General features: G+C 38.9%; 5 protein-coding genes across 5 annotated transcripts; all 5 read right to left on the bottom strand.

Moving 5' to 3' along the window:
* Positions 1 to 31,189: 31,189 nt before the first annotated feature.
* On the bottom strand, positions 31,190 to 33,018 carry LOC146332363 (E3 ubiquitin-protein ligase TRIM35-like). Its single transcript, XM_084743663.1, has 4 exons — positions 32,950 to 33,018; positions 32,594 to 32,727; positions 31,390 to 32,491; positions 31,190 to 31,214 (listed from the first exon to the last, which is right to left on the bottom strand). The coding sequence occupies exons 3-4, from the start codon at positions 32,472 to 32,474 to the stop codon at positions 31,190 to 31,192; spliced, it is 1,110 nt and encodes a 369-aa protein (XP_084599789.1). The 5' UTR covers positions 32,475 to 32,491; positions 32,594 to 32,727; positions 32,950 to 33,018.
* Positions 33,019 to 37,069: 4,051 nt separating this feature from the next.
* On the bottom strand, positions 37,070 to 38,511 carry LOC146332362 (E3 ubiquitin-protein ligase TRIM35-like). Its single transcript, XM_084742132.1, has one exon. It carries the CDS (start codon positions 38,509 to 38,511, stop codon positions 37,108 to 37,110), a length of 1,404 nt encoding a protein of 467 aa, XP_084598258.1. The 3' UTR covers positions 37,070 to 37,107.
* A 3,197-nt stretch (positions 38,512 to 41,708) lies between these two features.
* On the bottom strand, positions 41,709 to 43,637 carry LOC146332361 (E3 ubiquitin-protein ligase TRIM35-like). The gene is made up of 2 exons (XM_084742145.1): positions 43,493 to 43,637; positions 41,709 to 43,390 (listed from the first exon to the last, which is right to left on the bottom strand). The coding sequence occupies exon 2, from the start codon at positions 43,371 to 43,373 to the stop codon at positions 41,976 to 41,978; it is 1,398 nt and encodes a 465-aa protein (XP_084598271.1). The 5' UTR covers positions 43,374 to 43,390; positions 43,493 to 43,637; the 3' UTR covers positions 41,709 to 41,975.
* Positions 43,638 to 47,083: 3,446 nt separating this feature from the next.
* Positions 47,084 to 49,327, bottom strand: LOC146332360 (E3 ubiquitin-protein ligase TRIM35-like). The gene is made up of 3 exons (XM_084746148.1): positions 49,222 to 49,327; positions 48,866 to 48,999; positions 47,084 to 48,763 (listed from the first exon to the last, which is right to left on the bottom strand). Exon 3 carries the CDS (start codon positions 48,744 to 48,746, stop codon positions 47,349 to 47,351), a length of 1,398 nt encoding a protein of 465 aa, XP_084602274.1. The 5' UTR covers positions 48,747 to 48,763; positions 48,866 to 48,999; positions 49,222 to 49,327; the 3' UTR covers positions 47,084 to 47,348.
* A 3,180-nt stretch (positions 49,328 to 52,507) lies between these two features.
* Positions 52,508 to 54,279, bottom strand: LOC146332359 (E3 ubiquitin-protein ligase TRIM35-like). The gene has a single exon (XM_084746135.1). It carries the CDS (start codon positions 54,173 to 54,175, stop codon positions 52,784 to 52,786), a length of 1,392 nt encoding a protein of 463 aa, XP_084602261.1. The 5' UTR covers positions 54,176 to 54,279; the 3' UTR covers positions 52,508 to 52,783.
* Between the last annotated feature and the right edge of the window lie 17,810 nt (positions 54,280 to 72,089).

Genomic DNA, 72,089 nt, shown 5'->3' with positions numbered 1-72,089 from the left:
GAGAAAAGACCAAAAACTGATCTGAACTTTGTTGTTTCTTCTTTCTCATTAACAGTCGCACATCCAACTATCTCTGTTCTGTTGGAAAGAATCACTTCAGTCTTGAGATTAGAGGATCTTGCACTCTGCTCTTGCTCAGCGTCAGAATGTATTGATCGTACTAACGTTACCGTCCCTCTGGACCTTCAAGAGCGATTCAAACAATTCTTACTCAGCTTCTTATCTTATTAGGCTCCCTTCACTGAGCCTGACACCATAACAACAGAGCTGTCATACACACCAACAGCCTCACAGAACTTTTTTCTAAATATTATCCACCTTTGTTCTCATTCTGTAGTCAAGTAAGCAAGATTAAATATGCAACATCCAGGTTACACTTTCAAAATAAAGCAGTTTGGTCAGGATAAGGCACCAAAGCTACGACTGGTAGTTTGGGTCATAATAACTACTTCCTTAAAAAACTCAACACTGATTGATTGTCTCATGGGAACTACATTCCAGTCTCCTGTGTTTGACCCTCCCATACACTCCTCCTCCTCCTCCTCCTCCTCCTCCTCATCATCATCATCATCATCATCATCATCATAATTAATTGACTTATTGTTGCTCATGTGAATATAACACTGAAATCAGACATATTTTCAGTGTTGTCTGGGTTTTCCTGTGTATTCCTTGTTCCAGTGTGCTGTTCCAAGTCATATTGATCTGTTTTGTTTTTTTTCTCTCTCTAACGTTGGAAGCTTCTTCGATGTCACATTCAAACCAACTAACCTAAAACAGAGTTTTCTTTGAGAGATTAAAGAAAATCTTTTTTTTCTGAACGGTCACCTCCAGCTAAGATCTCAGGAGGAAACTCGACAACAAACTCAAACCACTCGTGTTTTCTTGCACTATTGTTGAACCGTTGCATCACAAACATAAAGCAACATTTGACAAAGAGCCATTTGAGATAAATAATGATTCTCTGTAGAGCTGAAAGACAAAGATGTGAATCATCAGTCCATCAGTGTGAGTTAAAATATCAGGAGAAAACAGATAGAACCTCAGGGAGAACGTGTCAGTGAGGAACTACAGTATAAAAAAAAGGAAATCATAAATATATTGCTTATAATCATGTCGACAACATTCTGGTGGTTAACTATGAGAGAAGGAAGCTGAAACGAGCAGTTGGTCGAAGTCAACCCTTTATTGATGGTGTTAAGGAGCGTGGAGCGCTGAAGACAAGTGGTGCACTGTTTTTATAACTGACACACACTTTTACTTGTTCTGACTGTGTGGAAATGATGTTTTCACATCACAGAAGATGATAAAAGACTTTCAGTGTGACTCTTACTTGTTAAACAGACTCATGTAAGCTGATAGAGGAATTTAGTGGGACACAAGGACGGGACTTCTGACATGATAACAGGTGGTCTGCAGAGGAAGACCATGGGACGTGGTCTTCAAGAACAGGAAAGTAAGTGAACATTGAGACACATATATGGATGTCCAAGGTCAGGAATCAACTTTACACTGGTTTTTACATATGTGATTAATTAATTTTAATTTCATTTGATGATTCAAATCAGCCCACAGTGATTAATTAACATTACAAAATACGTCTTTATGAGCCTCCAAACATCACACAGAGGGGAATTAATTGTGAATAAAATCCAGGTATGGAAACAGCACTTTGAAGAAAAGGTACTATCAGAAATGCCAAGGTCAGGTCTGTAATTTTATGGTGTGAGTCACATCATCTGTTGTCCCTCGGCAGTCAAAAGCAGAGCCAATTCCTTCTCATTCTCAATCACAATCTGTGTCTGACTCATTCTCACTGGAGAAACTGCTTATCAAAAAATAAAAAACCTTGGCAAATAAAAATGAAGAAAAACACACTTTCTGCTCCATATTTTCATAAAGTTGCTGGAACTGTGTATATTAAATATTTCAAATGGTTGGAAATCTGGCTTTCACTTGGTTTTAGACAGAAAATGTTCAGTACTTGTACGTGTTAATTTAACTAATTTAATTTTTGTGTCTTTCTGGCTTTAAATCACACATATTTTCAGAAAATTTGCCCTTGCAGTGCAAATTAAAGGCCCCTGTTGATAATTAGCTGTAATAAACAAACCTCTGGACAAATACTGAGGTCCAAAAATTGAAGAACATATAGTTCAAATGGAAAATCTGTAGAAACCTGTGTATAGACGTTAGTCATGTCTCAAAATGACTCTTTGTAATGAGCTTTCAGGACTGTAATGATCACACTAAATGTACACAGACTTGAAAAGCTTTGGTAGAAGAAGTGTAATTAACTCCATGATTTGTGGTTTCATTTCTGGGAATGACACTTCAATCTAAGCTTCTACTCTGCAGCACACAAAAAGGTAAAGTGCCTATATTATCTACTGTGCATGACACAGAGAACAGGGCTCATACTGTGTATGTATACTTACACAGTGTTAACATTTAGCGTTTCTGTGGTCTATAAGGTGAGGACCAACAGGCTGTAATAAACTGTCTTTGAATTTTAAAGTAGTCTGTTCTGATTCCTGGGTTGTAATGAAAGTTTTGTCACACCTGTCATCTCGTATAGACACAGAGGTTAACCCTTAGCATCTGAACCATAGATGCATTATAATGACCAGATAGTTTGGTCCATTTAGAGATGCTCACCTGGTGCATCAGCCAAAAGAGTTTTCTAGTTTCCTGGTTATACAACCCACTGACTCTGTGCTGTAGTATTTGCCCTCACCTGTGTGTTCCCATTGATTTTACATTGTGATGACATCACAGATGTTTAAATAGCTTTTTTGGTTATAGTTAAGTGACCTTGTTGGTATTTTGAGGTGTCCTCTCAACACTTGTACAGTGGCAGACTATGGGGAAATGTTTTTTGGGCCAGTGCAATGCCAAGAGCAGCCAAGTTGGCAGCAAGGCTGAGTGGCAATGGCCTGTCTAGTTCATATTGTACACCCATTGTCTGTACATGGTGGATGAGTGAGTCACCCAGCTGCTGTTTTGTGATTTATGTAACATAACAAACTTATTTTCTTTATCAAATCTGTTTATTTTCTTTTTTGCCATGCATCTCTGCAAAGCATAATGAAAAAAGTCAAAGTGCAATGTGACACTTAACTCTAAAACACAGACAACCATCAGGTTTCGGCACAGATCTTAAGCTTTGCTTTAAAGGGATAGTTCACCTAAACATTAAAATTCAGTCATTATTTCCTCGCCCTCATGCTGATTGAAGGTCAGGTTCAGTTTTTTAGTTCACAAAACTCTGCTGGAGTTTCACAGGAAAAGTGTTGCAGAATCTCTCAAACGATGGAAGTGAATGGGGACCAGTTTATGATATACTGTTTTTTTGGTGTAATCTAATTCTCCTAAAGCCCCGACATGTTGTTTGCACACCATCACACCATCACACCACACACACACACACACACACACACACACACACACACACACACACACACACGTGGCTCCAAGCTAAAGATCTACACTGAAGATTCAGAATAAAAACATGGTGTAAATGATGTCTTTCAAGTTAACTCGGCAAGTTGGTTCTTTCAGAACGCCAGACGAGCAGTATGAAGGCGTTCTGTTTTTTTTTTTCCATTTGAAATCTGGTGTGTTTTCCTGTGAAACTCCAGAAATGTTTTATGGACTTAAAAACCAAACCCGGCCTTCAATCTGCATAATAGTGCATTGATAATGACTGAATTTTTATTTTTGGGTGAACTGTCCCTTTAAGAACTGCTGTGACAGTGGGCTGCTTGAAACTTGAGGTGCAGCGGTATGTGGTGATCGTTTCTTTTGGATTTCATTGGTTATCCTCTGTCCCGTGAGGTTCCCTCTGTACACTCTTCCAGACAAACAGAACATTGTAGTTCTGGAGCAGAACCATTTTTCTTTCATGCCAGTTAACATCAGCTGTGCGAATTAATTCGTTTTTAATTTGTGCATCCATTTGTTGACAGTGGTGAGCATTAAATATTTTATGGTCAGCATCCATATTTTCTTAGGTTTAGTTTGCTGTAAAAATAAAGCAGTGTGGTTGAGAATGTGTTAATGTGTGCAGCTCTGCTGTCATACTTTCTCTTATTGATTTTCTTCTCCATTTCTCCGCGTGGATCCATTGAATGTAGTGGAAATAAAATGGCATGAAATCCAATAGAAAAGAGGAACAATAAACTGATATCCTGTTTAAAGGATGCAGTGTGGCAGCCAAGCAGTGCACTCTGGGTAATAAATCAATGTTAGTGACAACTGTCCACACTGTGTCTCTGTAAATGACACAAACCGAGTGAAACCAGCAGGATCAGCTGGTGCCTTGACCCGAAGCCAAATAAATCTGACGCAGGACTGAAACTCTGATACAGTCTGCTTACACTGCCATGTTCAGTGAAAACACACACACACACACACACACACACACACACACACACACACACACACACACACACACACACACAGAGCAGAGAAATTCATTGACACCAGCAGAAACGCATCAACACCTAAAGGCCATTTGGTCAGATGACGGTCGTGCACACACACACACACACACACACACATGCACATGCACAAATCCAGGAATGGCCTGCGAAAGGCCAGCCATGCTGATTAGGACCCTCCCCAGGGGGCTATGCATCTTATCTCCCCTTCCTCGTGTACCGCCTGTTAGCCAGCTAACAGATACAGGACAGCTCACAGACATCTGGAGGCGCACCAGAGACCTGATAAGAAGTAAATTAGAGCCGGTCAGAGGAACGGTCCATGTAACGTGGCCCATGGGTCGGTCTGCATCAGCGGTTATCTCGTGACATGAGGGTCGCTGGAGGAATGTAACCACCTTTAAATGGAGATCCCTCTTTAAGCATGACCCCAGTGATTTAGGATTTATTACATGCCAGAAACAGCATAGAAGTTGTGCAACCTTTGCATTTGTAATGAAGTACTGGCCTCATCTGCCTGAGCTCCACTTTCACTTTTGTACTGGTGTTAGACGTGGTCAGACCAGTTTATACCATTAATTCTCAAAAAATGTCAGTATTCTACAGAAGCTGAGAAGGCCGAGCTTGCAGTTATTTTTTATTGCCATTATCTTGAGATCATGACTTAACTATTTCATTATTGTGAGAAAAAAACAAGCTTATTGTCTTCAGATATCAAGATAATCAACCTGTTATCACCAGAGAAGAGGTTGTTTTCTGGAGAAATCAACCTTAGATCAGAGATAACAGCATTTCAAAAATCCTTGAAAGCACAGTTGTTCTTGACTCAAATATAATATACTACTCAAATCATCGCCAGCACCAACACGTAAAGGCACAAATCACAAATTAAATTTTAATGGCACCTGCTGTACAATCAGCAATTTTCCCTTATATAGATCTATCAGAAATGAGGGTTTAGTCAGGAATCACAATAAACCAAAAGAGAGAAGCAAACTTTCTGAAAGTTTGAGAGTGTCTCTCAATCAGTTCCTCACAGCTTTAATTGATAATTCCTATCAATATTGTTCATAAAGCTGATGCAAAGCTCACCACAGGCTGCAGTACCCTTACCATGCCGGACATCTGGATTTGCGTTATCATCAGAGAATCCATCCTGCCAGGCTTCAAGCGCAAAAGTGGTGCAGCCAATCAGCATCTGAGCAGAGACTACTGGCAGATATGGGTGTGGTTTTAGGTGTGACGACAACGAGAAGCATCCATGGAAACGACTCATCTCGAACAAACAACAATCCAACATCCAACAGATTTGGTCCGTATTTGAAGTGGTGCAGAGTGGAGAGCTGCTGCTAGGATGCAGTGCAGCGCTGCTGCTGCAGTGACAAATACTGTGTAGAAAGGCAGCGTTCACTTTGGTGGACTTCATACAGCTGTAATGCGATGCAGCCATAATGAAATGTAGCTGTGCCCGGTGAAATCAAGCTGTTCGACTTGCTTTGGATGTTTTGTCATCCCCACTTTTTGATCAAACAACTTTGATATTAAAGCAAAGTCTTTTCCATCAGAACAAAAAAAAAGAAAAAGAAAAGAAATCTTTATCAAAGTAAATATTTGACTTATTTATATGAGCCAAGAACGGACATGAACTCCGGTCTCCTGTTTTTGATTGTCCATCCAACCCCACCTCTCTGTCAACCAATCATCAGGGGATTTCTAAATGCAATGTAGTTGCTTGACAGTGGAACAGAGAATGGCTGAGAACAAACATAGACTCCTGACATTTTTGGGACACACCTCACCAAAATTTGTAGATTATCCCCAGTCTCTACTGAGTGACACGTTAAGAAAATGACCTGGAAGTCTTCTCATGATACTGGTCCCTCACAATTACAACAGTCATTAGGTGCACTGCCAACAATAAATGTAAATATGGGTGATAATTAGCTGCTTGCAGAGACGACCAGAAACAGGTCTTCAGAACAGAACAAACCTAAGATGACATTTTAAATAAAGTGTGCACTGTCTTGCATGTCGATGTCTACTCTGCAGTCCATTCAGTTAAGTTTGGTTCTTTGTGATGTAAAACGTCACAGAATCATGACAGATGATCAGGTAAATCAGACAGTGTCATATTAAAGCTGTGATGCATTACTGGAGCCCTCGGTCATCATTTCAAAAGTAAGACCAAATATTTCTCTGTATCCCCCCGTGGTCGAGAGGTGCCACAGTGTTTGAGGTGACCTTTACATCCTTAATGGTGCTCTGTCAGGTACCCACACACCTTCAAGGTGGTACAGCATGTGGTGTTGGGTTAGATGTGAACATTTAATGCATGACATTTAGCTGACACTCTTCAGCAGGGTGACTCTAAGTGAGAAGGTAGGTGTTTAGTCTCTGAGTCAAGGACAGAGCAATTTATCATACAGCTGTGATGGTGGGTTGAAACTTTAACCTTTCAGCAAACTGTCCAATCTCTCAAACCAGCAGGCAACTGCAGCTCCAACTGAAGAACCAAACAGAAGAAACAAGGCCATGTTTGAAGCAGGATGTAATAAAAACTCTTATGAATTATAATCCTAAAGTTTTTCATGGAAGTAACCAGATTTTTTTATATTATTAACGGTTGATATTTTTCATTGCAATTATCATTTATTATTATTCTGCAAGTATTTACATTCTGCAGTTACCTCTCTTGTAAATTCCCTCATTAGGGGCGGAGTCCGCCATTCCCACACTGGATTCAAACTGCCTTCAGACACATGAGGAATTGACATGAAACAATGCAACAATGGCAGCAAGTAATCCAGTGTATTTTGCAATGTAATCTGTAGTGCTTGATGGGGGAAAAATCGGCATGTCATCACTACATTAACTAAATCAGCCACAGTTCACTGAGTGACTCTACCTGCAGTCTAAATGAGTACTAAACAGTGTTACGCAGCATTGCCAGGCAAATTAACTTCTGCAGTTTTCTCTTTCACACTTTTTTTTCATGGTCGACTTCTGCATATCAAAGATAATGCAACTGACGTTGCAGCATAAACTTCTACAAAAAACAACATGAAAAAACATTTATCAGCATTTGACCTACTGCTCTCATTATTTCAAACAAGTCTTTACATTCACATAGTTTCTCTTGACGGTCCCTCAGTATTACAACATTAGTCCAACACTGGCCCAGCCTGTGGGAATGGCCACATTAGCAACAGCATGCTAATGCTAAATTCAACAGGATGACTCAGAAAATAAACACTGAAACAATATAAAACATGGCAAAACTTGCAGCTCCAGAGATCACAGCCAGGTCACAGACAGCCAGTATCAATCTATCCTCAAGCTTGATGGAATCAAATCCAGACACATTAACATCAAAAATAAAGTCCTTCTGTCTTGTGAGGCTGAGGTCGATGTGGTGAGTTGTGCCGGTACACTGATATAAGGACTGTCCTCTCATCCAACTGAGATTCTTTCAGTCGAGAAGTCTTTTTTATTTGACTCGTCAGTGTGCAGGATAAAACAGATAGAGGCTTACAAAAATACACAGGGAGAGCAAAACCTGATGAGAGGAGGTGAAGCATCCTGCCTGAGAATGTCACCCTGATCTCTCCCTCCACCATCATCTCTACCATCAACTATCTAATAAACACTCAAATTCAGCAAAGATCAGCTTTTAGAGGATGTGCCTGCCTTGTCTGTTGATGTGATCTGAATACAAACAAAATCCAAATCCACCCCTCTGTTCCATATGTCCAGCAGGGCAGCAGATAAACAAGAGGACGAACCCTGACACAGACTCCTGGAGGCAGAGGAAGAGACAGGATTTGTTAGACAGGCAGGTCAAAAACCAGAATAAACACTCCACAGAGTCCAACAGGCCAAAACCCAAAGTCCATAAAACAGGCAGAGTCCGACGACAAAGATCCAAAAGAAAACTGGGAAACACTTCAGCACTTTATCTTCCTGTCAGACTGTTCTGATGGGAAATCACTGTTAATCAGACAAATATGACTCTGTGCAAACAAACCAAACTCTATCAATTAAAACAGTCATTTTACATCACAGAACAGAGGAGCTGCAGGTCTGCTGCTGCTTAGATCTGTTAGTTTGTGTTACTGTGCGATTCTCAGTGGATGTTCTTTTCTAATTCATGGAAGATGACGTCCTCAAATGTCTTGTTTTGTCCGCAACCCAAAGTTTACTGTCAGAGAGAAGTAAAGAAACCAGAAAATATTCATATCTGAGAAGCTGAAATAAAAAAAGAGAAAAGAAAACAAAGAAAAATACAATCTCAAAGAAAAGTGAGAATTTACGGTAGTTTTTTCTTTGCCTTTTTTTTTTTTTTTTTTCTTAAAAATGACTCTGTTGAAAGTAAAGGTTTCCAATCCCTGGTCTCTGCTATTCATACCAACCCTGAACTACCAGATTTTATTTAGACTTTAGAGTTAAGATTTGAAAACAAATGTTTTATTATTTGATGAATTTAGTTATTCTTCTTTTATATATATCTGGGAGCTAAACCTGTATAGGAAGGTTTTTAATGGCAGCAGAAAAATAAAGTCACACAATTTGACCTACAACAGCTTCCAGTATCGACTCATTGCTGGTATAAATCTGAACACTTTATGACATTAATGGATACAAATAACATCTTCAACTCTTTCTTTTTTTTCCAGTCTATTTTAGACCCTGGGGTCACTGAACGTATCTATAAAGGACTGTACCGACTGTACGAAGATAAATCCAGATTTAAAAATCAAGTGAAGAATAACTTGAAGAGCAGACGCCTCTCCTGAATGATAACACGGTTATTTCTCTGCAGGCAGTGTGTAGGAATGAAAATTTCATGACTTTATTAGAAGAAGAGTTTGCGCGTGTGGGATGGCAACATGTTGAGATAACAGCACAGGCTGCTGCATGAGACTCCTCCAGAAAGATGAGGTTAAAACTAAGAAATGGGAGACGATAAAGGAAGTAAGGAAAAGGGGGGAGAAGCACAAAGACAAGGAAAGAGAGAGACGATGCCCTTCGCTTTTCCCATGATGCTCCTCTCGCTCCTCATAAGACATCTGAGTTCCTGCAGCTTGTTACTTTGCTCTCGGCTGCGTGACAGTCCCTTCCTACCCTCAGCGGGGTGTTAGCCGTGATGAGAGGAGGCCGGAGGCGGCAGCTGAGATAGTGAGCAAGGGGGAGAAGGAGTAGGCCTGGAAAAAAACTGGAAGCACAAATAGCACGACGGAGGAAGGTGCAGGGGCAGAAAGAACGGAGAAGAAGCAGAGGCAGATTGTGGAGGGATGAATGGACTGATGAAAGGTGTGACCTGTAAGGAAAGGATGACGCTAAATCAAATTTGGAAAAAGATGAATGGGAGGAAAGAAAGTAGGAGGAAAAAGCCGGGGGGAAAGTGACAGTGGGAACGGACGATTTTGTGCTAACTAGCAAAGTCTGAGCTGTCAAGGTGCGAATGAAAGAGAGAAGATATCAGACGGGAGGAGGGGGGAGAGTAGCAGCTTGCACAGAGTGACGCATGAGAGAATCCTGAGGAGCCTCCAGGCAGACTTCCACCAATGGTGGGTGAATTCCTCCATCCTACAGCTCGGTGCCATGGCAACACCACGCACAGGCTGGCTGGGAGTCAAGTGTAAAGGCTGGATGTTGGCCCTGAGAGCCAGGATGAGGTGGAAGAGGGGATAATTCATATGACCCACCCAGCAGCCCCCAACTTTTCATACATGCATGCCATTATTTCCTGAACCGATGGGGAGGGCATGCCCCAGATTTTTATTAAAGCCAGAATGATTTATATTTTTATAATAATGTCAGTGAAAACAGTGTTTGGTGGGTGTCTGTGCTCGTGAATTATCAGCTGAATCTGCAGCTCCTCTCAGCTTTATGGGGCTTTATAGTGAGTTTCAGCTCATCGTTTATCTGTCTGGTCACAACTTTACTGTTCTGGCAAGGAGTCATAAATCAGGCAGATGAACAGGACCGCTCCGGAGGACGACCCAGAGGCCGAGCAGGAAACCTCCGGCGACCGGCTTCAGGTCAAGACAGATGGGCAGAGGCTGGTGGCGAAGGTGGGACCCATCTGGAGGCCAAACGCCTCTGGACATGACTTCCCTGTTCAGGGTCACTCTCATTGCTCTCATAGCTCTCGTCTCTTATTTAAGTTTTATAAACCCCAAATATATTGTCTACAGTTTTATTTACAGTTCACCTGAAAAGACACTGCAATTGAATATCAATTATTGATGAGACAGTAAAGGACATATAGAGGCACAAATATGAAGGCAGGGACAGACGCTTTTTTTTAAAGCATGAAGCCCCTGAATTTCAAAGTATATTTTTTGTGACCTGAATGTACATAAAAAAAACAATAAAGCATTCTGTTGTCTTATTTATTCTCTCATGTTTCTCTCATGACTGCGGATTGACAGAAGCTGGATTGGATGTGAGTCATTCTTCTGGGATTGGGAGGGGCCGTGTTTTTGGATGGAGGAGGAGTGAAAATCCAGTCCTCCCCTTTAGCCCAGTGTTTCCCAACCCTGGTCCTCGGGGCCAACTGTCCTGCATGTTTTAGACGTTTCTCTGCTCAAACCCACCTGATTCAAATGATCAGCTCCTCATCAAGCCTCTGCAGAAGCCTGATAACAGTTTGATCATGTGAATCAGTTGTATGCTCAGGATTAGGAAACCCTGCTCTATCCTGTATCCAGTCCTGGGTGAGCCACCATAGTGCAGCTGTGGGTCTGACAGCAGAGCAGAGCTCTCCCTCCGACCCCAGCGGCGTCCTGCGGCTGCCTCTGCCACCACTTCAAATCAACCCTCGCCTTTAGCTGAACAGTCCTTCAGAGCTGCAACAGCAAACTTCTGCATTGGCCACACAAGAATCTAGCTGCTGCAATTATTTTTATCCCAATGTGGTAAAAACGCAAATTCGTTATATTAATGTATAATACAGTGGTGGAGAAAACGTGGATGAAACTTGCAAATTATCACTGGATCAACACAGTGTCATTATTATTATTATTATTATTATTATTATTATTATTATTATTATTATTATTATTATTATACTCCACTTGATGTTTGGTTAGAGAGGACGTCTGGCACTGAAGCATCGTTTTGGCCAATCAGAGCTTAGCATGAAAAAAGTACATTAAATTGGTATCAGTATTTTAATGACATATTTTTTTTTCAAAGAGGAGAGAAATATGATTTTATTAATACTACTGAGATTTGGCAGTCCCTCCAGGATTTCTCAGGCCTTGTTTTGGATTGTTGTGGCCTAAAATGCCTGATTTCACAGCAGCTTTTCTAAAAAAAATTGAAATGCATGTTGCAATGCTTCTAGACGGACGAAGAGAAAATTGCAAAATAAAGTTGCAGGATTTTGGTATAAAAATCTATCAAATTTAGAAAAATAAAAATGCAAAAAGAAAGAATAATAATAATAAGAAGAATAAAGCAAAACACTGAATCAGTTCATTGAGACATACATGTGTGACATTTGCACAGGGGACTGCTGAGATTGGTGGAACTTGCAGAAAGCTACAATGATTGGGCAAATTTACTGAAAAGTTTCGTAGTTTGGGTAAAATTGTACGGGTGCATAGAATTCACAGGGACCGGTTGACTTTGTGTGAATTGTGGTGATCACAGCACTGAATCTTCTTGGAGGTTCTGTTGAGGTAATGGTTTATTTCAATCAGTCACTTTTTATATTTTGGTCTCCTTCTTGTCTCTCAAAAATAGGGGTGGAGCAACCTCCTGAGTTCAGTGACCTTTAGTAATTACCCGCATCGTTCTACCTACAGTAACTGTAACCTGAACAGAGGTGTGATCAGCCAAAATACATTCAAACACCTGTGATGATTTGTAAGAACTTAGAGCAGATTTATGGTTCAGAAAAATAAGAGCAACCTGAAATGTTTTCATGCACTGAGCTGGTGTTGGATTAGAGGAGTCCTGTGTTTCTTGGAAGGAAAAGCCTGTTGGACTGTGAGTCTGCTTTTAAACTGCAGGCACTCAGTTCATGACCCAGTGTCAGCAAGCATCTGCGCTTCCCAAATGACCTTGGACACGACACTACAGCTCTGCCAGCTAGTGGGTGCTGTGACTGACCTGAGCTCTGATCTGCTCGGTGCTGGTCAAGGAATTTGCCCTGTGGGGATGAATAATTATCACATTAATATTCCTGATTCTCAGCCCTACACAGAGCGAGTCTGAAGCCATGAAAAATACTGATTTTAACTGTGCATGTTTCCGTTTTCAGTACAGGGCTGATGCAGCATGAAGGGGACAACTATGACTGTATGGAAAGAGAGCAGCCTCATAGCTGTATGCGTTGGCTAAAATTGTGTGTCCTACAGGATTAATGACTGTTACCTAACGCATCTTCATACCTTGGGTTGTGCCTGTCCACCCAAATCATAAGTCAGATTATGGTGCCTCTTTTCTACACATCTGATTTTTGGATTGAAATAGTTGCCCTGTGGTTTGGATGTTACAGAAGCATCACCAAACAGCTGGTTAATGTTACATCAGCACTCACCCCACATGTTTCTGGCAGCAGGTCATGTGACGTTAGCTTCCGTAAACGTGACTGAAACACCAAACTAAACGGTCATGAGTGTTGCTGCATTTCCTGATTCCAAGAGAAAGTAGGACATCCAAAAAGCAATTGCATGTAAAAGGCGACACACAGGAAACATGTAAGATCAGAGAGAGGTACTCTGTTTGACTGGTCAGCTGGCCTTTTGGGTTGTCTGTGAAACCACACTTCTTTTCAAATAAATGCTGATTGAGACTCATCATTCACTGGAATGTAGACTGTTTTTTGCTCTACTCTCACAATTTCCTCTATTTGTACATTTGTGACTCTGTATTTCATACGTTTAAAAGGGAGGTGCTAATCGGCGCAGCAGTGCACTCAGATGGCTGCTGTTACTGTGGCGAGGAGGAGACACTCTGATTTAAAGTCATTTCTCATGAGCTGTTTGTGGGATGCATTTATTTTTATTTTCAGTCAATAATCCTTAACACAGAAACACACCATGATTAGACATAAATTTATTGCAGCCAAACAAAACTGAACGTTCACAGCCGCTGTAGCCTAAAGAAAATGAACACTGACCTTTATTATGTCTTTCTGTTTTCTTCTTGTTGCCAACATTAGATTTTGAACTGGGGATCTTTGGCAGGTTGTGCTCCTCTCCTCCCTCCTCGTCCCTGTCTGCTCTGCTGTGAGACCGTTTGGACTGAGACACCTCACCACTTCCTGTCCCCCGTCTTTGATCCTTCTTTCCAGGGCATTTGTCATCTATGTATAATAAACTTGTTTTTCTACATTGATCCAAAATCTAGTTGAAAAATCCCATACCAGTGCTAACTTTTTCATACCACAGTCCTGCGGCACTCCATACGTCGTGTTTTTGGGGCAGGACAGGTTTGTTTTACCACATTTAGAGACAAAACAGTGTCTGTAGTAATTACAAGTATTGAAAAAGATTTTGAGATTTGTAAATATATGAGATTTGTCTTTGTATTGATGCAGATACATATTTTTTCACACTAAAACATCAATCTGGGGCAGGGATTGTCAAAATCTGGCACTTCAGCTCCCTGTAAGACAAAATATCGACAACTGACCCACCAAACACCCCTCCGTCAGCCTGTAATTCTTACAGTTTGCCAGTTGGAACAATGCCAAGTCTGCTGAATGAGCTGCTAAACTGTTAGCACTTGAGCAGTTTTTCCACAGATACAGATGCAGACAACTATACCAAAGATGAAACCAAGTTCTGCAGTTGTAAGGAGCATCTTTTTTCTATGATTGCACAGATTTACAGACATTTATTTGCAATCGGCATCAAAGATGAGGATATCCTCAGAAAGTGTAAATCACACTGAATGTAAATGTTTCCTGTCTGTTTGGATTCGACTCAGAGACGAAGTAGAGTTTTATGCTGCAGCTAAAATCTTATATTTTACATGCAAATGCATAAAAGATGAGTGTAAGTTTTATAGTTTATAGATCCATTTCACTGAAGTGTAAAACATGGAGGCTGAAAGCAAACACTCGTTCTAAATGGCAGACATTACAGTTAAAAAAAATTTGACTTTTTATATTCATAAATTATGTATCATGATGTCAGTAAACTGCACACAGCACTCTTAGTTCACCATCCCAGCAGGATTGTGATGCCAAAGAACACCAAATGAGCTGTTCAGGTGTTTTGATTGATCACTTCATGTGATTTCCTGCCAGTGATTTAACCCTTCAGCTGGATATCTGAAGAAAGAGAGGGACAGAAAATAAACCACATCCTGTGATAAAGGCTGATGAAAGAATCGCAAACCAGCCTAGATTAGATACATACAACCATATCAAAAATAATCTGACAAAGGAAAACAAACACATGTTGGTGTGTGTGAAAACAACACATCTGACAACCCTGAAGTGCTGTTCAAAACCATCATACACCCCCACTCACATCGTCCAGTGAGGTCTGATCCAAACACACAACTGCACTCAGACTTTAAAGGAAAGAAGAAAAAGACTTTACCTGAAATGATGCAATTAATCACCTTGTTGTACTTAGACATTTGTCTAATTGACTAATTTAGTCTGGGACTGTGTGAAACAGAGATAGTTGTTATTTATGGTGCATTGATTGGAAAAAGGAACTTGGTTAAAGTTATATATTTTTGATACTGAATTAGCAAATCAAAAGTAAATTCATTATATTGACTTATTTCCAACATTGTTCAGTTAATATCTTGAGTAGTTTTATTTTCTTTTTAGCTTCTTTGTTTATTATAATCATCATCTGGGTGAAACAGGTTAATTTGGTGAAATTGTGTTAATGTTGTTTTACTGTTGTTGTTGTTGTATCATAATGTTGTGGTTTTATTGTTGCAGTGTCTTAATGCTGTGAAATCGTGATGTTGTTATTGTTGTGGTGTCTTGATGTTGCGCGGTCTTGTTCTTGTTATTGCTACATGAATATGTTCTGTCTTGTAATTGTGTTTTTATTGGACACTTTGTTTTTTAGCACAGAGGTTATTCTCTGTTTCCTACAGATGGACATTAGCTTATAGCTAACTCTGACACAGCTACGAAACTGTACTGTCCCTGTTCAATAAACAAATACAATATTTTCACATGAAAATAACACAACTGACTCTCTTTTGAAATAAATTTAAATGACTTTAAAAAATAATTGCAAGCACGGCCACTCTTTGCTTCTTAACGACTTCACAGACAAAGCGATGATGACGATGACGATGATGATGACGACGACGACGATGATGACGATGATGATGATTGGTTCTTGTCCATGTTAGATATTTGCACAAACATGTGATTGTGGTGACTGAAATCTAATTGTCTGAATCACCACTTCTTGGTTGTATAGACCAAGCAGCGTTAATAACACCACCTGCCGTCTTGTTTGTTTGTGTTTTTTGGGTTTTCTTCTTCTGTGGTGCATTCAGCCTTTGGCTCTAATTGCAGGGCTTTACAAGGACTGTGGTAGTTACACAGTGTTTTTCTTTGAATATATCTTTTCCTTTTCTTCTAATTGCTCACCCTCTCCCCCCCCCCCCCCCCCCCTCTCTCTCTCTCCCTCTCTCTCTCTCTCTCTCTCTCTCTCTCTCTCTCTCTCTCTCTGTGGAAACCTCATTGCTTTCATTGGCAGGCAGATGGTTCATGTTCCCCCGGTTAATACCACACCAATAATGAGCTCCACGGCTCCAGTAAGACAATCGCTCCCTTATTCTCTGAGGTAAACAATTCTTTCAGGATTATGGACCAGACTACATGTCACATCCCAGTGGTTCACTTGTAAAGGCTTATTTGAATGATAAAAAAAAAACAAATAAGAATAAAAATCCCGGACACAGTTGGCAAACACACGGAGGTAATTAGACGCCACTAAGCAGTTTACTGAAGACGTCGACACAAAGACAGAAAATTACAACTTTACTTGTGTCAGAGGGAGGGAGGAAGAGGAGGATGGAGGGAGGAAGAGGAGGATGGAGGGAGGAAGAGGGGGGACTGTTGATATCAGAGGGTCCCTGATAGTATTTATTCATCCTATACAGCACATGCTACATGCTAAGTCTCATACTGTTATTAGCCATGTTAGTGACATGATTCCTTCTGAAATATCTCAACATCTGCTGGACAGTTTGTCATGAAATGTGGTTCTTGAGGGGAACATGAAGGGTTACACTACATTCAGTGTCAGGTACAATATTACTTTTCAATATCAATTTTGTGCAATATTTTCAATATCATGTGCTATTTTCTGTTCATTATTATCATGTGCAATCTTATTTTTTATAATATTCAATATCATGTGCTGTCTTTAGTAATCTTTTGTACAATATAACTTTTTATTACCTTTCAGTATCACTGCCAATATTACTTTTAATAAATTGCCATAACTACTTTGTCTGTTTAGCTGACTTTTATACTTATCTTACTTCTGTTGTTTTTCTGTTAAGCACTTTTTTTTGCATTTACACATTTAATACTGTATATTTTGTATTTATATTTCACTTATCTGATGCTCTGTTGCTGTTTTTCTTTTGTAATTTTGACGCTATCTAGCACTTCCTTTTTATCTGGCGCCACCATCAGGCCAACATCTGAATCAACATGAATTGAGATGTTTATACTCTGTTTATATTTATGCAACCTGCTCTAATGATTACAGCTGCAATGATTAATCTGTTCTGAATCAATTATTAAATTAATCGTCAACTATTTTGATTGAGGTAACTGATTTGAGTATTTTTGTTTAAGACAAAAAGTCAGAATTCTCTGATTTCAGTTTCTTAAATGTGAATATTTTCTGCTTTCTTTCCTCTCTGACAGTAAACTGAATATCTTTGAGTTGTGGACAAAATGAGACATTTGAGGACGTCATCATGAACACTGAGAAACACTATCCAACATTTTTCATCATTTTATGACACTTTATGAACCAAACAACTGATCAATTAATCTAGAAAATAACTGACAGATTAATCATCAGTGAAAACACTCCTTAGTTTCAACCCCACTCATGATAATTGTCTTTTAAATTGATTTTCCCTGAAACAATTGGCTTTCACAATCTTTGTGTTATATTGATTCAAACTAAATATCAAACAGGCTAAGGATACATAATAATATATATTTTTTGCTTTTTGTCAAAATGTCCAATAAACACTTCCATTTCAACAAAGTCGAATTTTATGGTGATTTTTTTTAATGTGTTGGGCTTCTAGCAGCTTTAAGGCAGTTCTTCTTCCCAGGTAATGAGTTAACTCTGTCTGTCATACTGGATTATACTGGTGTATCTACACTGGTGTGTGTGTGTGTGTGTGTGTGTGTGTGTGTGTGTGATGAAGATGCCCTTCAGACACGACACATTTGTTCAGTTTCCGTGGCTTTAATCCTGACAATATAGGAGGGATTTGAAAACCTGACCCCACATCAACGTTCACATGACACCTGAGCTTTTACCATAATACCCATAATCCCCTGAACCTGACGTCTAATCTGGCCGTCATGACGACCTGATCATGGCTGCACGGTGACACTGAGAAGAAACCCAGGGGGTCACGGGTTAATTAGTTTTTAACACACAATTTAAAGTGAAACAGCAACGCCTTTAAAAATCATTAAGTGTCTGTGTTCAGCTCTTTAACATGTCATTTATGGAAAACCGCTCCTCCCATGATTACTGTGAAATCTCATGATTAATGATCAGCGCTCCGTCACCACAGCCACCACATCACTGTTCAGTAACCGTCACTGCAATCCACCCATTTGATTTGGACGTGTCTTCTGTACAAATGTAAATTTATGACTGATAATGCTACAGGAAGAGAGATCAGGGGTTCAGTGAAAATATTAGGATTCATCTGAATATCTGCAGCAAATTTGTGTCTAAATGTGACAGAAATGTTGGAACAGAAGAGGAAAGATGGTTTGTCATCAACCAAAGATTAGAGAAAAGTCCCAAAACTGTGAGACAGACTTGTGCATCATAACTTTGTTTTTGTGTGCACCTGAAGTGAGAGCTGTGCATGCAGCACCTCTGACACGGCTGCACCTTATCACCAATCCTGTTTGTGACTTTCATGGACAGGATCTCGAGTTTTCCTGTGTTTGCTGTATGTCACACTGGTTGATGCCAGGCGTTCAGGCTGTATAACTTTTCTGCTCTCTGTGAATGTGTTGTTGCCTTTAACTGAATGCATGTGCACTATAAAGGTAGGCTGTTGGGGGTAGTGTTTATAATGTGCCATATTATAAATTAGATTTATATTTTATTCTGATGGTGTGAATTAAAAAGCTCTCCTCTGGTTTAATGCTTCATAACAGATGTCAGTGTGTTGTCTGTCAGGATTGTCAGTCTGATAAGGGTGTTCCACAAGGTTCCACTTTAGGTCCTCGACTTTTTTCTATATTTATTCATGATCTTCCTCATGTATGTTCAAACCATCACACCCATTTGTATGACGCTGTTATTTACATTCCAACTCTGATATATATTAGAAATCCATAACTCTTTACAGTTTGATTTTAACTTGGTTCAAAATTGGTTTCATAACAACAAGCCTGTATTGAATAAGGTGAAGTCCTGCAGTGTGGTTTTTGGTAAACAGCACAACCATCCCTCCAATTTACAAATTTATTTTAATGAATGATTTTCGCCGCTCGAGAAAGTTGACTCATTCAAATATCTTGGACTCTGGATTGACCCTGTAACTGCTGCTTCAGCACTTCTTTATATCCTCTTCTTAAAAACATCCTGCTCATGTTTTTATTTCCCAGTAATGAGAACTTCTTTCTGTGCTGATGTTACTGTTTTATCATCCAGGTCATTGCATCCACTTCTAGTCTTCCTTGTGCAACAGCTGAGGGCAGGGGGTGTGGCTGGGAGATGGTGAGCGACGTGTGTGCGTTTGTTATGTGATGCTGTTTTGTCTGAATACTTTTGTGTCTATGGGACCCCCTTATAAATGAGATGCTACATCTCAAGGGGATTTATGAAATGCATCCAGTTATTTCTAAAATGGTTAAATTTGACACAAAGTTCATGGCTTTAAAGAATTGTTGGTGTTGAGTGAAGATTTTTAGTTTTCAAAGTAATGTAAGAGCAGGAGAGCAACAGCAGCCTGCAGTCAGACACTGAACACTGTTACACATAACATGATTCCCAGCTGCAGGTTGAGGGTCGGGGCAAAACTCAGCCGTGATGTCAGGAGCTCTGCAAGTCAGCACAAAGCTGCCGCGACTAAATGTTTGGTTATGCTCTTTTGTAAAAAAGGATGGAGGTCGTCTGACTGTCTAAATGCATACAGTGATTATTTTCACAGATGACATCATGTTATCCATCAGAGCTGGGAGAGAGGAAGAGGAAGAGGAAGAGGAAGACTTATCATGTGAGCGTGTTTCCTTTAAAAGATGTGTTTAACCCCTCAGATACCATCTCACACCCATGACAGGCAGTGAATTAACAGCGTCATGAATTCAGTGTGTATCTGATCCACCAACCAGCACTTATTTTATTAAGAAACCTTCATTTTTGAAACAGTTCTCCTCCCAGTCCCTCAGCTAACTAACAGAGGCTGGAAGAGTTGAAACAACATCCAAACTATAACGTTTTCACTGAAATACAGTTTATCTTGATGCCAAGTTAACAAGAAGACTGTGGACATGTGAAGCCTTTCATCCTGTGTTTCTAGTTATGTGTTTTTACAGACATGTAAGGAACTGGTTAAATGTTTATTCTTAAAGGGAGTTTGGTGTAGTATTTTCCTTGGTGAGTCCAGGGAGTTTTAGCTTAATTCAAACTAAAAATATCTACATTTTTTAAAAATATTTTCTCTCCACTGCAGAAACACTGGGTGACTGCTAAAATATCTTAAGGTCTGACGTTGACTGCTGTTAGTTAGTGGTTTGATAATGTGGGTATTGTTTACTGACAGTGGCTGATCAGGCTGATTATCAGCTGAAGTACTCAGTTTCTGCAGACTGCTGTTAGAAACTGAGTGTGACCTGTTGTGTGAGTTTATCAGTCACTCACTGCTGAAAGTACAGACAGTCCCTCCTGCATGTGAAAACATAAATTCATGTTAAATTATTAAAGACAGGGGCAGGTGAGGAGCAGTGAGCCTATTTAAACAAGAAATCACTGAGAATGATCCCAGCTGATGGCGTAGAAGATTTCTTGTAACCATTCTTCTTGACCACTGGGACGTTCAGTCTGTGGCCTCATGGCAGCAACAAAGCTGGGTGGATCAGATGGGTGGGGTCACTGAAGCTCTGGATTGCCTTTTTGGTTGTGAAATGGGTGGATACGTCCTGCAGTTGGAGTTGTTTATGTCCAGTGGTGGACAGTAACAAAACACTAAGCATAGCTAAGTTAAGCATAGCTTTGAAATCAGCTGCTGCTGTTTTTAATTTTCTAAAATACAGACGTGTCATCCAGACACGCTCTGTAAGAAGTCCAAGCAAGTTCTCCCTCTTTCATTTCAAGCAAAACTTAGTCAATCTAATTTTATGTGGTGATTTTAATACAGTTACATCAGAATATGGTGAAAACTGTCCTTTTTGTTTTTGATTGTATTTCTATACTGAAGTTTTTATCTGTGTTTCTATAGGTTTTGTGTAGCAGAGTGGTTCTACAAGCAGGTCATTATGTGTAAGCATAAGGACAATAAAGACACTTGAACTTGAACTTGAAGTCAGTGCATCATCAGATGGTTTCAGAGTTACAAGGTTCTCTAAATGCATCATGAAAACAATACAGCATGTATAGATATTAGAAGTAATTGTAATTTGTACTTTTGAACACTTATGCAAAATTTTGACTGAGCAACTTTCACTTGTAGTTGAGTAATATTTGACCAGGAGTATCTATACTTTGGACTCAAGTACTTCATCCACCACTGTTTGTGTCCAGTGATCTTACTGGCCTGCTTTGTGTTTCCGTACCATGAGACGATGTTCTGTGTGAGAAACCTCTCAGCTACTGACTGTGGACCATGAACAGGGTTTGCTGGCTGGTATTAAATTCCTTCAGTTTCCTGAGAAGAGTGAGCTACAGTCTTCCTTTTTTTGTAGATGTGTTGAATGTTTGTGACCTGCTCCACATCCTGGTCCTTCATAATGATGGGTTTGTACATTGCAAAGGCAAGGCAAGGCAATTTTATTTATATAGCACCATTCATACACAAGGCAATTCAAGGTGCTTTACAGAACTTGAAAATGCATTAAATTAGAAACAATAAAAGAGCATTAAAATTGCATTTGAGATAATTAAAAACAAAAGCTAAAAGCAGGACAATAAATAGTTTAAAACATTACAGAAATGCATATAAAGAAAGAAGCAAACATAAAACAAAAGTGACAGCAGACAAATATAAAAACAGGTACAAAATAGCTACAGATTATCCTAAAAATATGTAACGTATCCACTTCACTGGTAGGCTGCAGTAAACAGTAATGTTTTAAGACCTGATTTAAATAAGCCGACAGTTTCAGCTGACCTCAGGTGTTCTGGAAGTTTGTTCCACAGGTGGGGAGCATAGAAACTAAAGGCTGCTTCACCTTGTTTGGTTCTGATCCTGGGAACACTGAGTAAACCTGTTCCAGATGATCTGAGGGGTCTTGGTGCTTCATAACGTATAAGCAAATCAGAGATATATTTAGGCCCGAGACCATTTAGTGCTTTGTAAACTAGTAACAAGATTTTAAAGTCTATCCTTTGACACACGGGAAGCCAGTGCAATGATTTAAGCACTGGTGTAATGTGCTCCACTCTCTTGGTGTTGGTGAGGATTCTGGCAGCAGCGTTCTGGACGAGCTGCAGTTGTCTGCAAAGAGGCAGCTTGGTCCATGGAGAACAACTAACGTCACCACAAAGGCTCAGAATTACAAAAAATAAAAAAAGATCTGCACCTGGGGGGTGTTCCACAAAGAAGCAGAATCTTTTTGGAGCTCAAACTCAGTCAAAACGGCACAAAATGATCAAATAAAAGTGTGAATAACAATGACAAATGTTCAAAAAACAAAAAAATATAATTGCAATAAAACAAAACATCATTTCGGTTCAGTTCATTGAAAAGTACATGTATGACGTTTGCTTGGGGGAATGCTGTGATTGGTGGAACTCACAGGAAGCTACAATCATTGGTTAAATTTGCAAGGTTGCACAGAATTCATGGGGATTGGTTGAATTTGCGTGATTTGCTGCGACTGTAACTTCCTGGAGGGACTGTTCAGGACAAAATGAAAAAAATCTTCACTATCATCCGATCTGAACATGATAGTGAAAGAGCAGCTTTACTGATCATGATCTCAGGCTCTATACTGCATGACACTGACCTACAGCTGCTATTTAAATGAACATTTCCCTGCCATGATAATCTTGCATCACCACTTTTACCTTATACCACATACACACACACACACACACACACACACACACACACACACACACACACACACACACACACACACACACACACACACACAGAGAGGCTACCAATGAGCTATGTATATTCCAGTGCAGATAAGAAACATCATACATGCAAACAGATACATACATCCTGTTTATCTGCGCACGCACACACACACACACACACACACACACACACACACACACACACACACACACACACACACACATACACACACACACACAGACAAACAATAGCATGTTTGCATTTTGATGCAATCAGGTTAATGACATTAATCCAGTGTTTGAGTCAGTTACTCAGATGGCCATATGACCTCGAGCTTTAACTGAGGCCGTATAGATCTGCTGTGAGCACATAAAGCTTTATTATTATTATTATTATTATTATTATCATTATTATTATCATGTGCAGGGAGATTTCTTTGTCAGATTAAATCATGATTAAAATGCACACATCTACATCTGATATCTGGATCGTAGCTGCTGCAGAAAAAATGGGGACAAGCTGTTCTCAAAACACAAAGTCTTGTGGGGATGAAAAGCAAATTCACGTCCAACTGAGACAGAACTCTGTCAACAATAAAATTATTTTTGTTAAAGTTATAATCCTCCAGTGTCTTATGAAATCAAACTGTCTCTGATACTTGAAACTATTTACCATTTTTGGATGGATTGTCTTCACATTTTGCACACACTCAGGTTCCATAACGGATGAATTAGTAAAAGTTTGACCTGATCTTTCATTGAGAGGCAGCAGGTTAAAATGTGAGCATATTAGCATGTTGACATGAGCACTGAAAATCTCACCACTTCAGTTTTAGTTGTAACACAATTTTACAGTGTGTTAAAATCCTTCAGTCTCTCAAACTAACAATTCCTCCTGACAACAGAGGTGTAAAATGTGTTATTATAATCATCTTTGTTCCTGGTTTCCTGGTTTTAAAAAAAGCGGGAATCCTGCTCAAACTCTGGTAAACTTTCTACTTTTAGACAAATTCATTCAATAATATTTCTGTCAGATGTGTTGACTCTGTAGTCCTTATAAATCAAAGATAAATAAGAATTATTGTTTAAAAATGTGTCTTTTGATGAGCATTAAGAGACTCTGAGACACTTTAATAAAACGGCTGCTCACCATGACTCTAAATGTAACATTCTGTCAACTTCATAACACAAACTTCAGATCACTTGCTGGTTGACCTGTTACAAGGTTTAACAAGATATTTTCCAGCATAATTGATGATTAAAAATCAAAACCCCTCAAAATACAGTTTTGTCACAATTCTCAAGAATGACTGGTATTCTTTTGCAAGTACCGATGCAAATCAATATCATATACAACATATTGATCGGCAGATCATATCTTCTGATTGACAAGAGTTTACCATCACGTTCTCAGTCCCAACACATCAAATACAGCAGCTCAGTCAGCGGCCTCACGCTTCAAACTATCAGACTGTAGCTGCACCTGTAGCATCAGATTCTCATGTTTTCTGCAGACCAGTTAGATCCAGCTCTACTTAAACTACCTGGGAAGGTTTCAGAAAACATCATGGTTTGACTCAAATAACTCGTTCATGTATTTAACATGACTTATGTACGTTACATAGCTTATGTCAGGAATGTGTTATGAGAGTTAAAAAGAAGTCAGTCAGACTGTTTCATATCTGGTGATATCAAACGTATCACAGTACAGGGTTATGATTCAATATATTATGATATATTACAAAACTGTAAGTAAGGTGATATATTGCTTTTCTTCATCTTATTTTAGGACAACTGACACACCACCATATGTATAAAATCTGAGGTCAAAGTTTAAAACAAAACATTTCAAGTTTACTACAGGGACATATTCCACACAGAGAAAACTTTAACTTATAAAGTTGTATAACAATGAAATATGTTGTGATTGTAATAAAGAGAAAGGCCCTAAGATTGTTAGTTATGTATTCTAAATTATATGGATGATAAAAGAGAGCCACACTCAGAAAAAAAGGCCGTGTCTGTTGGATTTATGAGAACTAAAAGAGTTATAGCCACTTACTGGAAGACTATTAATAATATAAATGAGAAATCTTGGTTACAAACTTTTAAAGTATTATTAATTTTAGAACAAATGTCTAACTCCATATATACTGCCCACTGTGAAACTCAGAGAAATGCACAAATTTATAACAACAAACCTGCCCAGATAAATAACAAACATCACAACAGATCTGTTTTCTCTTTTCTCGACAGACTCTCCATCTTCAGTGCATGAGCACAAACATTAGATCTGAATATTAACATATGTGACCAAACTTTCTTAACCACCATATTTTTTGTTCACATATTTTCTTTTTGTCTTCATTGACATTATATGTAAAGCTTTGAGCTTTGAAAATAACTTTTCTCTGAGTAGGAACTAAAAAACATAAAGAATGTAAAAAAAAGTTCACTCACTATGCGACCAGAACCATGGAGATGGACAACAACACCGTCATCTCATGAAAAACTGGTGAAACTGAGACCATAAACTCATCAGGAAAGTGTTAAGGTCATAAATTCAGAAGTTGAGTAATTTTTTTAAACTCAGTACAGTCAGACTTGTGTTTTCCGCCAGTGGAGTCGCCTCCTGCTGGCCATTGGAAAGAATGCAGAATCTTCTCCTTCTTCCGTTTAGAAAAGGGCAGGCACTTTCAAGAAAAACCCTGACAGATGATTGGATGAGCCGTCTGTCATGTCTAACACAGGCTAACTTCAACCAATCAAATCAACTCACCAAACCAACACCGAAGCCGACTAGAAGAAGAGTGAAAGCATCTTTTCCAAATGAGAAAAGCCTTCAGTGTCGTTCTTTGCTTTTCTTTCAGTAAAAGAAAAAATACTCTCCAGTTCTGATATAACGTTTTATGCTAACATCTTCACCGTTGTTTGTTCAAGTTGAGTCGTTTCCATGGACGCGTCTCGCTGTTAAACCACACCTGTAGCTGCCAGTAGTCCCTCTGATGACTGGGAAGATGGATTCTCATGTGATCTCATCAATCCAGCCGACTCACGAGGTAAGTCAGACTGTAACTTGGGGACAACAGACCAGTGGAAACAACGAACAAATAACCTCTAGAAATCTCCAGAAGCCAGAAATGGCGGATGGAGGGGCGCAGGACTTAACTCTTGAAGTAGGTGGAACGAAGAGGAAGAAAGAAAGTTGTATTTAAATCACAGTGTCAACTTCTCTTTTGCTTTTATTTCATTGTTTCATTTCTTTCTAATCTCCCTCTTCTGTCTTTCTGTCCTTCCACTGATCATCTACATCATCTTTAAATCTTCGGAGTTCCTGTCCTCTCTGTTGCAGCCTGCTGCGTCCCTCTGACTCAATCATTTCTTTGCTCTCACAAGTTTGAACAGCGACAAAGGACACGAGGGAAAAACAAGATGACAAGAGAGAAAACAGAGCAGATCTGATTTCAGCAATTTGTTTTCTCAATTTGACAAGGTGAAGAAATTCAACATTTACCTCTGCAACCAAGATTAGAGTTTAAAGTTTATTCTTTTCAATGCACCAGTGCACACACACACACACACACACACACACACACGCACACACACACGCACACACACACACACACACACACACACACACACACACACACACACACACACAAAACTGATGACTAAGATTTAGAAACACAACAAAAAATTTACAATCTGTCTCATTACAACTGAAAGTGGAGAAAATTATAAATTGGATAAACTTAAAATAATCTAAAATCGACTGAAACTAATCGAGGCAGAAACACACAGTCCTAACTTAAATGATTTTGCGGAAGAAAACAGATGTCCTGATTTAACTGTACAAAAGTTTTAATGATGGAATTACAGTGGAATTCCAGTGCTGCAAATTGAAACACAACTACAAAGTAAAACAGCCCCAAATCCCCAGAAAATGCATTTATTTTGGGCTGTTCTGCTGTAGGAAATAAATAAATAAAAATCCCTTCCACTGCCAACTTCTCTTGTCCTTGAGAGAAGACGTGTGCTCTTTATTTAGCAAACTAAATGTTACATTTCACTTATCACTCTGTCTTCCTCATTATTCACCAGGTTCCCCTGTTCTCATGAAATACATATTCATGTTTTTAGACTGGCTTACAAGGCCTTACACAGCTTATGTAATAAACCTTTTTTTACTTAATTACACAATCGATCTGTGCTCAAAGGGACGCACCACCAGTGAGGCTGTGAGAGCCAATCATTTCCACGCTCTAAGATTCACAGCTGCTGGAAGACAGTCAGAGACGGCAAAGAAAAAAATATAGGAAGCAAGACTGACTCTTGATTTCAGATTTTATAATTGGGATAAAATGCCATCATCACTTCTCGGCTTTCCTCAAACATATCTGTTTAGAATACTGTCGATCAAAAATCATTATGAAAGGTGGTCATGTCAGGGTCCACCCACTGCTTTAATGTCTGATACTGTCGTAGTGGAACCAGTGGAACCATATAGTTGACTGGGTGCACACTTCTTCTCCTGAATGTGTGTCAGAGCTTATTACAGTGTAAAGGTCTTTTTAGAGCAGATCATACAAATGCCTGAAAAAAAACATACTCACATGTTTCTGTCTGAAATAAAATGAGGCGTCCAGCTGACAGAGGTGGTAAGTAAGATGCTGTGAGAGGTTCAGGGTTAAGGTTCAGGCTAAAAACTGCCCCAAGTGTGATAAATAAAACAGACATGTCTGATAAATGTTGGAAAAGGATGGATTGAGTTTATCAAGTTGTAGAGAAAAGATTTCAGCTGACACCCTTGTTTCTTTCTTTTTTACTTTTCTTCTTTTCATTTTATTTGTATGTTTCTGTTTGCTCTTAAAAACAAATGTTTGTAATGGAGGATGTTTTGTGCCTGCTGACTTTCCACTTGAATAAAAAGAAAATTTCAAAAAAAAAGGGGACGCACTGACAGAGTCAGAGCTACTGTGGTGAATCTGATCGTTTGAAGTGATGGGATTCATCGTCCACGGCTCGGTTTGACACCTTCATTGTGTTAAAATAAGGGACACTTTGCACAGATTAAGTGTGTGTGTGTAGATCGTGTTCTCCACGTAGACTCCAGAAAGAAAACAGTACTAACAGACGTCCAGGACCATTACAGCCGCCTTAAACAATGACTGTAGATGCACCTTAAGTTCCTCCACTCGACTCGAGCCGGAGACAAACAGGATCAGTGTTTTAAAGCCCCGGGCCTCCAGGACTCTGCCGTTTGAGACTCGTGATGTTGCGTCAGCGCTGCTCTCTGTGGAGGTAATTGTGTTTCCTCTACAAAGTTTTGCTCTGGCATGTTTTCTGTTATTCTGAGATGATATTGTTTCAGCATACAGTACAGTGCAGTATTATCATTATGATTATGAATATGCACGCTCATCCATGCGTGCACGTCAGTGAATTCCTCGCCTCGAGTTTCTCTCAGCTCCGCTCTTTTCCTCTATGCTCCGCTGGATTCTCTTGTAAAGACATATGAAATTAATTTCAGGCCTCAATGAATTGCAATGACTTCTCCAACTGGGAATGTGTGTTTCTGTATTGTAGATTTTCGAAGCAGAGTTCAGGATATGTATCTAACGAGGTGTCTGCCAGATCAGTGCCTTTACTCCTCTGGCAGGGCAGAAACTGAGGGACAGGAAGCAAGAAGCTCCAAGAGTCTTGAAACCAGAGGAGGAAAATGTGGATGTGGAGCAACGATTTCACACTTACTGCTGTCAAAACTTTGGTCATCATCTCTGTCACAGCTAACTGGCTGCAGAGAAGAAGCCGCAACAGAAGAAAGGGACAAAAAGAAGGAAAGAAAACTGAGAGAGAAGATGAAATAAGAAAGAAATGATCGAAGCACAACTGTGAAAATGAAGGGAAATAAAACTGCTGTAAAGAAAGTAGCAGAAATCTGTACTGCAAGTTTCATTGAATTTGCAGCCGCAATCTGCATCTATGAGCCTGTTTACACCTGGTATTAACATCGACCGAGTCCATCAGTTTACACCTGCGTCTCTACATGCATCTTTCCTTCTTTCCTTTTTATTATCATGGCCTGTTTCTGGCACTGGACAGCATACAACTACAACTTCAAAAGTCTATTCAGTCTGAGACTAGAGATGTAGTTCACTGAACCGCAGGGCTGCACAGTTTATTGAAATTTCATTGAAACTGCAATGTGGCTTTCTGCAATTTTCAAATTACAGGAGGTGTAATATTTATCAAAGGCGTGAATATGAATCTCGTGAATCTCGTCCTACACACACAGATCACACCTACAAATCTTCATTTGGTACAAATTCCTAAAAAAAAACTGTCATTTTAACATGTTTTCATTCAAAAATAATGAAAAGAATAATGATATAATAATGATCATTACCTCTAATATCATAAATTTAAAAAAAGTTGAGCTATTAGCTGAGAGGTTTCACACAAAACTAAACTATAACAAACCTACTGCAACTTGTGACTTTCTTGTCTTGTGAACTGATGTTGTAATCTGACAAACAACATGTTTGTAATCTGTGATGCAGTTGCATGTCTCTCACCATACACTTCATATTTTTTTTTAAATGTTGTTTCCATGGGGAAAACAGTAATGAGAGTGAACTCTATGACTGAGTTGCTTCAACAAAGATCAAGATTAAAGATTTTAGTTATATCAGATGATATCTGTCATCTGAAAAAGGACAATCTGTCTGATATCAATATAAATATGGATGAACTGAACATACAGAGCCGTCAAAACATCAGGTGAGTGTTCATAACTTCATCTTTAGGTACTGAAAGAAAAATGATGAAAAATAAAGACCACGATCTTTTGGACTGTGATGATTCGTTGAGAGAAACACATTGAAACGTAATGAGTGAGAGATGGAAAATAAAGACATGACAAATCATGTGATCTCTGCCAGAACATTTTCAGTTCATTTTTATTAAGTTGATTTAAAACAGGAAAACAAGTTCATTCACAGTTAATATCAATATTCAGTAATAACATCTGGAGACTGAATGAAGAATCATCTTCACTTTATTACATCACACAAAAAGTTCTACATAATATTTTGGATCATCTAAAACATATATTTTATATACACAAGTTAAAATAATGTTTATTGGATCTGAACAACGATCATCCACTCTAACATGCAGTTATTGATAAAATGATCCTTTTTATTTTTATTTGGATCCATAGGCTTCAAAACAACAATCAAAATAATAATAAAAACAACTCATTTAAAATGACAGTATCAACAAAAAGAAAAGGTCAGAAAGATCAGAAACACACTTTTAACAAGTAAAATAATTATACACATGACAGTGTTGACAGTACTGACCCCCAGGAAGTTGTAATGTTACAATCAGAACAAATCAAGGCTGTAAACTGCTCACCCCTGCAGTTTTGTCCAGTCCGATGCTCACTGCACTTATAGGATCATTAGACAATTTTCTGCCGTTTTTCTCTGTTGAGTTTGAGCTCCAACAACACGAAGCTTCATGGTTAAATATGGCAGCAGCATCTCATCATTTAAAAATAATTTAGAATTTTTGTAAATTCTGAGCCTTTTTGGTAATTTACTGAGAACAGTCAGAACAGACTGTGGTTTTATTCTCCCTGAAACGAGTTGCTTTTTTTATGAATATACAAAAATTAAAACCTCAGCTGTTTATGCAATTTTCATTGCATCATTGCAAAAAAGAACAAAAACATTCATTGAACAACAACCTTTTTTTTCTTTTTTTAAGGTGCAGATCAGTTATTTTGGCTGCAACGAAACAAAACATAAATTCAACTAAATAACTAAAAGAAAAGAAAAACAACAACTGAAAGAAAAATCTCCATGCCTCTTTCATGCACAAAGCTATTAATAACCTTCATATCAATCAGCACTGTGTTCCTTCATCTACCCTGGAAGTTTTGTACTATTACATATTTGTTCTTGGAATTAATTTCCGTTTTCCTGCCCTTGTCATGTGATTTATTGTTGGTGTTGTCCTTTTGGAGACTTTTGTTATTTTGTGACAAGTAAATTTTCCTTTTAACAGATAAACATCATCATGATTATAATCATCCTGTTTGTCTCTAACTGTTCTATACTCTCACATAGACCTTCACTGGTAATATCTTCACTTTACCTGCAGTTTTAATGTATGGAAACGATTTCTCTCTGAAATCGACTGTGAATCTGTGTATGTGTGTGTCAGTATCAGGATCAGAGAATGACAGCCCCCGACCACGGCAATCCAGATTCACTCTGACTCTCTGGAGCTTCTTCTGTACGGAGAGATCAGTGGAAAAATCTGAGGGTGAGACTGCTGAATATTTACCTTCACTGAACTTTATTCTCCATAATCCAGGACAACATGACTCAACATGTCTTCCTATTAAAATGTTATGTAAAGATTGCATTTGAAATTGAAGTTGTGAGGTTATGCCCTTTGGGACAGACTTTATGAACACACCCAGTTCCCAGTCTGTAGTGTCTCCAACCTCGATATCCCAGCTGTGAGTCCCTGAGTCAAAGCCCTTAGAGCCCAGAACAGAGAGACGATATTTAATCCTCTCTGGATTATGAGGAAGCTGCTGTCTCTGTACTCCTGGTCTCACACTGGTCAGATCTTCAGACAGGATCAGTCCTGGATCAGCAGTGTTTGGGTCCAGAATGACAGGAGTGTAGGAGACCATGTCCTTCATCTTGTTCCAGATGTTGAAGGTCAGGTTGCCCAGATGTTTGGCCTGGTCTATCAGAGCTCCTGAGTGCAGCTGTGGAGCCTCCAGCAGGAGGCGCTGCTGGACTCTTTCCACTGCAGCCTTGTATTTGTGCAGGAATGAGACGTCTTCAGCTCTCAGCTCGTCCTCTGTGTCTCTGACTGTGTGTGAAAGAGCTGCTATGTCTCTGCTCAGAGCCTCCATCTTCTCCTTCATCATCTGACTCTTCTGCTCCTCTTCCTCCCTCAGTGCAGCCAGCCTGGCCTCCTCTTCCTCTTCTAGAAACTGGTGAAGCTTCTTAAACTGATCCTTAATCTGCGTCTCTGAGCGTCGGGCCTGGACCTTCACATGTTCTGCTGTTTGATCAAACTGATCTTTGACTTGTTTAAAAACCTTTAACTTCTCCTTTAAAGGCTGCAGAGATTTCTGGAGCTCCTCTTTGTGCTCCTGTGCAGCTTCATCGATGGGTCTGAATCTGTGGTCGGTGTGTTTCTTTGAATCTCTGCAGACGACACACACTGGCTGCTGATGGTCCAGACAGAAGAGTTTGAGTTTCTCAGAGTGCAGACTGCAGAGAGACTCTGAAGATCTCTGATCTCTCTGCTGTAAGAAGGACTCACACAGGTTCTTTAACACCAGGTTACAAGGTGGTTTTGACTTTGAAGATCTTGTCTTACAAACTGGACATTCTCGTGTTTGTTTCTCTGTCCAACACCTGTTCAGACAGTCTTTACAGAAGCTGTGGCTACATGACAGAAGAACAGGATCTCTAAAGACGTCATGACAGACCGGACAGCAGAGATCCTCCTCTGATCTGGAAGCCATTTTGTCTCTGAGTGAATCTGAAGACACAGCAGACACAAAGTACAGTCAGTCACAGCTGTCCTCCCTCCTCGACTGACTTCACTGAATTTACTTTGAGTTCAGTTTTTATTCAAACTCACCTTCAGTGTGTGGAGTGTCTGCAGGTTGAAGCAGCAGTGTTGTAGTTTCTCTGCTGTAGCTGAACTCACTCACAGGAAGCTGTTAGTTTGTTCTGAAGGTGAATCTGATCGGCTGGTTTTCAGTCGGTGTGTCTCTTTAGTGAAGGAGAAGAAACAGGAAGTCAGCTTCATTCCCCCTCCCTGCTGAAGAGCTGCATCAGTTACTTTGATTTTTGATCACTGGGTTTTTTTCAGTCAGCAGCTGATTGAAGTATTTCACTACTTCAGTACTTTAAAACATAAGTACTTGAGTATTCTGCTCTTTAACTGTCCTCCCTCAGTTGAATTTACTTCTTTATATTGAAGGTAAATCTTACCGTGTGTCTGTTGGTGCGTCTCCTCTCACTGAGAAGTGGAACAAAGTGTTTCCTGTTTGTCGAAGATGACATCATGTAAAAGGTGGAGCTTTATCAGGCCACTGATGTCTCTTAATTTTGAAGGTGAAGAGACATCAATATGTCAAGACAACATTAATGGAAAGAACACAAAGACAACATGACCAGAGTAAATTAACTTCAATGAGGTTTACTGTTTTAAATCCTGCTAAAGAAAAATGAACCAGCACCACTGCTACCAGCTGTTCTACCATTAACAAAATATAAATAATAACTTCATTTAGTTCAATAAAACTAAATCTTCCACTAAGATGAAACATGCCTGATGAAAGTGGGCAAAGTGCAAGAAATTGAAATGAATCAGCAAAACAGCAAGTCACTAAACTCAACAAAAGTCAAGTCAAAATCATATTTCAGGAATTTTTTTGTATTATTCTGATAAAAAGTGGTTTTCAGATGCTGTCAAAAATCTTTTCCTTTTTTATACTGATATCAATCAATGAATGTATTGTTGCAAGTGTTACTAGCAGTTAGCATGCAGTTTTTATTCAAACTCACCTTCAGTGTGTGGAGTGTCAGCAGGTTGAAGCAGCAGTGTTGTAGTTTCTCTGCTGTAGCTGGGAATTGGGGGATATTAAGTGGAAGGGTTGGGATGAATCTTATATGTACCATGGAAGATAATGAAAAAGGGGTATCATGACATGATGTAGGTAGTAGTTAACACAGAATATTATTTTAAACAGTTGATTTGACTTCAGCTACAACACAAACACCTCCAAGTTCTCTGATGATACAGCCATTGTTGGAGGTTTATCAGAGGGGAATGATGGGAACTCAACCACCTTCACTTCACTGCCAGCAAGACAAAGGAGATGGTGACAGACTTCTGCAAGAAAGCACCCCAGACTACACCACTGAGCATCCAGGGTTTAGACATCCAGATTGTTTGAGAGTACAAATACCTGGGATCCTAACTGACCAGAGAGTAAACCATTTACCCCACAGTCACACCTGACACCTCAGTGCTCCCACTACTGTCCTCCCTCCTTTAAAGCAGTCTGCTCCATCTGTCAGTCAAAGAATGAGTCCATCTTTATAGAACATGATGAGGTACAAAAAGAACATTATTTATTAAACAGAATATTTTATGGAGGATCTTAAGATAAATGAATATTGACATGAACATAAGTAGGAAATACTAAAAGATTAGACTGAGCTTTGACTCTGCTGCCTGCTATCAGTCAGTTAATTGATTTTAAATTCAGTTTTTAATCAATTATCTGTCATTGTCAATCCATAAATTTCCATCTTGACTTAGTCCAGAGTAGAAATCAGTGGTAGACAGTAACTAAGTACATTTACCTCAAGTACTGTACTGTATCTTGTATTTTACTGGAGTTCCATTTTATCCAACTTTAAGCTCCTACACTACATCCCAGAGGAAAATATTGTTCTTTTTAATCCACAAAGCTGAAAAAGGCTGATTTCTGACTTTTTGGAGATACGTGGTTCCAGGTTCCATGTAATAAAATAGGACAGAGAGACCACATGCAGTGGTGTCAGTCAGGGACAACTCATAATGTGGACATGAGAGATGATGGTCATGGTCTGAGGAAGCCAACAGAATTGTGCGTTTGCTCAGCAGGAGTGAGCAACCAATATCGGAGACATGGACCAGCCCTGGCAGAGTCCAACACCCACTGAGACTGTGTTTGACTTAGAATACTGGCACAGCTCTCACTCTGGTTATACACGGACAGGATGGCTGGTAGCAATGACTCTGGTACCCCGACCTGGAACGTGGTTTACCCGTCTGCAGACACATGCACATTCATATACATTTTGCAGATGCAGGATGATAATAATCTGCACAGAAAACACATTACTCTCTTGTTCCTACTTTTTTCAAACATTTGTTCTTAGGAATAGGACATATGGAAGAATGAAAGAAGACATGGGAAAAGATAGCAGCACTCCAGTATTTATTTAAATTATCTTCAGCATTTGAATGGAAACAATGGAATATTTCAAACTGGATTGTTGCAGGAAAGTTGGGCTGTGGACTGTTATAAGAAAGGAGTATCAGAATATTGTAGGTGAAGAAGCACAATGGAATATTGCTGCAAAATAATTATTTAAATATCAGGGATGCCTTTGAATTTTGTGGTATAAGTGGAATCACTGGCTTACACAAAGAAAATATTATTCACTGTACCAGCAGGGTTAACTTGTTAATTTAGTGGAGAGTGAGGCCTGAATGTAATAATGAAAAGCTAAAGACAGCTGCTAACACACTGACCTGACCTCATGATTAAGGCTCCTGGGTTGTAGGGACCATTCCATCAAAGAAGCCCTTTCACAATAAAAGCCTTCAAAATACAAAAGACACCTCTGTATTTTACAGTCAGGTTATAATTATTAAATATGTGGTAAATATTCCTAAAATGTAGTATCTGTCTTTACCACCAGATACAGTGGATTGTTCAGGACTTTGGGCCAAGAAAAGACAATATTTTATTATTTTTATAATGCTCTACATAAATACTGAGTCCAAACTGAGACCATGAACTCCTCCTCTGACTAGTTTATCACCAAAGACCTGAGGTGTATTTTTCCAGATGACAGTGTGAATGAACATAATATTTATGTAATTAAATTAGCATTAATTTAACAAAATAATGTTGTTGCAGCATACTTCATTTGTTATTTTCCTTCTTTAAAAGTCAGCAGAAAAAGAACAATTTGTCTGATATCAATGTCAATATGGATGATCTGAACATGCAGAGTGGTCAAAACATCAGTTGATCATAACATCAGTGTTCATAACTTCTTCTTTAGGTGCTGAAGGAAAAAGTGGTGAAGCAATAAAATACCTGATGTTTTAGGTTGTAATGAATGAGAGAGTTCAGTGACCTCTGGAAGAACATTTTCACTTCATCTTTATTATGTTGATTTCAGACAGGAATAACAGCATTCATTCAGCATTAATATCAGTGTTAATTGATCTTCATTAATTTTCTTAAATGACCAACATTACATCATCTCTGAACACAGACTGAGACGTGCATCTTAAACAGACTCTTCCTCTGACTAAATGACCAACATCTGCAGACCGACTGAAAACATTCTGACAGACAGAATCATCTTCACTTTATTACATCACATGAGAGCTTCGACATATATTCTGGATCTAATACATATATTTTATATACACAATTTAAATAAAGTTTATTGGATCCGAATAATGATCGTCCATTCTAACATGCAGTTATTGATAAAGTCTTTTTTTTCTGGATACATCAACCTGCAAAAAAAAAGAATAAAGAACAATAATTTGAAATGACAGTATCAATAAATTTTTTTTAAAAAAAAAGACAAGAACAAATCATGTTAATTCAACCAGTCACTATGTACTTTTAGAATTATTATAATGTATAATTTATAATGTTGTGCTGTTTTGACTGAGTTTGAGTTCGAAAAAACATTTGGCTTCTTTGTGGAATATCCGCAAGGTGCATTTCTCTATTTAAAAACAATTTTGAATTTTTATAATTCTGAGCTGTTTTGGCTTTGATTTTGAATGAGCATGACCAAAACAAAACATTTTCAGGGTGATGTCATTGCAAAAAGGAAAAAAACATTCAACAAACAACCTTTTTTTCTGTTAAATAAAAAAAAAGGGGGGGGGGTTTTGGGGGATAACAAAAATTGTTGTAATTCTGCAACAGTGGGTCTTACAGGGTTAAAGCTGTAAATCAGGCATTTTAGGCTTTTAGGTCAAACAAACTGCCTCTTTCATGCACACATTGATTAATAAGTTTAATATCAATCAGCTCTCTAGCTGCATTCCTTCTTTTTTTTTTGCAATATTACATATTTGGACTTGGAATAATTTTCCATTTTCATGCACTAGTTATTGTTGAAGTCCTTTTGTATCTTGTCATTTTGTGAATTAGTGCTGAATAACAGATTTCCTCCAGTGAAACAATAAAGGTAACACTGAACCTTGAACCTCATATCTTTGTAATAATGAGGCAGCAGGAGGAGCAGCTGCAAATGAACAGGTTCAATTCAGTGAGTTTTCCCTTTAAGAAACAAACATCATCATGATTATAATCATCCTGTTTGTCTCTAACTGATCTATACTTTCACACTGACCTTCACTGGTAATATCTTCACTTTACCTGCAGTTTTAACGTATGGAAACGATTTCTCTCTGAAACGGTCTGTGAATCTGTGTATGTGTGTGTCAGTATCAGGATCAGAGAATGACAGCCCCCGACCACGGCAATCCAGATTCACTCTGACTCTCTGGAGCTTCTTCTGTACGGAGAGATCAGTGGAAAAATCTGAGGGTGAGACTGCTGAATATTTACCTTCACTGAACTGTATTCTCCATAACCCGCCTCTCCTAAAAAAAGACAAAAATTGTGTAAATTTGTTTGCCCTCTTGTTGTCAGACTTTATGAACACACCCAGTTCCCAGTCTGTACTGTCTCCAACCTCGACATCCCAGCTGTGACTCCCTGAGTCAAAGCCCTCAGAGCCCAGAACAGAGAGAGGATATTTAATCCTCTCTGGATTATGGGGAAGCTGCTGTCTCTGTACTCCTCGTCTCACACTGGTCAGATCTTCAGACAGGATCAGTTCTGGATCAGCAGTGTTTGGGTCCAGAATGACAGGAGTGTAGGAGACCATGTCCTTCATCTTGTTCCAGATGTTGAAGGTCAGGTTGCCCAGATGTTTGACCTGGTCTATCAGAGCTCCTGAGTGCAGCTGTGGAGCCTCCAGCAGGAGGCGCTGCTGGACTCTTTCCACTGCAGCCTTGTATTTGTGCAGGAATGAGACGTCTTCAGCTCTCAGCTCGTCCTCTGTGTCTCTGACTGTGTGTGAAAGAGCTGCTATGTCTCTGCTCAGAGCCTCCATCTTCTCCTTCATCATCTGACTCTTCTGCTCCTCTTCCTCCCTCAGTGCAGCCAGCCTGGCCTCCTCTTCCTCTTCTAGAAACTGGTGAAGCTTCTTAAACTGATCCTTAATCTGCGTCTCTGAGCGTCGGGCCTGGACCTTCACATGTTCTGCTGTTTGATCAAACTGATCTTTGACTTGTTTAAAAACCTTTAACTTCTCCTTTAAAGGCTGCAGAGATTTCTGGAGCTCCTCTTTGTGCTCCTGTGCAGCTTCATCGATGGGTCTGAATCTGTGGTCGGTGTGTTTCTTTGAATCTCTGCAGACGACACACATTGGCTGCTGATGGTCCAGACAGAAGAGTTTGAGTTTCTCAGAGTGCAGACTGCAGAGAGACTCTGAAGATCCCTGATCTCTCTGCTGTAAGAAGGACTCACACAGGTTCTTTAACACCAGGTTACGAGGTGGTTCATATTCTGAAAGTCTCTTACAAACTGGACATTCTCGTGTTTGTTTCTCTGTCCACCACCTGTTCAGACAGTCTTTACAGAAGCTGTGGCTACATGACAGAATCACAGGATCTCTAAAGACGTCATGACAGACCGGACAGCAGAGATCCTCCTCTGATCTGGAAGCCATTTTGCCACTGGAGACTTTCAGTTTAAAGGGGAAGAGACGTCAATATGTCAAGACCCCAGAGCAAATTAACTTCATTGTAGTTTACTGTTTTAAATCCTGCTAAAGAAAAATGAACCAGCACCACTGCTACCAGCTGTTCTACCATTAACAAAATATAAATAATAACTTCATTTAGTTTAGTGAAAATAAATCTTACCAACAAAAAGTCACTAAACTCAACAAAAGTTAAGTTAAAATCATATTTCAGGAATATTTTTTGTATCATTCTGATGAAAAGTGGTTTTCAGATGTTATCAAAAATCTTTTCCTTCCTTTATACTGATATTAATCAACGATAATGTCTCGTTTCAAGTGTTAATAGCAGTTAGCGTAGCATAGCTGGTATGCAAATGAGGACAGGAGAGAACAGAGAGCTTCAGCAGCTCAACAGGAACAGAGTTCATCCTACAAAAGGGCTGCAACAGCGTTCCAAAGCAGGCATCTGAAGAACTTCATCAGGTTCTTCACCATCCTGAAGGATCTGTGTTTTGTTTTGTTCATGTGGGCTGCTGCTCCTCCTCCATCAGTGTCATGTGGAAAAATGTCACCTGACCAGACGGCTGCTGGCAAACCGCCACGAATCATGTTTCAATTCTCTGACCACCACCTGCATCAACATCAACTTGTGTAAAGAAGAAAAATCAACCAAAGTCACATTTTTGAAAAGCCCAAGTTCCAGGGACCATTCCATCAAAGAAGCCCTTTCACAATAAAAGCCTTCAAAATACTAAAGACACCTCTGTATTTTACAGTCGGTTTATAATTAGTATATAATGTGGTAAATATTTTTAAAACGTAGTCTCTGTCTCTACCACCAAATACAGTGGATTGTTCAGGACTCTGGGTGCCAGGTTTTTAAGTATTGAGCTGAAAAGTAGGACATGACAGCCAAGAAAAGACAATAATATTTATGTATATCTTTACAAAAATAACAAAATGAGTCCAAACTGAGACCATGAACTCTCTGACTCTCTGACCTCTGACTTAATGACAGCAGATTTTAATGATTAAAACTCAATTAAAAAAAAAAAAAAATTCTTGAACAAAATCATCCACTTCAAATAGGACATTGTACACATATTTAAATAATTTAATAATTTAAATAATAATGCATTATGTATTTTATATCTGTTAACATTTTATGAATGTAGTTAAACATTGATTTTAACATTTGGAAAATTTATAACTGGACTTGAAATTAAAAGAAAGTTTATTGGATCTGAAAAATGATTGTCAGAGTCAAACATGTAGTTGTGGATAAAGTGGTTCTTTTTTATTTGGATTCTTCAGCTCAAATATTAAAATAACAGTCAAAATAATAAAGAACAACGATTTAAATTGACACACCATCAATAATAAAGAAAAGGCTGAATGAGCAAAACATAAAGATCAGAAACACAGTTAATAAATGAAATAATTCTACACATGAAACAACAGAAACAAACAGCAGATCAAACTCAATGACAAGAAGAAAATAAAGATAATAAAAAGACAAACTGAAACAAAAGTAAGCGTCTCTCTCTCTGCACCTCTTTCATACAAACTTCCATTGACATACTGAATATCAGAACTCTGGCTGCATTTCTTCCTCTACTCTGAATCTGTTGCACTATTGCAAATTTTCCATTTCTCTGCACCAGTTGTGTAATTTGTTGCTGATGTTGTCCTTTTGCACTTTTTCAAACCCTTGTTGCATAAATATTTCCCTTAGTGGGACAATAAAAGAAACGTTGAACCTTGAACGTCATATCTTTGTAATAAAGAAGCAGCAGGAGGAGCAGCTGCAGCTCAACATGTTCAGTTCAGTGACTTTTCCTTTTCAGAAATGAAGATCAAAGGTTTTATCATCCTGAGGCCTGTTTCAGAGACGAGGCTTAATAAACTCTGACTCTAATCCTGGACTCTGAGTCGACTCAGCCTGAGATACTGAAACTGAACTGAAAGTTTTCAGTTCCAGAACAGCTGATCAGAATTATTTCAGTCATAATCAGTGGAGCTCAGATAGAGTGATTCATGAGAGAAAGGACTTCATGAAGAGCAGATCCTCAATTTAAATACACATTAACTATTCCAAAGAGTGGAAGTATCTAAGATGATAAAATGAGTTTGTTTTTGTTTATATCACTCAGTGATAATCCATCAAATATCACAACAGTTTTGACCAAATAGCTCAATATTAATATTGTTCACAGAATATAATCAGCAGTAATGTGGACATAATGACTAAGCAGGTATATTTAGACAAATAACAGAACAGATAGAAGAGTCTGAAAATGACATCACTGCACTTTAATACAGTCACAATATAACAGAATACAGAATCTATCACAATATCTAGTCTCATATCACGATACAATAAAATATTAATATAATGCCGTGTCTCCAACATGATATAACTGTGACAAAAATGTTCCATCAATCACAACATGACAAATGACTTTTCATTGATCAGTGATGAAGGAGGCAAAAGTCCAAACGTGCTGTACTCAGATACTTGTGTGAAAAAAAGACTCTGGTAAAAGTAGAAGTACTGATTCAACTTGTTTACTGCAGTAAAGTGAAAAAGTTTAGACTCTGAAATGTCCTCGGAGTATAAAAGAGAAAAGTCGTCCTCTGAAGGACATTTCTACAGACAAAAAAAAAAAAACTAACTGAACCTTGACTCTTTTCTCCCCCTGAGAGTCTCCCTCTATATTTTATCTTTTACATTGTTTTTGTTTCGTTACATTTTTGTGTATTTCGTCTTTTTATGTCGTTACTTTTTTCTTCATCTTGTTCATCATTTTCATCTCATCGCAGCTTTTACGTCAGTTTCCTGTTTGTTAAATCTGGTAGCTTGTTACGTCTTGTGCTTAATTTTCGTTTTGTTACATTTTGTTGTATTATTTTCATATTTTTGTCTTGCTATATTATATTTGTCTTACTACATATTTTCTCATTTTCATCTTGTTACATTTTCTATCTTTATTGTCTTGTGACATCTTGTACATTATGTCGCATCATTTTCATTTTGTTACATTGTTTTTGTCTCTTTAAATCTTTTATGTTGTTTTTCTCTTGTTACATCATTGATGGCTTGTTACTTCCTGTACACAATTAGTGTTTTGTTGCATATTTTTAACACCTCATGTCTTTATAAATGACGGGATGCAGTAAAGTTCTTTGATTTCCACTAAATTAAGAAACAGTGTGTAATGTTTTTATTGTGACAAGATGAAAAAAATTATTATATCTTCTTGGCTGATTCACCATTTTCAATCTTATGGCCTCTGATTGTTGGTATTTGACAGTTTTTTCAGTGTAGAGAGTGCAAATATTTGTGCTAACATAAAAGGAGCAAATATAAAAATAAATATTCGAGAAAGGTGCAAATACCTGAAAAATGCTGCCTTTAAATTTTCACTAAACCTGCTTTCTGTTGATCCCTAACTGCTCTGATCCACTGTTACACAGAAGTTGACTGGTAACATCTTCCCCTCACCAACACTTTCGATAACTGGAAACACCCTCTCAGTCACAGTGTGTGTGGAGGTGTGGATGTGTGCGTTAATATCGAGATCAGTGAACGACAGCTCGCCTTTGTCACAGTCCAGAGTCACTCTGATCCTGTGGAACTTCCTCTCCAGATCCCAAACAGACCAAAGAAAGGACAGATATTCTGGTGGTTGTATTGCTATGTACTCATACTCATAGAGCTGCAGTCCCCAAAATTCATCTATTATGTCCCCCCTCCTCGGGGCAGACTCTCGCATCACGCCCAGTATCCACGATTCACTGTCTCCGACCTCGACATCCCAGCTGTGAGTCCCTGAGATAAAACCTTCTGCGCCCATAACAATCGAGGTGTCACACCTCTCTGGATTATGAGGAAGCTGCTGTCTCTGTCCTCCTGGTCTCACACTGGTCAGATCTTCAGACAGGATCAGTCCTGGACCTGCAGTGTTTGGGTCCAGAATGACAGGAGTGTAGGAGACCATGTCCTTCATCTTGTTCCAGATGTTGAAGGTCAGGTTGCCCAGATGTTTGGCCTGGTCTATCAGAGCTCCTGAGTGCAGCTGTGGATCCTCCAGCAGGAGGCGCTGCTGGACTCTTTCCACTGCAGCCTTGTATTTGTGCAGGAATGAGACGTCTTCAGCTCTCAGCTCGTCCTCTGTGTCTCTGACTGTGTGTGAAAGAGCTGCTATGTCTCTGCTCAGAGCCTCCATCTTCTCCTTCATCATCTGACTCTTCTGCTCCTCTTCCTCCCTCAGTGCAGCCAGCCTGGCCTCCTCTTCCTCTTCTAGAAACTGGTGAAGCTTCTTAAACTGATCCTTAATCTGCGTCTCTGAGCGTCGGGCCTGGACCTTCACATGTTCTGCTGTTTGATCAAACTGATCTTTGACTTGTTTAAAAACCTTTAACTTCTCCTTTAAAGGCTGCAGAGATTTCTGGAGCTCCTCTTTGTGCTCCTGTGCAGCTTCATCGATGGGTCTGATCCTGTGACCAGTGTGTTCTTCTGAATCTCTGCAGACGACACACACTGGCTGCTGATGGTCCAGACAGAAGAGTCTGAGTTTCTCAGAGTGCAGACTGCAGAGAGAATCTGAAGATCTCTGATCTCTCTGCTGTAAGAAGGACTCACACAGGTTCTTTAACACCAGGTTACGAGGTGGTTCATATTCTGAAAGTCTCTTACAAACTGGACATTCTCGTGTTTGTTTCTCTGTCCACCACCTGTTCAGACAGTCTTTACAGAAGCTGTGGCTACATGACAGAAGAACAGGATCTCTAAAGACGTCATGACAGACCGGACAGCAGAGATCCTCCTCTGATCTGGAAGCCATTTTGTCTCTGAGTGAATCTGAAGACACAGCAGACACAAAGTACAGTCAGTCACAGCTGTCCTCCCTCCTCGACTGACTTCACTGAATTTACTTTGAGTTCAGTTTTTATTCAAACTCACCTTCAGTGTGTGGAGTGTCTGCAGGTTGAAGCAGCAGTGTTGTAGTTTCTCTGCTGTAGCTGAACTCACTCACAGGAAGCTGTTAGTTTGTTCTGAAGGTGAATCTGATCGGCTGGTTTTCAGTCGGTGTGTCTCTTTAGTGAAGGAGAATAAACAGTGAGTCAGTTTCATTCCCCCTCCCTGCTGTAGAGCTGCATCAGTTACTTTCACTTTCAATGTGAGTGTTTTTTTCAGTCAGCAGCTGATTGAAGTATTTCACTACTTCACTACTATAAAACATAAGTACTTGAGTACTCTGCTCTTTAACTGTCCTCCCTCAGTTGAATTTACTTCTTTATATTGAAGGTAAATCTTACCGCGTGTCTGTTGGTGCGTCTCCTCTCACTGAGAAGTGGAACAAAGTGTTTCCTGTTTGTCGAAGATGACATCATGTAAAGGGTGGAGCTTTATCAGGCCACTGATGTCTCTGAATTTAAAGGGGAAGAGACGTCAATATGTCAAGACGCCAGAGCTAATTAACTTTATTGTAGTTTACTGTTATAAATCCTGCTAAAGAAAAATGACTGCTATCAGCTGTTCTACCATTAACAAAACATAAATAATAACTTCATTTAGTTTAGTGAAACTAAATATTACCAACTAAACTCAACAAAAGTCAAGTTAAAATCATATTTCAGGAATATTTTTTGTATTATTGTGATGAAAAGTTGTTTTCAGATCTAATCAAAAATCTTTTCCTTCCTTTATACTGATATTAATCAACGATAATGTCTCGTTTCAAGTGTTAATAGCAGTTAGCGTAGCATAGCTGGTATGCAAATGAGGACAGGAGAGAACAGAGAGCTTCAGCAGCTCAACAGGAACAGAGTTCATCCTACAAAAGGGCTACAACAGCGTTCCAAAGCAGGCATCTGAAGAACTTCATCAGGTTCTTCACCATCCTGAAGGATCTGTGTTTTGTTTTGTTCATGTGGGCTGCTGCTCCTCCTCCATCAGTGTCATGTGGAAAAATGTCACCTGACCAGACGGCTGCTGGCAAACCGCCACGAATCATGTTTCAATTCTCTGACCACCACCTGCATCAACATCAACTCGTGTAAAGAAGAAAAATCAACCAAAGTCACATTTTTGAAAAGCCCAAGTTCCAGGGACCATTCCATCAAAGAAGCCCTTTCACAATAAAAGCCTTCAAAATACTAAAGACACCTCTGTATTTTACAGTCGGTTTATAATTATTATATAATGTGGTAAATATTTTTAAAACGTAGTCTCTGTCTCTACCACCAAATACAGTGGATTGTTCAGGACTCTGGGTGCCAGGTTTTTAAGTATTGAGCTGAAAAGTAGGACATGACAGCCAAGAAAAGACAATAATATTTACAAAAATAATAAAATGAGTCCAAACTGAGACCATGAACTCCTCCTCTGACTTAATGACAGCAGATTTTAATGATTAAAACTCAATTTAAAAAAAAAACTTGAACAAAATCATCCACTTCAAATAGGACATTGTACACATATTTAAATAATTTAATAATTTAAATAATAATGCATTATGTATTTTATATCTGTTAACATTTTATGAATGTAGTTAAACATTGATTTTAACATTTGGAAAATTTATAACTGGACTTGAAATTAAAAGAAAGTTTATTGGATCTGAAAAATGATTGTCCAGTCAAACATGTAGCTGTGGATAAAGTGGTTCTTTTTTATTTGGATTCTTCAGCTCAAATATTAAAATAACAGTCAAAATAATAAAGAACAACGATTTAAATTGACACACCATCAATAATAAAGAAAAGGCTGAATGAGCAAAACAAAGATCAGAAACACAGTTAATAAATGAAATAATTCTACACATGAAACAACAGAAACAAACAGCAGATCAAACTCAATGACAAGAAGAAAATAAAGATAATAAAAAGACAAACTGAAACAAAAGTAAGCGTCTCTCTCTCTGCACCTCTTTCATACAAACTTCCATTGACATACTGAATATCAGAACTCTGGCTGCATTTCTTCCTCTACTCTGAATCTGTTGCACTATTGCAAATTTTCCATTTCTCTGCACCAGTTGTGTAATTTGTTGCTGATGTTGTCCTTTTGCACTTTTTCAAACCCTTGTTGCATAAATATTTCCCTTAGTGGGACAATAAAAGAAACGTTGAACCTTGAGCCTCATATCTTTGTAATAAAGCGACAGCAGGAGGAGCAGCTGCAGCTCAACATGTTCAGTTCAGTGACTTTTCCTTTTCAGAAATGAAGATCAAAGGTTTTATCATCCTGAGGCCTGTTTCAGAGACGAGGCTTAATAAACTCTGACTCTAATCCTGGACTCTGAGTCGACTCAGCCTGAGATACTGAAACTGAACTGAAAGTTTTCAGTTCCAGAACAGCTGATCAGAATTATTTCAGTCATAATCAGTGGAGCTCAGATAGAGTGATTCATGAGAGCAACGACTTCATAAAGAGCAGATCCTCAATTTAAATACACATTAACTATTCCAAAGGGTGGAAGTATCTAATATGATAAAATGAGTTTGTTTTTGTTTATATCACTCAGTGATAATCCATCAAATATCACAACAGTTTTGACCAAATAGCTCAATATTAATATTGTTCACAGAATATAATCAGCAGTAATGTGGACATAATGACTAAGCAGGTGTATTTAGACAAATAACAGAACAGATAGAAGAGTCTGAAAATGACATCACTGCACTTTAATACAGTCACAATATAACAGAATCTATCACAATATCTAGTCTCATATCACGATACAATAAAATATTAATATAATGCCGTGTCTCCAACATGATATAACTGTGACAAAAATGTTCCATCAATCACAACATGACAAATGACTTTTCATTGATCAGTGATGAAGGAGGCAAAAGTCCAAACGTGCTGTACTCAGATACTTGTGTGAAAAAAAGACTCTGGTAAAAGTAGAAGTACTGATTCAACTTGTTTACTGCAGTAAAGTGAAAAAGTTTAGACTCTGAAATGTCCTCGGAGTATAAAAGAGAAAAGTCGTCCTCTGAAGGACATTTCTACAGACAAAAAAAAAAAAAAACTAACTAAACCTTGACTCTTTTCTCCCCCTGAGAGTCTCCCTCTATATTTTATCTTTTACATTGTTTTTGTTTCGTTACATTTTTGTGTATTTCGTCTTTTTATGTCGTTACTTTTTTCTTCATCTTGTTCATCATTTTCATCTCATCGCAGCTTTTACGTCAGTTTCCTGTTTGTTAAATCTGGTAGCTTGTTACGTCTTGTGCTTAATTTTCGTTTTGTTACATTTTGTTGTATTATTTTCATATTTTTGTCTTGCTATATTATATTTGTCTTACTACATATTTTCTCATTTTCATCTTGTTACATTTTCTATCTTTATTGTCTTGTGACATCTTGTACATTATGTCGCATCATTTTCATTTTGTTACATTGTTTTTGTCTCTTTAAATCTTTTATGTTGTTTTTCTCTTGTTACATCATTGATGGCTTGTTACTTCCTGTACACAATTAGTGTTTTGTTGCATATTTTTAACACCTCATGTCTTTATAAATGACGGGATGCAGTAAAGTTCTTTGATTTCCACTAAATTAAGAAACAGTGTGTAATGTTTTTATTGTGACAAGATGAAAAAAATTATTATATCTACTTGGCTGATTCACCATTTTCAATCTTATGGCGTCTGATTGTTGGTATTTGACAGTTTTTTCAGTGTAGAGAGTGCAAATATTTGTGTTAACATTAAAGAGCAAATATAAAAATAAATATTTGAGTAAGGTGCAAATACCTGAAAAATGCTGCCTTTAAATTTTCACTAAACCTGCTTTCTGTTGATCCCTAACTGCTCTGATCCACTGTTACACAGAAGTTGACTGGTAACATCTTCCCCTCACCAACACTTTCGATGACTGGAAACACCCTCTCAGTCACAGTGTGTGTGGAAGTGTGGATGTGTGCGTTAATATCGAGATCAGTGAACGACAGCTCGCCTTTGTCACAGTCCAGAGTCACTCTGATCCTGTGGAACTTCCTCTCCAGATCCCAAACAGACCAAAGAAAGGACAGATATTCTGGTGGTTGTATTGCTATGTACTCATACTCATAGAGCTGCAGTCCCCAAAATTCATCTATTATGTCCCCCCTCCTCGGGGCAGACTCTCGCATCACGCCCAGTATCCACGATTCACTGTCTCCGACCTCGACATCCCAGCTGTGAGTCCCTGAGATAAAACCTTCTGCGCCCATAACATTCAAGGTGTCACACCTCTCTGGATTATGAGGAAGCTGCTGTCTCTGTCCTCCTGGTCTCACACTGGTCAGATCTTCAGACAGGATCAGTCCTGGACCTGCAGTGTTTGGGTCCAGAATGACAGGAGTGTAGGAGACCATGTCCTTCATCTTGTTCCAGATGTTGAAGGTCAGGTTGCCCAGATGTTTGGCCTGGTCTATCAGAGCTCCTGAGTGCAGCTGTGGAGCCTCCAGCAGGAGGCGCTGCTGGACTCTTTCCACTGCAGCCTTGTAGTTGTGCAGGAATGAGACGTCTTCAGCTCTCAGCTCGTCCTCTGTGTCTCTGACTGTGTGTGAAAGAGCTGCTATGTCTCTGCTCAGAGCCTCCATCTTCTCCTTCATCATCTGACTCTTCTGCTCCTCTTCCTCCCTCAGTGCAGCCAGCCTGGCCTCCTCTTCCTCTTCTAGAAACTGGTGAAGCTTCTTAAACTGATCCTTAATCTGCGTCTCTGAGCGTCGGGCCTGGACCTTCACATGTTCTGCTGTTTGATCAAACTGATCTTTGACTTGTTTAAAAACCTTTAACTTCTCCTTTAAAGGCTGCAGAGATTTCTGGAGCTCCTCTTTGTGCTCCTGTGCAGCTTCATCGATGGGTCTGATCCTGTGACCAGTGTGTTCTTCTGAATCTCTGCAGACGACACACACTGGCTGCTGATGGTCCAGACAGAAGAGTCTGAGTTTCTCAGAGTGCAGACTGCAGAGAGACTCTGAAGATCCCTGATCTCTCTGCTGTAAGAAGGACTCACACAGGTTCTTTAACACCAGGTTACGAGGTGGTTCATATTCTGAAAGTCTCTTACAAACTGGACATTCTCGTGTTTGTTTCTCTGTCCACCACCTGTTCAGACAGTCTTTACAGAAGCTGTGGCTACATGACAGAAGAACAGGATCTCTAAAGACGTCATGACAGACCGGACAGCAGAGATCCTCCTCTGATCTGGAAGCCATTTTGTCTCTGAGTGAATCTGAAGACACAGCAGACACAAAGTACAGTCAGTCACAGCTGTCCTCCCTCCTCGACTGACTTCACTGAATTTACTTTGAGTTCAGTTTTTATTCAAACTCACCTTCAGTGTGTGGAGTGTCTGCAGGTTGAAGCAGCAGTGTTGTAGTTTCTCTGCTGTAGCTGAACTCACTCACAGGAAGCTGTTAGTTTGTTCTGAAGGTGAATCTGATCGGCTGGTTTTCAGTCGGTGTGTCTCTTTAGTGAAGGAGAATAAACAGTGAGTCAGTTTCATTCCCCCTCCCTGCTGTAGAGCTGCATCAGTTACTTTCACTTTCAATCTGAGTGTTTTTTTCAGTCAGCAGCTGATTGAAGTATTTCACTACTTCACTACTATAAAACATAAGTACTTGAGTACTCTGCTCTTTAACTGTCCTCCCTCAGTTGAATTTACTTCTTTATATTGAAGGTAAATCTTACCGTGTGTCTGTTGGTGCGTCTCCTCTCACTGAGAAGTGGAACAAAGTGTTTCCTGTTTGTCGAAGATGACATCATGTAAAAGGTGGAGCTTTATCAGGCCACTGGAGACTTTCAGTTTAAAGGGGAAGAGACGTCAATATGTCAAGACCCCAGAGCAAATTAACTTCATTGTAGTTTACTGTTTTAAATCCTGCTAAAGAAAAATGAACCAGCACCACTGCTACCAGCTGTTCTACCATTAACAAAATATAAATAATAACTTCATTTAGTTTAGTGAAAATAAATCTTAACAACAAAAAGTCACTAAACTCAACAAAAGTTAAGTTAAAATCATATTTCAGGAATATTTTTTGTATCATTCTGATGAAAAGTGGTTTTCAGATGTTATCAAAAATCTTTTCCTTCCTTTATACTGATATCAATCAACGATAATGTCTCATTTCAAGTGTTAATAGCAGTTAGCGTAGCATAGCTGGTATGCAAATGAGGACAGGAGAGAACAGAGAGCTTCAGCAGCTCAACAGGAACAGAGTTCATCCTACAAAAGGGCTCCAACAGCGTTCCAAAGCAGGCATCTGAAGAACTTCATCAGGTTCTTCACCATCCTGAAGGATCTGTGTTTTGTTTTGTTCATGTGGGCTGCTGCTCCTCCTCCATCAGTGTCATGTGGAAAAATGTCACCTGACCAGACGGCTGCTGGCAAACCGCCACGAATCATGTTTCAATTCTCTGACCACCACCTGCATCAACATCAACTTGTGTAAAGAAGAAAAATCAACCAAAGTCACATTTTTGAAAAGCCCAAGTTCCAGGGACCATTCCATCAAAGAAGCCCTTTCACAATAAAAGCCTTCAAAATACTAAAGACACCTCTGTATTTTACAGTCGGTTTATAATTAGTATATAATGTGGTAAATATTTTTAAAACGTAGTCTCTGTCTCTACCACCAAATACAGTGGATTGTTCAGGACTCTGGGTGCCAGGTTTTTAAGTATTGAGCTGAAAAGTAGGACATGACAGCCAAGAAAAGACAATAATATTTATGTATATCTTTACAAAAATAACAAAATGAGTCCAAACTGAGACCATGAACTCTCTGACTCTCTGACCTCTGACTTAATGACAGCAGATTTTAATGATTAAAACTCAATTAAAAAAAAAAAAAAAATCTTGAACAAAATCATCCACTTCAAATAGGACATTGTACACATATTTAAATAATTTAATAATTTAAATAATAATGCATTATGTATTTTATATCTGTTAACATTTTATGAATGTAGTTAAACATTGATTTTAACATTTGGAAAATTTATAACTGGACTTGAAATTAAAAGAAAGTTTATTGGATCTGAAAAATGATTGTCCAGTCAAACATGTAGCTGTGGATAAAGTGGTTCTTTTTTATTTGGATTCTTCAGCTCAAATATTAAAATAACAGTCAAAATAATAAAGAACAACGATTTAAATTGACACACCATCAATAATAAAGAAAAGGCTGAATGAGCAAAACATAAAGATCAGAAACACAGTTAATAAATGAAATAATTCTACACATGAAACAACAGAAACAAACAGCAGATCAAACTCAATGACAAGAAGAAAATAAAGATAATAAAAAGACAAACTGAAACAAAAGTAAGCGTCTCTCTCTCTGCACCTCTTTCATACAAACTTCCATTGACATACTGAATATCAGAACTCTGGCTGCATTTCTTCCTCTACTCTGAATCTGTTGCACTATTGCAAATTTTCCATTTCTCTGCACCAGTTGTGTAATTTGTTGCTGATGTTGTCCTTTTGCACTTTTTCAAACCCTTGTTGCATAAATATTTCCCTTAGTGGGACAATAAAAGAAACGTTGAACCTTGAGCCTCATATCTTTGTAATAAAGCGACAGCAGGAGGAGCAGCTGCAGCTCAACATGTTCAGTTCAGTGACTTTTCCTTTTCAGAAATGAAGATGATCAAAGGTTTTATCATCCTGAGGCCTGTTTCAGAGACGAGGCTTAATAAACTCTGACTCTAATCCTGGACTCTGAGTCGACTCAGCCTGAGATACTGAAACTGAACTGAAAGTTTTCAGTTCCAGAACAGCTGATCAGAATTATTTCAGTCATAATCAGTGGAGCTCAGATAGAGTGATTCATGAGAGAAACGACTTCATAAAGAGCAGATCCTCAATTTAAATACACATTAACTATTCCAAAGGGTGGAAGTATCTAATATGATAAAATGAGTTTGTTTTTGTTTATATCACTCAGTGATAATCCATCAAATATCACAACAGTTTTGACCAAATAGCTCAATATTAATATTGTTCACAGAATATAATCAGCAGTAATGTGGACATAATGACTAAGCAGGTATATTTAGACAAATAACAGAACAGATAGAAGAGTCTGAAAATGACATCACTGCACTTTAATACAGTCACAATATAACAGAATACAGAATCTATCACAATATCTAGTCTCATATCACGATACAATAAAATATTAATATAATGCTGTGTCTCCAACATGATATAACTGTGACAAAAATGTTCCATCAATCACAACATGACAAATGACTTTTCATTGATCAGTGATGAAGGAGGCAAAAGTCCAAACGTGCTGTACTCAGATACTTGTGTGAAAAAAAGACTCTGGTAAAAGTAGAAGTACTGATTCAACTTGTTTACTGCAGTAAAGTGAAAAAGTTTAGACTCTGAAATGTCCTCTGAGTATAAAAGAGAAAAGTCGTCCTCTGAAGGACATTTCTACAGACAAAAAAAAAAAAAAAACTAACTGAACCTTGACTCTTTTCTCCCCCTGAGAGTCTCCCTCTATATTTTATCTTTTACATTGTTTTTGTTTCGTTACATTTTTGTGTATTTCGTCTTTTTATGTCGTTACTTTTTTCTTCATCTTGTTCATCATTTTCATCTCATCGCAGCTTTTACGTCAGTTTCCTGTTTGTTAAATCTGGTAGCTTGTTACGTCTTGTGCTTAATTTTCGTTTTGTTACATTTTGTTGTATTATTTTCATATTTTTGTCTTGCTATATTATATTTGTCTTACTACATATTTTCTCATTTTCATCTTGTTACATTTTCTATCTTTATTGTCTTGTGACATCTTGTACATTATGTCGCATCATTTTCATTTTGTTACATTGTTTTTGTCTCTTTAAATCTTTTATGTTGTTTTTCTCTTGTTACATCATTGATGGCTTGTTACTTCCTGTACACAATTAGTGTTTTGTTGCATATTTTTAACACCTCATGTCTTTATAAATGACGGGATGCAGTAAAGTTCTTTGATTTCCACTAAATTAAGAAACAGTGTGTAATGTTTTTATTGTGACAAGATGAAAAAAATTATTATATCTACTTGGCTGATTCACCATTTTCAATCTTATGGCCTCTGATTGTTGGTATTTGACAGTTTTTTCAGTGTAGAGAGTGCAAATATTTGTGTTAACATTAAAGAGCAAATATAAAAATAAATATTTGAGTAAGGTGCAAATACCTGAAAAATGCTGCCTTTAAATTTTCACTAAACCTGCTTTCTGTTGATCCCTAACTGCTCTGATCCACTGTTACACAGAAGTTGACTGGTAACATCTTCCCCTCACCAACACTTTCGATGACTGGAAACACCCTCTCAGTCACAGTGTGTGTGGAAGTGTGGATGTGTGCGTTAATATCGAGATCAGTGAACGACAGCTCGCCTTTGTCACAGTCCAGAGTCACTCTGATCCTGTGGAACTTCCTCTCCAGATCCCAAACAGACCAAAGAAAGGACAGATATTCTGGTGGTTGTATTGCTATGTACTCATACTCATAGAGCTGCAGTCCCCAAAATTCATCTATTATGTCCCCCCTCCTCGGGGCAGACTCTCGCATCACGCCCAGTATCCACGATTCACTGTCTCCGACCTCGACATCCCAGCTGTGAGTCCCTGAGATAAAACCTTCTGCGCCCATAACAATCGAGGTGTCACACCTCTCTGGATTATGAGGAAGCTGCTGTCTCTGTCCTCCTGGTCTCACACTGGTCAGATCTTCAGACAGGATCAGTCCTGGACCTGCAGTGTTTGGGTCCAGAATGACAGGAGTGTAGGAGACCATGTCCTTCATCTTGTTCCAGATGTTGAAGGTCAGGTTGCCCAGATGTTTGGCCTGGTCTATCAGAGCTCCTGAGTGCAGCTGTGGAGCCTCCAGCAGGAGGCGCTGCTGGACTCTTTCCACTGCAGCCTTGTAGTTGTGCAGGAATGAGACGTCTTCAGCTCTCAGCTCGTCCTCTGTGTCTCTGACTGTGTGTGAAAGAGCTGCTATGTCTCTGCTCAGAGCCTCCATCTTCTCCTTCATCATCTGACTCTTCTGCTCCTCTTCCTCCCTCAGTGCAGCCAGCCTGGCCTCCTCTTCCTCTTCTAGAAACTGGTGAAGCTTCTTAAACTGATCCTTAATCTGCGTCTCTGAGCGTCGGGCCTGGACCTTCACATGTTCTGCTGTTTGATCAAACTGATCTTGACAAACCTTTAACTTCTCCTTTAAGGGCTGCAGAGTTTCCTGAAGTTTCTTCTTGTGTTGTCGTGCAGCTTCATCGATGGGTCTGATCCTGTGACCAGTGTGTTCTTCTGAATCTCTGCAGACGACACACACTGGCTGCTGATGGTCCAGACAGAAGAGTTTGAGTTTCTCAGAGTGCAGACTGCAGAGAGACTCTGAAGATCTCTGATCTCTCTCTTGTAAGAAGGACTCACACAGGTTCTTTAACACCACATTTAAAGGTGGTTCTGCCTTTGAAGATACTGTTCGACAAACTGGACATTCTCGTTCTTGGTTCTCTGTCCACCATCTGTTCAGACAGTCTTTACAGAAGCTGTGGCTACATGACAGAATCACTGGATCTCTAAAGACGTCACGACAGACCGGACAGCAGAGATCCTCCTCTGATCTGGAAGCCATTTTGTCTCTGAGTGAATCTGAAGACACAGCAGACACAAAGTACAGTCAGTCACAGCTGCCCTTTACTTTGAGTTCAGTTTTTATTCAGACTCACCTTCAGTGTGTGGAGTCTGCGGGTTGAAGAGCAGTGTTGTAGTTTCCCACTTCTCTCTCCTGTAGTTAAACTCACTGTTTGAATCTGCCTGTTTTTCGTCTTCACTAAAGAGAGACACACTGACTGAAAAACAAACAGTTTCCTGGTTTGTCTCAGGTTAATCAGGTGGGGGTGGAGCTTTGTCAGACTTCTTCTGAATGATGCTGCTTCATGTGTAACACAGGGTGTGTTTCAGTCCAAAGTACAGCAGTGACTGATAAGTATAGTAGCAGCTAGCAGCAGTCGGTAAATATCACAATGGATTAATATGGAAAATGAGCACCACAGAAAAGCCCAACATCACGTGTGTTCAAACATGTATATATGTATGCTCTATATGTTGGTATTTTCTGTATCTATATCCTGCAGCACTTTGCAACTTTGTTCTATGAGGTTCTTTATAAATAATATTCACTTGCGTACATTTCTGAGCAGGTTCCTTCGTTCCAGTAGGTCTTTAAGGCCAAAACCAGTGAGGTCTTTATGTTAGGATCTCTGATGTGAACAGGAGTCAGGCTGCACCGGGATGTGGAGGGAGTCCTGCTCTAATTACACAGAATGTAATTAAATTTCTCCTCGCCTTGTTCAGTGATTAGCAAAAAACAAGATTCATTCACTCATTTAATTCAGTTATTAAAATTCTTTTCTTCTCCTTTTCTAAACGTGAATTAATGTTCTAATAGAAACAATATAGTGTCATCCATTTTGTTTTAAAAAATGAACTTTTGAATGATATGAAGTGTTATATAATGAAGAGGCAACAATGGCAGGATGACAAAAACTTACTCCATTATTCATTAAGACGTAAAGTAAATGTAGAGAGAAAAATAGACAAATATGGAGTGAGGGACTAACAATCCTTCAAAAACAGACCTGCAGATACATGGAGACAAAGAATGATGGGAAATAAAAAGGAAAAGAACACAGTGGATGAAGAAAAAGGCTTTGAGAAAACAAAGAAACAGAAGGAGACTGAAAGGCGGAGGCAGGGGCATGCAGGTTCGACTTTAATGCCACAACATGAAGAGATCAGCCTGCTGCTTTTTGTTGGCTGTTTTCATTGGATAGATGATCCAGTAAATCCTTCCTCTGTTGCAGAAAAATCATTACCACTGGGAGACATCTCTCCTGCTCCTCTAACAAGCACACAATGACTGAGAGCCGCATGAAAAGAAGACTGCTTTTAAAGGCTTTTCCAAGCAGAAAGGGTTTTAGCAGAGCTGTCACTGGAAAAGTGTTGTTCTTTGAAACTAAAACAAGTCCTTCACTCTGAATTGAATTTCACAGGGTCTGAGTTTGAAGCAGCACCAAACACAAAGTCATATACAGTGAGCATGAAACTCAAAGGTGTCCTCAACAGTCTCATTTTTTGTCTCATTTTTTGTGGGCGCAAAGGTCAAATGTCCGGCTGATAAGATCATCAAACAAAACTAGTTTTAAGTCCAGGAAATACTGCAATGAATTTAACTAAGAGGTTATTTTATTTTTATCCTAATTTGTTCCTGCAGTACGGGAAGAACAGAAGTCAGTCAGAGGTCAGTCTAGATAATTATGATTTACTAAACTGTGTAATAAATACAGATAAATACCTCAAAATAATCAGTTGGTCTAGTATCTTAAAATAATATGACTTTCTCAAAATAGTCATTGAGTAAGTTATTATTTGGAGCAGTGGTGGACTCCAGCACAGCAGAAGTCGTGATGCATTCATGGTGAAACAGCTCCAAGTCTTTATTTAGATTCAAATGTTTTTTTCCACCACAGTTACTACAACTCTGTAATAAAAGCACACAGGGAACTATTTATCAATTTAAAGGTACAAATATGCCAAATAATTTTCAAGCATGTAGGGCAGCCTCCACTGCTCTGGGTTTTCTCCACTGGAAGGGCAACTTAGAGGGAATTTTACCACATTTTGTCCACTGGCAGGGCTCCTGGAGGGCACTTCATCATGTTTAAAAAAAAAAAAAGGAACTTCACAGGGTACTTCATTCATCTTACAGGGCACTTTATCACATTTTTTCTACCATAAGAGCATCCAAAAGGCACTTTGGTGTTGCCCAATGAGAATCTCAGCAAAAGACACTGGTGTCTAAAAACCGTATTGAGAGGACAGAGACAGAGACTACTGTGATTGGACGGCAGATCAGTTTTTTTGTGGGGCATGAGGCTCTTCCTGCCCTGTTCTTCAGGTTCTCTGACTGTTCCATATCTGAAACTAATACAACAGTTCTAATGAGATTTATATATTAATCAATAATCAACTTCAGTATAGATTAAAAATGTTCAAATTCAAAAGTCTGTTAGGAGCCATTTCATTGGCTGAAGTATCTCTGAATGCTTCTTTATGAAGTGAGAGCAGGAGACACAGTGGAGCTGTCTCAGCCCTGCAGGGCTGTGAGAAATATCAAAGCACTCACATCAGCTTCATTCCACTTTAGACTTAATGGAGGATGACCGACTTAATGATATGTGTTGGGAAGCGAACCTTCACACTCTGAATCATGTTGAGCATCTATCTTTTTCCTCTCAGGAACACTGAGCACAGGTGGGAGAGTCCATTTAATATCGTTGAAAACACTCCACCATCCACCAATAAAGACAAAAGTCTGGAACAGGGACTTACTTCCACTGAGGAACTACTGGTTGGAAGCACTGAGTGGTAAAATTAAAATGATAAAATAATCATGGTGAAAAACAAGCTCCTACTGGTTCATATTTATCAATCGTTCAAAATGCTAACATCACTTTTGGGGGATAGAAGATGGATGGAAACCAAAAATATAAAGCAGATCCAGGTCGTCCTCACCACAATAACATAATGGACCGTCTGTGGAAGCAGCTTATTATGACCCATATTTATTTATGCATATTTCCAGGCAGCGACCTCTAGTGGCTGTAGAATGAATTTCACCTGGGAGACCAGGGCCCATGTGCTGCGTGAAACCAAAAGTCCTGTTGACTTATTTAAAAGAATGTACTTTATGAATTGTCCTTGGGGGAAATAAATTTTGTTCACTCCCTTTATTAATTATTTTACATACAAGTAGGACTGTACACATGTAATTTGTGGGAGAGGTTGTACTTCCCAGAAACAGATGGCCTGAGCAATTTGGTGCCTTGACCAAAGGCACCTTAATGGTGTCCAGGAGGCTCCTATCCAGCTACCGGTCCACCAGTCATCTCCGTTCTTTTTGGTCTGAGCTCGATTTGAACCAGCTACCCTCTGGTCCCCGAGCTGAGTCCTTATGGACCGAGGTACTGCTGCCCCTAAACTGAGCTACTGCTGGCGTGGAGTCCTGCGGCCTGCGAGCAGCAGCTCAGACTCCCTCTGGAGTGGGCGGTCCTGACAGACCAGGATCAGCCTTCCTCAGTACCTGCCTGTTATAAATGACCAAAAGCCTGATCTGACTCCTCCCTGAGATTTTACCGGCAGTTTGCACAAGATTTCCAACTTGATTCTTACAGGACAGATTAAGGTTTCCAAACCGAGTAATAATACAGAAAGTTAAAGTAGATTTAATCAAATTTCTGTAAAAGAGCATCATCATCTCAGTGGAGACTTTAAAGGAGTTCATTTTTCTCAAGAAATAAAGTCTTTGTTGGACCTTTTTCAAGGTAAAGTCAGGACATTATCAAGAACAACTCCCAGATATTTATACCATTCAATAACATCAACACCTCTTACAACAGTCAGCAGTGAGCTCGGTGGCCACTTCCTGAAATCAATTATGTTTTTGTTTTAGCCACAAATCAAAACCAGGTATTTTTCCTCCTACCTGTCGTATCATTTATCTGTCTACATAGTTTTGGTTACTTGAGTTGCAGACGTTTGGAGATATTGGCTGCATCTACACTTTTAACTAGAAAGAAAGTAGTTTCTACATTAAACTGCACATTATTAGGGCCGTCAAAACTGTCCAAAAATTAATTTTAATTTAAATTAAGTGAAACTGACTGTTGAGGTTTCTGTTTCCATCTGAGCTGCAGCAAAATAAATGATCAGATGAAACAACAGACTGTAAACCTCTGAATATGTAACTGTATTACACTGAGACACTGACTGTTGTCCATCTTGTCCACATTCAAACTCATCCAGCCTTTCAGGACAAGCCTCGGAGGTAGATGGTTTATTGACTGGTTGTAAATCATGTGAGCGTCTCCCCGCTCGGCGCTCTGAACGGGACTTCCCAAGGCTCATGTGAGTCGATGTATTGATATAATCCCACCCCCCCGGGACCGAGGTAAACTTTGGAAAGCAGATTGAAGGCACGATCTGAAGGTCAGCTGGACGAGACGACTCTCAGATCGCAGCCTTCGCTCACTGAAGTCAAGTAATTGGGCCCTGCAGTAGGAAAGTGGACAGATCTATGTCTTTCCTCCTGAGACCACATCTGCTCTTATTGTGACTGTGTTGTGTATTTATTCATGCACAAAACAATGCAACAAGACTAAATAAAAGACCCTTTCTTTCATAAAAGAAATTTGCCATTGCATCTTGTTTCAAAGTTATACTGTTCAATAATATAATGTTTTGTTAGATCTTTTTTGTCTTGTTACATCTTTTTCCTCAGATTTAATCTTTGATGTCTTTTTCATCTTTTATATTGTTTTAGTCTTGTTCCATCTTTTTTGTTTTGTTACATCTTTTACCTCTGTTCATGGTGTTTTTGTCTTCTTTTACATCTTGTTACATCCTATACCTTTTTCATTTTGTTTCGTCTTTTTTGACTTCTTGTCACACCTATTATATTGTTTTTAGTTTTTTCTGTCTTTTTCATCTAGTTTTATCTTTTTGTCTTGTTATCTTTTTATGTCTGTCCTGTGTGATATATTCTGATGCATCCACCAGTGAATCATCTTTTCTATGTCAATTTAGGCTAAAATCAGTCTTGATGTTGGAAGGCGGCGCACAATTATGCAAAACTTAAAATAATCAATTATTCACCTCAAAAATATTAAAGCTAAAGTAACAAACCTGCTACTTAAATGCAGTAATAATTACATCCCAATTTGAAGTGACACTCCACCTGAAACACAGAGGGCTTTTTAAATCATGATGGAATGAAAGGTAGTCGATGACTGTCAGCCACCCATGATCATCCATCACACCTGGTACATCCAAAGTCTCTTATTTGTTGTTTCCGAACTGGAAATTCTTCTGGTCCGTCATCGTGAAGGTCTGTCTCAAGTCTCTTATTTCAGAGGATGGATCACAGGTGTACAGTTGTGCATCTGTCACATAAAGTGTGTGCAGGGAAACATCTGTGGCAGCTTCTGTACACTTTAAAGCAAATCATAAAAGAAAACATTCAGACTTAAATACAACATACAGTAAGGAAATCACCCGGAGACTCTGAAATCTGAGAAAACATTTTTTTGTTCAGGTGATGGAGGGATGAATTATGCTCACGAGGATTCAGATAAACTCAGAGCAGATCTGCTCATCACTCAGAATCACCACAAACAACCTTCTTCATTTATTAAAGAATTTAAAAAATAACAGGTGAATCATGAAAAGAAAATTAAGATTATAATTAAAATCAGGGAGAGGAAAGTCTGCCTGACTGAAATGATGATAAGTCTTTCTCACTGACAGACAAAGGTGAGGCTGATCATTCCTGAGCGTTGGGTTTGATACGAGTTATATCATTTAAATCTTCCCTGAAACATTTAATTTAGTGAACAGAATATTATTCTGACTTATTCAATGATGAATGCACAATCATAATATCAATAAACCAATCAATAAACACAGACATAAATAATATAAATGTAGCTCAGTTGGTGGAGTGTGTGTGTGTTCTGTCGGCCCTCTGCAGCTGGTTTGATTTCCACCTGCAGCCCGTTTGCTGCATGTCGTCCTCTCCTGTCATCTTCAACTGTCCTATGAATAAAAAATAAAATACATGCATTTTTTCTGTGATCAGTCACAGTGTAAATTCAGACATGCAGGTGAACAGATAACAGGCTGCTGCTCTGACGCTGATCACAACTGTGAGTCTTTATTAGTATTAACACACAACACAGATGTGTGGAAACACAAACTCCGTCAGAAGTTAAAGCCGACTGACAGCTGATCCAGCTGTGATTGGCTGCTGCCATCGTCATAAATGGACATCACTTCACATGATGCTTCAGAGGACAGAATGTCTCATGTCTCTTAAAACAGATTTCCTCCTGTCCTCTCTCCTTGCATCTCTCTATGAATCCTCGGTGGGAGGGACTAGGATGCAAGGAAAGGATGCATGTGAGGGAGTGACCTGGGATGTGACCTGGGATGTCCCCACTGTCTCTCTACCTGCATCCCAGTGGACATTACATACCTGCAACGTGATGTGCAGCGACGCAGATGATTGGCTGATGCAGAGAGAGATTTTTCTTATTCTCATTCTGAACCTCAACGTTATCTGTAACTGGAATGGAATACAGTTACCTTTTCTGTATCCATTATGTAATCCCATTACATCCTCTGACATCCAGGTGTTACTGTCAGTAATCCAGGCATCAATCTGGCTGCAGACATATTTTGACAAAAAGTGCCTCGTTTAATTTGATCTCTTTTGTTGACCCTTCAGTTAATAACATTAAAACTCAATCCAGGAAATTAAAAGATGTACAAAAATAAAAAAAGAAGTCTGTGTTTAAATTTACAGAAGTATCTCGATGGTAGTTGTGCTGTAATGCAATATGTATCATAAGTATTAACCTTCATTGCCTGTGAATGTCAGTTCTGTGCTTTGTTTTGACTGAATCTGATATTCTGATATGTTTGACCTTCAGTCTGGACAGAACCTACAGTGTGTGGAGACCACAGACATGTTTAATATGACAACATGGTTCACATCATCTTGTGAGTCTGATGGTGTACAGTAGCAGATAAAACCTTTAAAGGCCATCAGACCCTGCTGAGCCTCAGATTTTCTGGGATTTCCCCCCTGAAAGTCCCCAGTATGACCTGACATCATGTAAATACACGAACAGATTCAGACACTTCACTTAAAGGAGAAATCTGGAATATATTTAATGCACTAAATCATAACATGACCATAATATTTCATCAGAGATCAAAGAAACTTGCTAAATTGGAATACGCTATTCTTCTGCAGCTACAGTGTCGCCCCTCTGAAAATAAAGGTTCTTGTTTGTCTCTTTCACATTAATTAGAGTCCAAATTAATGTCATATGTTCACATAATGAGCAAGTGTTTGTTTATGGGTCATAAGAAATCATCAATAACATTTTAGAAGGACTAGATGTTTATAACAGTTAAACTGAGAAAAATATTTATATTTTGTTTGTCAGCAGTGAGACAGGCAGTAAATGAACTGTACTTTTATTTTCAGGATAACAGGCTGAACTTTACACCGACAGCTGATCAGCTGTTTATGACTCTGCCAGTTGTCTGACAGTGGACGACTCGTCATCGCTTGTTGCTGTTGAATTTACAACGTTGAGCTTGTCTTAAGCTCCTGAGCCAGCCTGCCTGAGCTTCCCCGAGTCTGGGCAGGAAACAACCCGCTTCAACCATAGATTATATATTATATAGAATTTCAAGCTATTTAATATACAATCTTTCCATACTCTAGTCTGCAGCGTAAAACACAGAAACTTAGAGTCCCAGAATTTTTTTTTTCTTAGCTTCATCTTTTGTCTTATGAGAAATAAATGAGATCTTTATTTTGCTGAGTGCAGTCTCAGCTGGTTCTCCTGGTCCTGTCCTGCTGCTCTCTCCCTGTTTTTAAACTGATCACTGATTGAACTCACCTGCTGCCAATCAGCCGCTGCAGCAGCTGCCAGGAGGTTCAGTACCTGAACACAGACACACAGAGCAAAAGAGACACACAAACAGTACTGTGGCACCTTCATTTAAGAGTTTTGTTTTAGACTTCACTGTTATCTCAAGAGCTGATTATTTAAGACAAATTTAAGATCAATGCAGAGAGACAAAGACGAACATTTTTAAGATCTTTAATTGGGCTCAAAGTAGACAAAGGCTGTTTCTCAGGAGTCAAATTTAAGAAGTTTGAGAAAATGGTCAAACTGAGCTCATTTGTCTTTAAATAAAGATGAGATCTAATTTTGAAGTTTTCCTTTCCACTGAGGTAACATCAAGCTTCACGATCAAAGAAAGTTTATATCATGTCGACACGACATTTGCACACTTCCTCTCCCACACTCATCCACATCAGCTCTCTCTCTCTCTCTCTCTCTCTCTCTCTCTCTCTCTGCGTCACACTTTAACAGCCTGGTGGTTTTTGTACCAGGTTTGAAATCTAACCATGTCCATACAAGAGCACATAACCATATATAGGAAGCACATAAACATAGACAAAAGCACATAACAGAGAGCAAGGCACATAAACAAAGAGAGCAGCACACAAGCACAAGTAGTAAGACTGTGATGTAAGCATATAACCAAAGCACATTAAGGAGGACGTACTATACAAGAACACATAAGCCCGGACATAAGACAGAAGAAAACAAGGACATAACCATGTTTGATTGTCCACTAACCACTGTTTTATTGATTTGGAGAACTTGCAATGATGATTTTTTATCCCAAGTTTTCAAAGCCTGTACAGTCTTTCTACTGGTTTTAATGTAGAACTGCCTGTCTGAGTGCAGCAGCTCAAACTGTTCATGTATGACAGAATCTGAAGTACCGTCATTACGTTGCTCCAAATATGTCTAAAATTTGCCAAATTGAATTGGAGTCTGTCCACAACTTTTTAAACTTGTGTTCTGAATGTGAGATGTGAATCTGTTACTATGTCCAGATATTTAAACTTGTTCACTACTGATAATCTTCCCCCTGCTACTGTAACATCTGAAGGAAAACACACATACAGTCTTACTGACATTCAGATATAAGATGTAAACATGAGCTTGTTAATCAATCAGAAATATTGACCACTGAAGCAGATAGTTCTTCTGCAGCTTCCTTTTTGTTTTTAGTAAATATATGACGGTATTACAGCAGGTGAACAAGCTTCAGGTAGGTTATTAATAAACAAACTAAATGACAGAAGACCCAAAGTTGAACCCTGAGGTACACCAACATCATTATGAACCACTTGCACGGTAATCTGATCCACACAAACACTGTTTTCTGTCTCTAAGATATGATTTTTATCCATTTAATTACAATGGGAGTAAAATTAAACTTTGACAAATCAGTAATTAGAACCTCATGATTAACGGTATCAAAGGATTTCTTTAAATGAAGAACGACAGCCCGACCACTCCCCACTTGTCCAATTTAATCTTAATATTTTCCAGAAGAAAACAATTTGCTGTTTCAGTGGAATAATGTTTTCAAAATCCAAATAGCATAGAATGCAGGATGTAGGATGTAGCGTTCAAAATGTGATATTATCTGTTCGGTGTGCAGCGTTTAATTTGATGTTACCCAATCAGAATCTCTTCTGTCTTAAAAATCGTACTGACAGTGAGGGCCACTGTGGGTAAGGCAACTAAATGAAATAGATCAAATAAAATGGAGGGAAATTACATAAAATCAGGGAAAATAAAGGTGTGAATTACATCTACGTTGGCTGACGGGTGAAACCTACAACAGAGAAGAAGTTAGATAATCTGCTGCTTGTAAGACCTAATTGCTTTGAGCGCACAGTAAGAAGTGAAGACGAATCAGATCAACTTCTCATCCACCATCCCCAGAGGAAATGTGGTTCTTCTGTGTCACTTGACTGCAGATACGTCTTCCTCTATGACACCGCTGGTTCGTTAATTAAGATTGAACGGTTTTCGGTCGTCCACTTACAGTTTCGACTCAATCACAGGCCTCAGCAGGGTTCAGCTCCATCGATGTCCTGTCCAGAAAACATGGAGATGATCAATAATCAACAACTGTGAACAACCTAATGTCAACCAACGTGTCCACATTATTAAAATGCAACAACATGAGTAACACATACGCATCATTTATTGATAATTAGTGCAGCAGCAAACTAATGACATGATTAAGAAGCAGGCCTTTGGCTGTTGTTGCTGGAACAACAGATCTGGTGTCACATTTTATGAAGCGTTTGTCAGCAGGAACATTTCTCTGTCAACATGCCGAGAATCTAGACCTGCTCCCCCGACGAGGCTTTCAGAAATTACTTTGAGGTTTTTCATGCAAATGAGCTTCATCTCTGTGTTGACAGTGAAACATGATCCGCTATCCGAGAATCCTCTCACCCATCAGTGTGTTCGCAGGATGAGCTCCCAACTGACACACATTTTTCTCCTGACGGCTGCCAGGAAAGTTTTGTTCTTCTTGCTTTCAGAGACAGACGGATGTTCACAAATCTGGACTGTCAATCTGTCAGCGACTATTAGAACATGTGGATATGGGTTATAATGATGGGCTCCAAATTTCCTCCAAGAGAGGCAGAAAGGAGAGGAGGAGACTGGATTATTTTTGCTTTTCAAATTAAAATTTTAATTCTGGGTTTTATTTATCAAAAGATTAAAAAAACAAATAGTTAGAAAATATGCAGTAAAGTTCTGGGCCCATGAAAGAGGTCAGTTAAAGAGAACAGAACATAATATATGGAACATGACTGATGGGACCACTTTAGAAATGAAGTGGGAACCAAAACAAACACCTCTAACTAAACTACAAATGAAATGGATTTTAATAAAACAGTGTGTCTGTTTAACTATATTAAAGATGGAAGAGCCAAAACAAAAACACCAAGAATCTGATATATATTAGTCACAATGAACAATTTACTCTTCATCACATCAACTTCTGCAACTCTTTTGCTCCACTTTCATTCACATGTGTTGTTTGGCTTCACTCTGTTTGACACGATGTGTCAGCACAGCAAAGTGGAGTTTGCACCTGTTTGAAGATGTGTATTTATTGCTGAAGCACTTTATTCTAGTGTCTGAACGGTGTGTAAACACTTTACTTCCTATAAATTTTTGACCATAAAAGTCCTGAAAGCTTTTATTATGATGCAGCAAAATCAGGAAATGCCTGACAGCACAAATAGCAATACAGGAGAGACACTACACTCATAAACTAACTGAACTAACTAATCACAACAGTCGCTTGTTCGAGGGGGAGAAAAGGAGGCTCATCACAGTTGGGCTGCGGTTGGTGAGACGTCATCACAGCGTGCTTGGAGGTGAGTCGGGCTCGCTTTGCCCCAGCTCCAGAGTTGCTCTTTCTTTGGCGCAGCTTGGTGGAATAAAGTAGTAATGGAAATGCAAATCAGCGCAACACAGTTTAACATAGCAAGGCCAAAAGTGCCACTGTCAAAGACCTGTGTGTGTGTTTGTTTCAGTACTAACCACAGAAGTTGATTCTTTACATCCCTCCTCTCTTTACTCTCATGATGTGACTTTCAAATACATTTCTCGTCTGGTCAGCAGTCAACATGGACAGACAGAATAATGATCTTACTGTAAACAGTGCGGTCGGCTCCTCCATGGTGCTGCTGCAGGTTTACAAGCCAACGAGAAGGTAAATCCACTTTTTAATCCCAAAATTAAAAAAACAAAAACAAATGCAGAGCTCTCGTCTGGCTGGTTCACACTTTCTTTGTGGATTGCTGCTGCAGAGGGTTGACAAGCACGACTGAAAATAAATCCTCTTTTTAGTCCCAAAAGTTTGATATACTCTGAGCTTCCCTCCTGCCAATAAAGGAGTCAGCATCAGAGCGACTCTGGTGTTTCTTCCTCCAGAAGCTCCAGTCTGCCACCGACCCTCTCCTGCAGAACTCCCCGGCTCTGAGCAGCTGTCTATCGGCTCTGTGTCTCAGCTCCGCCCGGTCCCTTGGCAAAAGTCTCACAATAGATGTCAATGAACAGAACTGAGGATTAAGTTGAATTAACTACGTGAGCTGACAAACTACTGGGCTGAGCATGTTGAACATTAGCTGGACTCTTTTTCAGATTCTCTGTCTGATAATTCTGTTTTAAAGTGACTTTTCATGCAGGACTTTCAGACATTGATTCAGTGTCTCACTGAAGGAACATGCATGCAGCTGCACTAGTCAAACAGCCAGTAGGAGCCCCTGGGCTCTAGATGATCTGTGATTGGTTTAAGTCTCCCTAAATGCTGAAAACAGAGCCAAGAGGAGGTGCAGAAGTCTAGTTCTGTCTCAGACCACTTGATTTACAACATGATGAAAGGTTATTATGAAATTAATTCCCAAAAATATTGCTTATCTTAGCTGTAAATGTGAATAGTTCCTGATTTCTTTACATTCTTAAAGTAACCCTCTCAACACACAGCACTTCACAGTGTACGCAGGTTTTGGCTGAGGCTCCTGATTGGTTGTTCGAGAACGTGACGACAGTTTTGATCAGAGGGCCGTGAAACTGCTTTGTGGCTGATTCACAGACGCAGCATCTCTGCTCAGCCATCACTCACAAATACTCTCAAACTGACTCCAGAGAGACAAACCAGTCTGCAGGCTGCCAGCTGTCGCATGGTTTTGGCCACCTTCCTAAACACACACACACACACACACACACACACACACACACACACACACACACACACGACACACCACAACAGATATACACACACATAAGATCTTTGTTTTTTCTTCCTGTCAACATTCTCATTGAAACCACAAATTCACATTTCTTTGTGTCTTGCTTTGTCTTTGTTACACACAGACACACACACACACACACACACACACACACACACACACACACACACACACACACACACACACGGAGTCATGGAGGTGATCCAGTGTACCTACAGGTTGGTTTCTCCCCCTCAGCAGTGGAGGTGGAACCAGCTGGAGGCTGCAGTGATTGATTAACACTTTATTCTCCCTCTGGCTGCAGAGATACCACGCAGGACAGAACAGGTGTCTCATTTGTGCCGTCCAACAATCCTCTCTCTCTCTCTCTCTCACACACACACACACACACACACACACACACACACACACACACATACACACACACACACACACACACACACACACACACACACACACACCACCTGTTGATGGGGAACATTTTGTGTATTTAAAATCAACAAAGGAGGAAGTCAAAACATCACAGCTAATAAACAGAGCTGATACAAGTATTGAGCATCTTTACTTCAAGACAAACATATGAACATTAATCATCTTTTCATGGCGTACATTACCCGTCTACCGACAAAAGTAAAGATGACAACATTATTCAGACATAAATAATGTGAGTAGGTGTATCAGTCAGTGATACCCTTCATCATAATGACAGTTGTTGTAAGTTAAAATAGATATCAGGTCCCCTTCTCATTTCACTGTCTCTACATTTTTTTTCGCTCCTCGCGTCTTCGTCCCTCCCATCTGAGATGTGAGTGGAGGAGGTGAGGTAGAGACACAAGGAGAGACGAGTCAAGACAACAGGAATTTAACAAAATGAGACACTGTTGCTTCAGAGTCATTGTTCAAAAGTGACATCAACTACATATGTATGTACAGATGTCATACATTTTTCTTTATCATTTAACACACACACACACACACACACACACACACACACACACACACACACACGGCATATGAAGCACTACAGAATTACAAATGTTTCTAGGAAAACTACTATACAAATTGTGAGTGACACATTCACACAAAACACACCCATAGATGTGTAGGAATTGTAAGCATGTATGTGGAGACGAGTGTGGAGAACAGTAAGCTGCTGCTAAAGAAAGTTTTCTGTGACTTACTGAACCTTCACATTACATAACCTCTAATTTGAGTTTCAGACTTTGAAGGGAGTCTGACATGAATGAGTTATTTGTTTGATGCAATCGTTTCTTCTGTTCGTACTGACTCAAAGATCTCTTCAGCTCTTCTGAAAACATTTCAAAGTTCCCGTGTTTATCGTCTTCCCTCTTTGTGCATCAAGGCTGCAAAAACAAGAAGAATAAAGCTGCAGTGATTTAATCACTTTTCAAACATATTCATTCCCTACATTTGACAATGTGGTTCTTAATTTTATTCAATTATTTTCTGTTTTCTCTGATGCAGTTTGTCAGGTTAAATTAACATTTTGCAAACAAAATCCCACTTTTTGTCTCATTTTTTTGCATGAAAAAGCAATGTAACATCCAACCATACATTCAAATCCAGGAAAAGATTTGACAAACGACTGTATTCAGACTCATGTTAGTTCTGCTAATATTTAATTCATCAGGATAAAAACTTTTTGCATAATCCAGGGCTGAGAATACTCACCTGCCACATGCAGGTGAGTTTGGTCAACCTAGCAGCCTGTTTGGTTAAGATTCCCACAAAAAAACTGCACTTTAGTCATTTTAACATGTTTTTCAATAAATTTGAGTGCAATGATGTAAAAATGATCATATCAGAACTGTAATATCAGTCAAAATAAACACAGTTTGCTCATTCCCAAACACTGAGTCGTGACCCTCAGGTGGGTCATAGGAGATTTTATTTGGGTCCCCTAAAAAAATAAAAGACTATGGAAGAAATTCAGCAAAATTTAAGATTTAGCAGATGGGTAAGCCCCCTTCCCAGGCTTTTTTGTACCATTGTACTGGAGAAAAGGCAAACACTCTCAGTATCTCCTAAACTCTACAACTTAAATCAAAACTATAAAAACAATTTAAAAAACAAAATGAATATTTGAAAAAAAATTCCCTTTTTTACAGTTTGAAAAATAAAAGACTGACAAAGCTGAGAGTCTGCCGCAGTGTGACTGACTGGTATCTGCTGTTGGTCCTCCTGCTGCTGCTTTTAATTATTTTTAATGCCATCATTATTACTCATTCTACTCAGACAGCGACTCATGAAAATCACTTGCTCTCCTGTAAGATGTTCTCAGTATCTGGGCTTTCCTCCGGGGGAACAGGAGTGAGTGGTGGCAGCCTTAACATTATGACATTAAAAATCAGTGTGAAGTAAATAAGAGCGGCGCTCAGTAGCTGAGGGTGGAAAAGTGGCTGTTTAAATACATTATTAAATGCACACGGCCCATTTCAGTTAATTGAAGGGCTCTGGGCTACGTCTTGCTTAGCGTGTGGATTGCTTTCACCATTGTCAGTAAGGACTGAAGCAATAGTTTATGATTTATTATTTCCATTTATGCAACGGATATTTTCTTACTTAATCTAGCATATCTGTAGCCCAGAGCGTCCGTGTGTGAAGGCAGAGTTCATTTACCGCCGACAATATTAGCCAAACAGCCTGAGTCACCAGTCGTCTCGCTGTCACTGAGATGAAATATTCAGCTGCAAGAGGATAAAACTAAATCAAAGATTGCATTATGATTGCTGCTTTAAGCAATGTTGCTGTAAAGGATGTGGGATAATTTGAATTATTAGCCTGTTTTAACACCAGAAACAGCCGGTTAAAGACGGGGGGGCTGCTGGCGCCATGAGGAGGGGAAAAATGAAAAAAAAAATCCTCTCCTGGTGGCTCTTATTAAAATAATTTTAATTTGAATAATATTTTTCTAAAGACAGCCCACATTTGAGAGCAGGGCTGTTGTTTTATGTCTTAAAAACATTTTTTCAAGAAAAAAGTTTAAAAAAAAAAAGATGTAGAGCAAATCCTGGTCTCTGATTGGCTGTTGCTGCTCAGACCATGAGATCAGTCATGTGATTACTTCAGACGTACATGTGACTCTTCACTGTCAGTCGGTGTAAGTTGATAAAATGTTCACAGTCAAAAGCAGAACACAAATCAACACAAAACACAAATCCTCATATTTTCAAAACAGACTTGATACTTTAGTTTGAATGCAGTTGACGGCGCCGCCTTCCCAACATCAAGACTGATTTCAACCTAAATGGACGAAACAATAACGCACAGAAAAGACGATTCGCTGGTGGATCCATCAGTACGTATCACGAACAACAGATGTAACAAAACAATAAAGTTGTAAGAAGACAAAAATCAACATAAAAGACACAATAAGATAAAAAAAGATGGAAAACACCTAAAAAGCTGCAAAAGATCCAACAACACTTAAAAGACTCAACAAGATATGAAGAACATAACAGATTTATTCAAAACAAAATATTCAGAATAAATAACAAAATGTTCTAAATAAATAGCTAAATGTTCAAAGCTAATAAGAAAATGTTCTAAAAATTAAAAAAAATGTAAATAACAGGTTCTAAATAAATCATGAAATGTTCAAAGTAAAGGACAAAATGTTCTTAATGGAGAAATTTGGACATAATCATGTCATTTATTGCCCTGAGATGAAGTGATGTACCCTGCCTCTCGATAAGTGGTTACAGATCACATTTATTTTTTCCTTATTAAGTTTATACAGTCAGGTGAACTCTGGATGTTTGGTTACAACACTATACACTATACTTTATATATATATAAAAACACTTAAATAAAACTTTCTCTGCTGGTTACATCTGGCAGTTGTGGTGAGATTACAATCAGTACTTTACCATCTGCAGAGTGAGCAGATCAACATCACCAAACCTCATTAGTCTCCATCAGCCAACATGCAAAAATCAATTCTGATTTATTATGTCTGATGAGAAGAAGTCTGGGAATAAAACTGAGTTTGAAGTTTGCACCTCATAACTATTCAGGCGGCTGCTGCCATGTTTTTCATTTTGTTTTAGATTTGGCAGCTGCAGTTCAGTCTGGATATTTTACCAACTTTATCTTCCATATCGTCCTGTGGAAAGCAGTGTTTCTCCCTCACACTCTTATCTGCTCTGAACACTTAAATAATGAAAAGGCTGTTGTGTTTTTGTGAATGATTTTTGATTTTTCACATTTTTCAAACCAACAACATGTTGGGGGAACTATCCTATGAATATAAGTGAAGAACTGTTTGTGTGTCCTACAGTCCTCCAACAAAAACTGTTCAGAGTGCTGGTCTTTGCATAGATGGTGTTATCAGTTTTTATCATTTCATATAATTTTTAATATACATTTTTTAACTTTGAATCCTTTATTTTGAAATCCACAGCTGCTGTCTACTGTACCAACATGTCTAATGTACTGGAAATATAACAGAAGAACAGTTAAACTAATGTTTACATCATGTCAAAAAGCACATTTTATGATATCCTTTTAGCCCCTACCCCCTTTTCCACAACAGGCTCTTGCCTCCGTTTCCCAGGATGCCCACAGCCAGGGCAGACAGAACTCCAGTCCCCACGCCTCACACAGTGTTTTAGGATTGTTGCAGCCTAAAATGCCTGATTTCACAGCAGCTTTACTAAAAAAAAAAAACTGTGATGCATGTTGGGATTTTTCTAGTCATTTTTTGCAGGACCAAGAGAAAATTGCAAAACAAAGTTGTGATTTTTTTTTTTTTTCATTTAATTCATTTAAAATCAAAGGTAACTTGTTCGAGGGAGAACAAAACAAAACCACACTCTGTTCTAACTGATCTCACCCAAAAGTAAAGCTCAGAAGTACAAAATCTGAAGTTGCACCAGTGTTTTGTTCTTTTCAGTGTCTGGGACAATTTAAAAAAAATGCAAAAAAAAAGAGAATAATAAAACAACACCACTGGTTGGTTCACTGAGATGTGTGGGGGACTGCTGTGATTGGTGGAACTCACAGGAAATTACTATGATTGGTCAAATTTGCAGAAAAGTTGCGTAGTTTGGATGAAATTGCACAGGTGCACAGAATCCTCAGGGATTGGTTGAATTTGTGTGAATAGTTGTAATCACAACATCACAACTTCCTGGAGGGACTGAATATTAGAGGTGTGTGTGAACTTCTGGAGGCTCAGAGGAGAAAAAGGCTGTCGCCCTCCGACCTCTTTAATTACATCATATCTGAATCCTAGTTTGTA

The sequence above is a fragment of the Lutjanus erythropterus genome, chromosome 2, assembly GCF_056507025.1.
Source record: "Lutjanus erythropterus isolate fLutEry1 chromosome 2, fLutEry1.hap2, whole genome shotgun sequence".
Classification (NCBI taxonomy): Eukaryota; Metazoa; Chordata; class Actinopteri; order Lutjaniformes; family Lutjanidae; genus Lutjanus; species Lutjanus erythropterus.
The sequence above is the reverse complement of the archived record's forward strand: the minus strand, read 5'-3'. Positions and strand labels throughout refer to the sequence as shown.

Excerpts from the sequence above, each read along its gene's own strand:
- LOC146332362 (XM_084742132.1), bottom strand. The coding sequence starts at position 38,511 with ATGGCTTCCAGATCAGAGGAGGATCTCTGCTGTCCGGTCTGTCATGAC.
- LOC146332360 (XM_084746148.1), bottom strand. The coding sequence starts at position 48,746 with ATGGCTTCCAGATCAGAGGAGGATCTCTGCTGTCCGGTCTGTCATGAC.
- LOC146332363 (XM_084743663.1), bottom strand. The coding sequence starts at position 32,474 with ATGGCTTCCAGATCAGAGGAGGATCTCTGCTGTCCGGTCTGTCATGAC. Across the intron at positions 31,215-31,389 it reads GAACTGGGTGTGTTCATAAA|AAGAAGCTCCAGAGAGTCAG; the intron begins GTCTGTCCCAAA and ends CTCTCCGTACAG.
- LOC146332359 (XM_084746135.1), bottom strand. The coding sequence starts at position 54,175 with ATGGCTTCCAGATCAGAGGAGGATCTCTGCTGTCCGGTCTGTCGTGAC.
- LOC146332361 (XM_084742145.1), bottom strand. The coding sequence starts at position 43,373 with ATGGCTTCCAGATCAGAGGAGGATCTCTGCTGTCCGGTCTGTCATGAC.